This window comes from Rutidosis leptorrhynchoides, chromosome 10 (genome assembly GCF_046630445.1).
Source record: "Rutidosis leptorrhynchoides isolate AG116_Rl617_1_P2 chromosome 10, CSIRO_AGI_Rlap_v1, whole genome shotgun sequence".
NCBI lineage: Eukaryota > Viridiplantae > Streptophyta > Magnoliopsida > Asterales > Asteraceae > Rutidosis > Rutidosis leptorrhynchoides.
In genome coordinates this window covers 103,059,695-103,131,783 of record NC_092342.1, presented here as the reverse complement: position 1 = coordinate 103,131,783, position 72,089 = coordinate 103,059,695, and the positions used below count along the sequence as shown (strand labels likewise).

General features: G+C 35.1%; 3 protein-coding genes across 3 annotated transcripts; 1 reads left to right on the top strand and 2 right to left on the bottom strand.

Annotated features, from left to right (window-relative positions):
• Window positions 1-32,909: 32,909 nt before the first annotated feature.
• LOC139872134 (uncharacterized) lies at window positions 32,910-39,094 on the top strand. The gene is made up of 11 exons (XM_071859954.1): window positions 32,910-33,152; window positions 33,260-33,298; window positions 33,828-33,919; window positions 34,199-34,448; window positions 34,900-35,019; window positions 35,478-35,553; window positions 35,651-35,859; window positions 36,090-36,198; window positions 36,542-36,634; window positions 37,685-37,845; window positions 38,427-39,094. Exons 1-11 carry the CDS (start codon window positions 32,979-32,981, stop codon window positions 38,946-38,948), a joined length of 1,845 nt encoding a protein of 614 aa, XP_071716055.1. The 5' UTR covers window positions 32,910-32,978; the 3' UTR covers window positions 38,949-39,094.
• An 807-nt stretch (window positions 39,095-39,901) lies between these two features.
• On the bottom strand, window positions 39,902-45,428 carry LOC139872147 (alpha-mannosidase I MNS5). The gene is made up of 15 exons (XM_071859971.1): window positions 45,260-45,428; window positions 44,559-44,601; window positions 44,403-44,468; window positions 44,268-44,329; window positions 43,712-43,811; window positions 43,286-43,468; window positions 43,028-43,076; window positions 42,604-42,783; window positions 42,404-42,524; window positions 42,190-42,271; window positions 42,041-42,126; window positions 41,835-41,935; window positions 41,561-41,702; window positions 40,973-41,123; window positions 39,902-40,383 (listed from the first exon to the last, which is right to left on the bottom strand). The coding sequence occupies exons 1-15, from the start codon at window positions 45,403-45,405 to the stop codon at window positions 40,153-40,155; spliced, it is 1,743 nt and encodes a 580-aa protein (XP_071716072.1). The 5' UTR covers window positions 45,406-45,428; the 3' UTR covers window positions 39,902-40,152.
• Window positions 45,429-46,910: 1,482 nt separating this feature from the next.
• LOC139870506 (uncharacterized) lies at window positions 46,911-47,757 on the bottom strand. Its single transcript, XM_071858298.1, has 3 exons — window positions 47,691-47,757; window positions 47,440-47,638; window positions 46,911-47,349 (listed from the first exon to the last, which is right to left on the bottom strand). The coding sequence occupies exons 1-3, from the start codon at window positions 47,755-47,757 to the stop codon at window positions 46,911-46,913; spliced, it is 705 nt and encodes a 234-aa protein (XP_071714399.1).
• Between the last annotated feature and the right edge of the window lie 24,332 nt (window positions 47,758-72,089).

Below are 72,089 nucleotides of genomic sequence, written 5' to 3'. Positions count from 1 at the left end.
AAATCCATGGTAATGTTTTCTCATTTCCAATCCGGGATTTCGGGTTGTTGAAGTAGACCTGATGGTTTCTGATGCTCAGCTTTGACCTTAGAACACGTCAAACATTCTCCTACGTATTTAGCAACATCGGCTTTCATACCCGGCCACCAAAAATGTTTCTTAAGATCCTTGTACATCTTCCCCGTTTCAGGATGTATTGAGTATCTGGTTTTATGAGCTTCTCTAAGTACCATTTCTCTCAAATCTCCAAATTTTGGTACCCAAATTCTTTCAGCCCTATACCGGGTTCCGTCTTCCCGAATATTAAGATGCTTCTCCGATCCTTTGGGTATTTCATCCTTTAAATTTCCCTCTTTTAAAACTCCTTGTTGCGCCTCCTTTATTTGAGTAGTAAGGTTATTGTGAATCATTATATTCATAGATTTTACTCGAATGGGTTCTCTGTCCTTTCTGCTCAAGGCGTCGACTACCACATTTGCCTTCCCCGGGTGGTAACGAATCTCAAAATCGTAATCATTCAACAATTCAATCCACCTATGCTGCCTCATATTCAGTTGTTTCTGATTAAATATGTGCTGAAGACTTTTGTGGTCGGTATATATAATACTTTTGACCCCATATAAGTAGTGCCTCCAAGTCTTTAATGCAAAAACAACCACGCCTAATTCCAAATCATGCGTCGTATAATTTTGCTCGTGAATCTTCAATTGTCTAGACGCATAAGCAATCACCTTCGTTCGTTGCATTAATACACAACCGAGACCTTGCTTTGATGCGTCACAATAAATCATAAAATCATCATTCCCTTCAGGCAATGACAATATAGGTGCCGTAGTTAGCTTTTTCTTCAATAACTGAAACGCTTTCTCTTGTTCATCCTTCCATTCAAATTTTTCCCTTTATACGTTAATGCAGTCAAGGGTTTTGCTATTCTGGAAAAGTCTTGGATGAACCTTCTGTAGTAACCAGCTAGTCCTAAAAACTGGCGTATGTGTTTCGGAGTTTTTGGGGTTTCCCACTTTTCAACAGTTTCTATCTTTGCCGGATCCACCTTAATACCTTTTTTGTTCACTATGTGACCGAGGAATTGAACTTCTTCCAACCAAAATGTACACTTTGAAAATTTAGCGTACAATTCTTCCTTCCTCAATACTTCTAACACCTTTCTCAAATGTTCACGGTGTTCTTGGTCATTCTTTGAGTAAATAAGTATGTCATCAATGAAAACAATGACAAACTTGTCAAGGTATGGTCCACACACTCGGTTCATAAGGTCCATGAACACAGCTGGTGCATTAGTTAAACCAAACGGCATAACCATAAACTTGTAATGACCGTAACGTGTTCTGAAAGCAGTCTTTGGAATATCATCTTCTTTCACCCGCATTTGATGATACCCGGAACGTAAGTCAATCTTTGAATAAACAGACGAGCCTTGTATGTAGTGACCCGAAATTTTCCATGTTTATATATATTAATTGAGATTGATATTTACATGATTAAATGTTTCCAACATGTTAAGCAATCAAACTTGTTAAGACTTGATTAATTGAAATATGTTTCATATAGACAATTGACCACCCAAGTTGACCGGTGATTCACGAACGTTAAAACTTGTAAAAACTATATGATGACATATATATGGATATATATATAGTTAACATGATACTATGATAAGTAAACATATCATTAAGTATATTAACAATGAACTACATATGTAAAAACAAGACTACTAACTTAATGATTTTTAAGCGAGACATATATGTAACGATTATCGTTGTAAAGACATTTAATGTATATATATCATATTAAGAGATATTCATACATGATAATATCATGATAATATAATAATTTAAAATCTCATTTGATATTATAAACATTGGGTTAACAACATTTAACAAGATCGTTAACCTAAAGGTTTCAAAACAACACTTACATGTAACGACTAACGATGACTTAACGACTCAGTTAAAATGTATATACATGTAGTGTTTTAATATGTATTTATACACTTTTGAAAGACTTCAATACACTTATCAAAATACTTCTACTTAACAAAAATGCTTACAATTACATCCTCGTTCAGTTTCATCAACAATTCTACTCGTATGCACCCGTATTCGTACTCGTACAATACACAGCTTTTAGATGTATGTACTATTGGTATATACACTCCAATGATCAGATCTTAGCAGCCCATGTGAGTCACCTAACACATGTGGGAACCTTCATTTGGCAACTAGCATGAAATATCTCATAAAATTACAAAAATATGAGTAATCATTCCTGACTTATTTACATGAAAACAAAATTACATATCCTTTATATCTAATCCATACACCAACGACCAAAAACACCTACAAACACTTTCATTCTTCAATTTTCTTCATCTAATTGATCTCTCTCAAGTTCTATCTTCAAGTTCTAAGTGTTCTTCATATATTTTACAAGTTCTAGTTACATAAAATCAAGAATACTTTCAAGTTTGCTAGCTCACTTCCAATCTTGTAAGGTGATCATCCAACCTCAAGAAATCTTTGTTTCTTACAGTAGGTTATCATTCTAATACAAGGTAATAATCATATTCAAACTTTGGTTCAATTTCTATAACTATAACAATCTTATTTCAAGTGATGATCTTACTTGAACTTGTTTTCGTGTCATGATTCTGCTTCAAGAACTTCGAGCCATCCAAGGATCCGTTGAAGCTAGATCCATTTTTCTCTTTTCCAGTAGGTTTATCCAAGGAACTTAAGGTAGTAATGATGTTCATAACATCATTCGATTCATACATATAAAGCTATCTTATTCAAAGGTTTAAACTTGTAATCACTAGAACATAGTTTAGTTAATTCTAAACTTGTTCACAAACAAAAGTTAATCCTTCTAACTTGACTTTTAAAATCAACTAAACACATGTTCTATATCTATATGATATACTAACTTAATGATTTAAAACCTGGAAACACGAAAAACACCGTAAAACCGGATTATTAAAAACTATGATAAACTTTGATTTAAAAGTTGTTATTCTGAGAAAATGATTTTTATTATGAACATGAAACTATATCCAAAAATTATGGTTAAACTCAAAGTGGAAGTATGTTTTCTAAAATGGTCATCTAGACGTCGTTCTTTCGACTGAAATGACTACCTTTACAAAAACGACTTGTAAATTATTTTTCCGACTATAAACCTATACTTTTTATGTTTAGATTCATAAAATAGAGTTCAATATGAAACCATAGCAATTTGATTCACTCAAAACGGATTTAAAATGAAGAAGTTATGGGTAAAACAAGATTGGATAATTTTTCTCATTTTAGCTACGTGAAAATTGGTAACAAATCTATTCCAACCATAACTTAATCAACTTGTATTGTATATTATGTAATCTTGAGATACCATAGACACGTATACAATGTTTCGACCTATCATGTTGACACATCTATATATATTTCGGAACAACCATAGACACTCTATATGTGAATGTTGGAGTTAGCTATACAGGGTTGAGGTTGATTCCAAAATATATATAGTTTGAGTTGTGATCAATACTGAGATACGTATACACTGGGTCGTGGATTGATTCAAGATAATATTTATCGATTTATTTCTGTACATCTAACTGTGGACAACTAGTTGTAGGTTACTAACGAGGACAGCTGACTTAATAAACTTAAAACATCAAAATATATTAAAAGTGTTGTAAATATATTTTGAACATACTTTGATATATATGTATATATTGTTATAGGTTCGTGAATCAACCAGTGGCCAAGTCTTACTTCCCGACGAAGTAAAAATCTGTGAAAGTGAGTTATAGTCCCACTTTTAAAATCTAATATTTTTGGGATGAGAATACATGCAGGTTTTATAAATGATTTACAAAATAGACACAAGTACGTGAAACTACATTCTATGGTTGAATTATCGAAATCGAATATGCCCCTTTTTATTAAGTCTGGTAATCTAAGAATTATGGAACAGACACCCTAATTGACGCGAATCCTAAAGATAGATCTATTGGGCCTAACAAACCCCATCCAAAGTACCGGATGTTTTAGTACTTCTAAATTTATATCATATCCGAAGGGTGTCCCGGAATGATGGGGATATTCTTATATATATGCATCTTGTTAATGTCGGTTACCAGGTGTTCACCATATGAATGATTTTTATCTCTATGTATGGGATGTGTATTGAAATATGAAATCTTGTGGTCTATTGTTACGATTTGATATATATAGGTTAAACCTATAACTCACCAACATTTTTGTTGACGTTTAAAGCATGTTTATTCTCAGGTGAATACTAAGAGCTTCCGATGTTGCATACTAAAATAAGGACAAGATTTGGAGTCCATGTTTGTATGATATTGTGCAAAAACTACATTCAAGAAACTGATTTCGATGTAACATATTTGTATTGTAAACCATTATGTAATGGTCGTGTGTAAACAGGATATTTTAGATTATCATTATTTGATAATCTACGTAAAACTTTTTAAACCTTTATTTATGAAATAAAGGTTATGGTTTGTTTTAAAAATGAATGCAGTCTTTGAAAAACGTCTCATATAGAGGTCAAAACCTCGCAACGAAATCAATTAATATGGAACGTTTTTAATCAATAAGAACGGGACATTTCAGTTGGTATCCGAGCGTTGGTCTTAGAGAACCAGAATTTTGCATTAGTGTGTCTTATCGAGTTTGTTAGGATGCATTAGTGAGTCTGGACTTCGACCGTGTTTACTTGAAAAATGATTGCTTAACAAATTTTGTTGGAAACTATATATTTTTAACATGTGAATATTATGTGATATATTAATCTCTTAACGCGTTTGATATTATGTGATAGATGTCTACCTCTAGAACAAGTCCCATTGACTCACCTAATAATAATGAAGAGTCAAATGTAAATTGGAATGATTCGTGGACTGATTCACAAGTTCCCGAAGAGGAACCGGAAGAAGAGTCGGAACCGGAAGAAGAATCGGAACCGGAAGAAGAATCGGAACCGGAAGAAGAAATAGAACCGGTGGGGGAAATAATAAAACGGTTAAGTAAAAGAGAATCCTCAACCAACCGACCAAGGTTAATTATGGTCAATGGTATTTCCGCCAAGGAAGCAAAATATTGGGAGGATTACCAATTCTCCGATGAATCGGATTCCGACGAGAATTCCGATGATGTTATAGAAATTACCCCAACTGAATTTAAAAAGGCAAAAGAAAATAATAAGGGAAAGGGCATAAAAATAGAGAAATCTAATTCCAACCCCGATGAACTTTATATGTATCGTCAACCCCCGAAGTCCTTAAGTTGTAACAATGACCCGGGAACCTCTAAACCACCAGGTTTTTCTAAACCAATGTGGACAACGATGGCTCGTATTAGGGGAACATCATATATCCCTAGAAACTTGGAAAAACGAACCAAAACCGAAGAAGAAGAAACGAGCGAGTCGGAATAAGATAGTTGTATTCGTGTGGTGTAATATATGTAATATAGTGTTCTTATGCTTTATGATATATGTAAAAATTGCTTGTATTAATAAGTATTTTTTTATGAATCTAACTCTTGTCTATTTTACAGTTTAAAAACACAAAATGGATAGACAACCCAATATTTTAAGAGACCTACCCGGAGACATGATTGATGAAATCTTGTCTAGAGTCGGCCAGAATTCCTCGGCACAACTATTTAAGGCTAGATCAGTTTGTAAGACATTCGAAGAACGTTCCAAGAATGTCTTGGTTTATAAGAGACTTTCGTTTGAAAGATGGGGGATATCACATTGGGAAACCCATAAGTTACGATGTGTTTACTTTGACGCATATATTGCGGGGAACCCAAATGCTATTTTACGCAACGGGTTAAGAAATTATTTTGACTCAATATATCCGAATATTGGACTTCGTGATTTAGAAAAAGCGGCTAACATGCAACATAAAGAAGCATGTTATGCTTACGGATTAGTAATGTTCGCTTCTCACCAAAGTGAGAACAAGAACATCGGGCTACAACTATTAAACAAAACGTTTCCACAAGTGACGGAGTCGGTAATTCGGGTAAGAAATGAGGTTTTTAGATTATTACGGGACTGTTGGACATTACGTAACCCTCGTCCCTTTGACGACGTTACAACACGCTGTCTTATCAACGGCCATAAAGGTTATGTTGCACAAGACCAAGGATGGGAAGTAGTCCTAGTAAAACCAGAATGCATGACTTGTTTCTGGACGTATGAATTACGTGTCTTTATTGCCTTTGCTGAACGACTTGTGTACTAGCTAGAATTATCTTCACAACTATCTTGTATCAAAGTTATTGTGTACTATATTTCATGCTTTATGTAAAATAAGCGGTATTGTAAGTTTGTAAAATATTGTATAAAAGTTTGAACGCGAAATATTATTATAATCAGTTTTTCATATAGAATTGTAGTAGTTGAATTGTATATTAGCTACTAAGTATGAACTTAACGGGTAGGTACTACCCAAATTTAAACTTATAAAACGCTAATATGAAGAAAAAGCTTTTATAAATGAGTTCATATTATGCTACGAAATACTATTAACTACTCTTAATATTCTGTATGATTAACTTGTTCCATTTGACTATTTTGAAGGAAATGGCACCGACTACTCGACACACAGTGAATATGAATGAAGAGGAATTCCGTACTTTTCTAGCTTCAAACATAGCCGCAGTACAGGCTGCGCTACATACCAACAATAACCTTGGATCTAGCAGTACAGGAAATCGTGTAGGATGCACCTACAAAGAATTCACTGCCTGCAAACCTTTGGAATTTGATGGAACCGAAGGACCGATCGGATTGAAACGGTGGACCGAGAAGGTCGAATCGGTGTTTGCCATAAGTAAGTGTACTGAAGAGGACAATGTGAAGTACGCTACGCATACCTTCACAGGTTCTGCGTTAACATGGTGGAATACCTATCTAGAGCAAGTGGGACAAGACGATGCGTACGCACTACCGTGGTCAGCATTCAAGCACTTGATGAACGAGAAGTACCGTCCCAGAACCGAGGTCAATAAGCTCAAGACAGAACTTAGAGGGTTACGAACCCAAGGATTTGATATTACCACGTACGAAAGACGATTCACAGAATTGTGCCTATTGTGTCCGGGAGCATTCGAAGATGAGGAAGAAAAGATCGACGCATTTGTGAAAGGATTACCGGAAAGAATCCAAGAAGATATAAGTTCACACGAGCCCGCCTCCATACAACAGGCATGTAGAATGGCTCACAAACTCGTGAACCAAATTGAAGAAAGAATTAAAGAACAGACTGCTGAAGAGGCCAATGTGAAGCAAGTCAAAAGAAAGTGGGAGGAAAACGGTGATAAGAATCACCAATACAACAACAACAGCAATTACAACAATAATCGCAACAATTATCCCAACAATCGCAACATCAATCGCAACTACAACAAACGGCCCAACAACAACAACAACAACAACAACAACAACAACAACAACAACAACAGCAACTACAACAATCATCCCAACAACAATAATAACCGCAACAACAACAACAATCAGAAGCAGCTATGCCAAAGGTGTGAAAAGAATCACTCGGGGTTCTGCACCAAATTTTGCAACAAGTGTAAAAGAAATGGTCATAGCGCGGCGACGTGTGAGGTCTACGAACCAGGGGTTAATAGAACGAAAGGAACAAATGGTGTCGGAACGAGTAATGGCGGAGCAAGTAGTGTCGGAGCAAGTTATGCCAATGTAGTTTGTTATAAATGTGGAAAACCGGGCCACATTATTAGAAATTGCCCGAACCAGGAGAACACGAATGGACAAGGCCGTGGAAGAGTTTTCAATATTAATGCGGCAGAGGCACAGGAAGACCCGGAGCTTGTTACGGGTACGTTTCTTATTGACAATAAATCTGCTTACGTTTTATTTGATTCGGGTGCGGATAGAAGCTATATGAGTAGAGATTTTTGTGCTAAATTAAGTTGTCCATTGACGCCTTTGGATAGTAAATTTTTACTCGAATTAGCAAATGGTAAATTAATTTCAGCAGATAATATATGTCGGAATCGAGAAATTAAACTGGTTAGCGAAACATTTAAGATTGATTTGATACCAGTAGAGTTAGGGAGTTTTGATGTGATAATCGGTATGGACTGGTTGAAAGAAGTGAAAGCGGAGATCGTTTGTTACAAAAATGCAATTCGCATTATACGAGAAAAAGGAAAACCCTTAATGGTGTACGGAGAAAAGGGCAACACGAAGCTACATCTTATTAGTAATTTGAAGGCACAAAAACTAATAAGAAAAGGTTGCTATGCTGTTCTAGCACACGTCGAGAAAGTACAAACTGAAGAAAAGAGCATCAATGATGTTCCCGTCGCAAAAGAATTTCCCGATGTATTTCCGAAAGAATTACCGGGATTACCCCCACATCGATCCGTTGAATTTCAAATAGATCTTGTACCAGGAGCTGCACCAATAGCTCGTGCTCCTTACAGACTCGCACCCAGCGAGATGAAAGAACTGCAAAGCCAATTACAAGAACTTTTAGAGCGTGGTTTCATTCGACCAAGCACATCACCGTGGGGAGCTCCTGTTTTGTTTGTCAAGAAGAAAGATGGTACATTCAGGTTGTGTATCGACTACCGAGAGTTGAACAAACTTACCATCAAGAACCGCTACCCACTACCGAGAATCGATGACTTATTTGATCAACTACAAGGCTCGTCTGTTTATTCAAAGATTGACTTACGTTCCGGGTATCATCAAATACGGGTGAAAGAAGATGATATTCCAAAGACTGCTTTCAGAACACGTTATGGTCATTACGAGTTTATGGTCATGCCGTTTGGTTTAACTAATGCACCAGCTATGTTCATGGACCTTATGAACCGAGTGTGTGGACCATACCTTGACAAGTTTGTCATTGTTTTCATTGATGACATACTTATTTACTCAAAGAATGACCAAGAACACGGTGAACATTTGAGAAAGGTGTTAGAAGTATTGAGAAAGGAAGAATTGTACGCTAAGTTTTCAAAGTGTGCATTTTGGTTGGAAGAAGTTCAATTCCTCGGTCACATAGTGAACAAAGAAGGTATTAAGGTGGATCCGGCAAAGATAGAAACTGTTGAAAAGTGGGAAACCCCGAAAACTCCGAAACACATACGCCAGTTTTTAGGACTAGCTGGTTACTACAGAAGGTTCATCCAAGACTTTTCCAGAATAGCAAAACCCTTGACTGCATTAACGCATAAAGGGAAGAAATTTGAATGGAATGATGAACAAGAGAAAGCGTTTCAGTTATTGAAGAAAAAGCTAACTACGGCACCTATATTGTCATTGCCTGAAGGGAATGATGATTTTGTGATTTATTGTGATGCATCAAAGCAAGGTCTCGGTTGTGTATTAATGCAACGAACGAAGGTGATTGCTTATGCGTCTAGACAATTGAAGATTCACGAACAAAATTATACGACGCATGATTTGGAATTAGGCGCGGTTGTTTTTGCATTAAAGACTTGGAGGCACTACTTATATGGGGTCAAAAGTATTATATATACCGACCACAAAAGTCTTCAACACATATTTAATCAGAAACAACTGAATATGAGGCAGCGTAGGTGGATTGAATTATTGAATGATTACGACTTTGAGATTCGTTACCACCCGGGGAAGGCAAATGTGGTAGCCGATGCCTTGAGCAGGAAGGATAGAGAACCCATTCGAGTAAAATCTATGAATATAATGATTCATAATAACCTTACTACTCAAATAAAGGAGGCGCAACAAGGAGTTTTAAAAGAGGGAAATTTAAAGGATGAAATACCCAAAGGATCGGAGAAGCATCTTAATATTCGGGAAGACGGAACCCGGTATAGGGCTGAAAGGATTTGGGTACCAAAATTTGGAGATATGAGAGAAATGGTACTTAGAGAAGCTCATAAAACCAGATACTCAATACATCCTGGAACGGGGAAGATGTACAAGGATCTCAAGAAACGTTTTTGGTGGCCGGGTATGAAAGCCGATGTTGCTAAATACGTAGGAGAATGTTTGACGTGTTCTAATGAAACGCCCCGTCCTAGTCCATCCGGACGAAGCCTTCAACAACTGGTATCATCACGATGAACGGACTTCTATATGTCATAAACGACTCCATGTAATATCTTTAAAATGAGCAAATGTACAGCGGAAGACTTCTTTCAAACCTGAGAATAAACATGCTTTAAAGTGTCAACCAAAAGGGTTGGTGATTGGAGAAGGTGATCCAGTATTAGTAATTACGAACAGGAGGTATAAAAGTGACAGGTTTTGGTGGATCAATAGAGCAGAAACAGAAAAGAAACCTGTGATTGTCGTGGTGTTGGAGTAGTGGTGACTCACTGGTTTCACGATGGTGGTGATCAAGGTGGAAGTTCGCAGTTTCCAAGTTTGAAGATGGTGAGAGTGTTGATAACTTAAAGTGGTGATTTTGATCATGGCTAAGGGGAGAGGTTAGAGAGAGAGGTGGAGGGACGGCTTGCAAACAAAAATGAAAATAATTGTAACAACACACATCAACTTAGTGTGATCCCACTTGATAGTTGATATAGACAGAAAGAAAAAAAATATAATAAAAACAATTAAAAGTTGAGGTAGATTGATAACAGAAATTGTTGGCATTCATTTGGAAAGAATCGACTTGTTAGATTAACAGACATGAAGGACGATTAAACAGATGATCCGATGTTGATGGAAAACAGATTCATTACCTTTATTATTTTATACACAATTGAAACTAATTATTAATAATTGTATGAATAACAATACTACTGGTATTTATAAATAATAATGATACTAATAATAATAATAATACGATATCAACTTATATATATCAGATTCGTATCTATAAACTGTATATTTAACTAATATTAATAACACTGGTATAATTGTTGAAAATATTTATAATAATTATATATTTAACTTGAAATCATGTTTAATATAATAGTATCTTAATTTATCAATTATATCATAATTTATATAACTGAATATTTATGCAGTATATATATATATGTGATAATATTTATACATAAATAATCATATAGGTTCATTTGAATTAGAACATAACTATTTGGTAACTTATCTACATTTTTAGTTCGAATGTTAACTTATATTTTACCATTTTTAATTATTGTAAATACTTATATTTACCTATATGTTTATATATACGTACCTATTTATTTACAAACAATTGTTCGTGAATCGTCGGGGATAGTCAAGGGTCAAATGAATCCATGAACACAATTTAATGTTTTTGAGACTTTAACATTATAGATTTTGCTTATCGTGTCGGGATCATATAAAGATTAAAGTTTAAATTTGGTCGGAAATTAACGGGTTATCACAGTACCTACCCGTTAAAAGAAATTTCGTCCCGAAATTTGAGTGAGGTCGTAATAGCTAACAATAAAAATGTTTTCATGACGAATGTGAGTTGATAAACAGAGTTTTATCATCATTGAGTAATATAGATAAAACAATTTGATTTTTGTGAAGAGTACGAGTGAAGCTATCTCTAAAGAGTGAAATGAGAAAATAGAGATTCGTCAAATCTTTTGTCGTAGATAGGGTTGATTTTTCCCAAGTTCAAGAGATTTAGAAAAAAAAATCTTTGTAATAAGATTTGATTATTCGGTAATCAAAGAGGTTGGGATCCGCCTTAAATGCGATCATCTGTTTTGATTGCTTTGTCTGATATTTCCACTATAAATTTATCTTTTCCATTCCCTTAGTTTCCACCACTTTTATACCTTCTTCCTCAGTTCATATATCTAAAAGATTATAATAATGCTTAATCCGGTTCTAATTCTTGTTCTTATTCTGACTATCGCAATGATCATTCTTCTTTTCCAACTCCCAACGGAAGAATCTGTTTATTTCTACTATGGTCTAGGGATTATTGTATTTATAATTCTCCCGTGTCTTTATATTGCTATACGCACTGATATCCACAGTTTGTAATTTCGGTGGTGTTGTTTGGGCTTTATATTTTCCTTATATATCGGAGCTTCATGCTCTTGTTTTCTCTTCCCGACTTTAAATCAAGCGAATAATGGTCCAGAATTTGTAGATATAGAGTTATAAATGATTATAATGTTCTAAGAAGGGTGGAACGTGATAGCACGATTTGATTTTCAAATTTATCAAAAATACAGATGATAGAACTATCAATAATACATTCTTCTTGATATGTTCGGAGGTTATGTAGAATGAAAGAGTTATGTAACATGACACATGATGATGGTATAATCTACTGTGAACCATCATCAGGTTTCATTAGAAACTCAGCATGACTTACTGTAATATAATCACGTTGATCAAGTGTCATTATATAATACTAACTCATGCATCAGTTCCCAACACTACTTCCAAAAACATTCATATTTTAAGCTCGATAGTTTACAGAATATAGAAACTAACAGTTTCTATATGATGTAACATTGATAACACGAATAGATTATTGATTTCAGATAAGAATAATTATGAAAATATCTTCATAAATATGGAGAATATTTATAATGGAAGATACGGTGATATCTTGGAATTTCTAATATCGATGGATGATGAAGGAGATTTATCCGTAAGGGTTTAGATTCGGAAACAAGGTGTTCGCTAAAGATTTCATCAGAAACAGAATCATTTGGATTCTTTGAAGTCAGACTTATTCCTTGTGATTTGTCCACGGCTTCCTTCATAGTTTCGCATGATCCGCTTTTCGGTACTAAATTTTCTATTGAATGTTTCTAATATAATGTTACACAGAAAGCACGAAGAGGTATATAATTTCGGACGAGAATATTTATGAAAATATCCTCAGAAATATCGAAGATATTGATGATGATATTTTGGAATATCTAAGTTCGATGGTTGATGGAGAAAGATTTTCCGCAAGATTTTAACATGACTTCGGAGCAAGATATTCTCTAAAGATTTCAACGGATCTAGATTTATCTGGGTTCTATGAATTTAGGGTATGTTACTTGTATTTCTCCTTGGTTTCCTTTATGGTTAGCTCAATCCGCTTTCCAGTTCCAACTTTTCTGAGCTTTTCCAACATACTAATTTTTATCATCAAACTTTCGATGATTATGGTCGTTTACGGTTATCTACAGTTTCTGCTGCTTCATTCAGCTTTTTCAACATTCAGAGTATTGATTTGTGACTGAGTGCTTTTCAGAATTTCAGAATGAGAGATCATAATTCTAAGAGATAAATGTCATACATATAACTGTTGATGTAGATATGCTGTGAGTTTTCAAAGTACTGATTGCCGATTCCTCTACATTTACTGCTACCCTATCTGAATCATTTGTTATCGATCCGAGATGATTTCAAGAAAGTTGTGTTTTTAGATGATTAAACGCTGACGGTAATATGGTGGAATATAAAAGGTTCCCGGTAACAATAAATGAACATGCATATTAGTCAAGGTGATAATGAGGTTGTTTCGAACGAAAAGTCGAAGTTGATTTGCTGAAGCTGTGACAAAATTTGCTACTTTGGAAAGAGATTACTAAGTTATTTTTGCTAATAAATGTCAAAGGATCTGACGCGGCTAAATGTTAAACTTTTACTCAGTTGCCGAGAGTTTCTCAGGTGCACTACTATATGCATAACTCTTTCCTTCCGTAAATGAAGTGCGGTTGGTTCATCCTCTCGATTGAGGTGTTTTCAAGAATCATGAAAGGTTTGAACGCAGATTGTAATTGTGATGATACGAATGGGGTTTAAAATGAAATCAAGTGGCAAACTTGAAGAATTATTTAGTTTCATATATTATAATCAATATTTTAATTCATTTTAATTGTCCAATGTTATTAGTCCATAGTTGACAGTCCAATAATTCATATATAATTTAATATATAATATTCGAATTAATTAATACGTACCGTGACCCGTGTACATGTCTCAGACTCGATCACAACTCAAAGTATATATATTATTATAGAATCAACCTCAACCCTGTATAGAGAACTCGATCATTACTGCATATAGAGTGTCTATGGTGATTCCAAATAATATATATAGATGTGTCGATATGATATGTCAAAACTTTGTATACGTGTCCCGATATTTAAAGTGCGTAAAGTAAATACAGAAATTAAATGACGATAAATAAAATGCGTAAAGTAAATAACAGAAATTAAATAACGATAAATAAAATTGCGAGAATTAAAATTGCGATAAAATAAATTGCGATAAATAAAATGTAATATGGAATTAACAGTTAGCTAGGAACAGTTAGCTAGGATTTTGTTAGCGTGGTTTCTTAACAAAATTTCATATTGTCAATTAGTCTGTTTCTAATCAATTTTTATTGTGTCCATTATTTCTTCATTATGCCACTTGTTGGATTCTGATAGATCAAAATCCAAATATGAAATTGAATTTGAATGAAAATAGTTATTCTTTGGTGAACGGATACGTAAATTGGTGGTTGTAAATAGGATAGTAAATGATCGTTGAATCAATACAGTGTAACTTATTAATGTGATATCTAAATACTCCTCGGGTATTACCTACCCGTTAAAATATTTTCACCATTAACAGTTTGTACAAAAGAATTTTTAATTATAATCTTTATGAAAACATATATACGTATATATTTTCTTTAGATGCAATCATGAAGTTAATGAGTTAATGTGATATTGATCTCATTTGATTTATCATTAGAGCAATAATATATAATTTCTAAAACATTAGAGATTACATAATCGCCATGTCGAACGAAAATAAAATAGATAGAACGATACGTAGAACGATGATTATACATGAGGTATAGAATGAGATGTCGAAGCTGGTGATGCGGATGTTGTTGTTGGTGGTACTAGTGTTGTTGGTGCTAAGGTTGGTGATGTGACTGGTGTTGGTGATACTGCTGGTGTTTGCAGACTGTGTACCGTGCTCTCTAAAGTTAACACTCGAGCTCGGAGTTCTTTAACTTCTTCTACTAACCCTGGTTGGTTATCAATGTGAGGTAGGGATTGGATATCTTTTCTAGTTCCATTAATGGTAGTCTCAAGACGAAAAATTCTGGCAAAAAGGGTATAAACGGTGTTGCGAACAGGTTCGCCAGTGAGCGGGTCGAGTACTCCAAGGTTAGGTGGTAGATTCGATTCATGATATGGAGTACCTTCTTCCCTTCTCCATAGAGTGAGTATGTCGCGAACCCACCCCCATTTTCTCCAGTAATCACGATAGTTGATTGATTGATGTGCTCCTGTCACGCTGTCTTCGGAGTCAGAGGAATTTGATCGATTCGTAGAGGCCATCTTACGCGATCTCAGGAAAGATTTTTTTTTTTTTTTTTTGATATGAAGAGTTTAGTGATAGTAATTGATAGTTGGATGGTATTCTCAATGCATAATTTACATAGATATATATAGTACCAGGATCCCTTAAATTACGGAGAAATTTACGAAAGATATCAGGCAAGATCTACAGTAACAGATACGCTAAGATATGAATTTTGTCTATACACTATTTATGCAGTCAATGCAGTAAAACGTGTCTAGACTAAGAATGATAAGCAAATGATTCTCTAAGAATGATAAGCAGGTAATTTTTGACACAAAATGATAAGCAAAAACTTTTGATATATAGACACGGTCGAAGTCCAGACTCAATAATGTATCCTAACGACTTATCAGTTAGGCACACTAATGCAGACATGGTTCGCTAAGACCATCGCTCTGATACCAACTGAAACGCCCCGTCCTAGTCCATCCGGACGAAGCCTTCAACAACTGGTATCATCACGATGAACGGACTTCTATATGTCATAAACGACTCCATGTAATATCTTTAAAATGAGCAAATGTACAGCGGAAGACTTCTTTCAAACCTGAGAATAAACATGCTTTAAAGTGTCAACCAAAAGGGTTGGTGATTGGAGAAGGTGATCCAGTATTAGTAATTACGAACAGGAGGTATAAAAGTGACAGGTTTTGGTGGATCAATAGAGCAGAAACAGAAAAGAAACCTGTGATTGTCGTGGTGTTGGAGTAGTGGTGACTCACTGGTTTCACGATGGTGGTGATCAAGGTGGAAGTTCGCAGTTTCCAAGTTTGAAGATGGTGAGAGTGTTGATAACTTAAAGTGGTGATTTTGATCATGGCTAAGGGGAGAGGTTAGAGAGAGAGGTGGAGGGACGGCTTGCAAACAAAAATGAAAATAATTGTAACAACACACATCAACTTAGTGTGATCCCACTTGATAGTTGATATAGACAGAAAGAAAAAAAATATAATAAAAACAATTAAAAGTTGAGGTAGATTGATAACAGAAATTGTTGGCATTCATTTGGAAAGAATCGACTTGTTAGATTAACAGACATGAAGGACGATTAAACAGATGATCCGATGTTGATGGAAAACAGATTCATTACCTTTATTATTTTATACACAATTGAAACTAATTATTAATAATTGTATGAATAACAATACTACTGGTATTTATAAATAATAATGATACTAATAATAATAATAATACGATATCAACTTATATATATCAGATTCGTATCTATAAACTGTATATTTAACTAATATTAATAACACTGGTATAATTGTTGAAAATATTTATAATAATTATATATTTAACTTGAAATCATGTTTAATATAATAGTATCTTAATTTATCAATTATATCATAATTTATATAACTGAATATTTATGCAGTATATATATATATGTGATAATATTTATACATAAATAATCATATAGGTTCATTTGAATTAGAACATAACTATTTGGTAACTTATCTACATTTTTAGTTCGAATGTTAACTTATATTTTACCATTTTTAATTATTGTAAATACTTATATTTACCTATATGTTTATATATACGTACCTATTTATTTACAAACAATTGTTCGTGAATCGTCGGGGATAGTCAAGGGTCAAATGAATCCATGAACACAATTTAATGTTTTTGAGACTTTAACATTATAGATTTTGCTTATCGTGTCGGGATCATATAAAGATTAAAGTTTAAATTTGGTCGGAAATTAACGGGTTATCACATCTAAGGTCAAAGCTGAGCATCAGAAACCATCAGGTCTACTTCAACAACCCGAAATCCCGGAATGGAAATGGGAAAACATTACCATGGATTTCATCACTAAATTGCCAAGGACTGCAAGTGGTTTTGATACTATTTGGGTAATAGTTGACCGTCTCACCAAATCAGCACACTTCTTGCCAATAAGAGAAGATGACAAGATGGAGAAGTTAGCACGACTGTATTTGAAGGAAGTCATCTCCAGACATGGAATACCAATCTCTATTATCTCTGATAGGGATGGCAGATTTATTTCAAGATTCTGGCAGACATTACAGCAAGCATTAGGAACTCGTCTAGACATGAGTACTGCCTATCATCCACAAACTGATGGGCAGAGCGAAAGGACGATACAAACGCTTGAAGACATGCTACGAGCATGTGTTATTGATTTCGGAAACAGTTGGGATCGACATCTACCGTTAGCAGAATTTTCCTACAACAACAGCTACCATTCAAGCATTGAGATGGCGCCGTTTGAAGCACTTTATGGTAGAAGGTGCAGGTCTCCGATTTGTTGGAGTGAAGTGGGGGATAGACAGATTACGGGTCCGGAGATTATACAAAAAACTACCGAGAAGATCATCCAAATTCAACAACGGTTGAAAACCGCCCAAAGTCGACAAAAGAGCTACGCTGACATTAAAAGAAAAGATATAGAATTTGAAATTGGAGAGATGGTCATGCTTAAAGTTGCACCTTGGAAAGGCGTTGTTCGATTTGGTAAACGAGGGAAATTAAATCCAAGGTATATTGGACCATTCAAGATTATTGATCGTATCGGACCAGTAGCTTACCGACTAGAGTTACCTCAACAACTCGCGGCTGTACATAACACTTTCCACGTCTCGAATTTAAAGAAATGTTTTGCTAAAGAAGATCTCACTATTCCGTTAGATGAAATCCAAATCAACGAAAAACTTCAATTCATCGAAGAACCCGTCGAAATAATGGATCGTGAGGTTAAAAGACTTAAGCAAAACAAGATACCAATTGTTAAGGTTCGATGGAATGCTCGTAGAGGACCCGAGTTCACCTGGGAGCGTGAAGATCAGATGAAGAAGAAATACCCGCATCTATTTCCAGAAGATTCGTCAACACCTTCAACAGCTTAAAATTTCGGGACGAAATTTATTTAACGGGTAGGTACTGTAGTGACCCGAACTTTTCCATGTTTATATATATTAATTGATATTGATATTTACATGATTAAATGTTTTCAACATGTTAAGCAATCAAACTTGTTAAGACTTGATTAATTGAAATATGTTTCATATAGACAATTGACCACCCAAGTTGACCGGTGATTCACGAACGTTAAAACTTGTAAAAACTATATGATGACATATATATATGGATATATATATAGTTAACATGATACTATGATAAGTAAACATATCATTAAGTATATTAACAATGAACTACATATGTAAAAACAAGACTACTAACTTAATGATTTTTAAGCGAGACATATATGTAACGATTATCGTTGTAAAGACATTTAATGTATATATATCATATTAAGAGATATTCATACATGATAATATCATGATAATATAATAATTTAAAATCTCATTTGATATTATAAACATTGGGTTAACAACATTTAACAAGATCGCTAACCTAAAGGTTTCAAAACAACACTTACATGTAACGACTAACGATGACTTAACGACTCAGTTAAAATGTATATACATGTAGTGTTTTAATATGTATTTATACACTTTTGAAAGACTTCAATACACTTATCAAAATACTTCTACTTAACAAAAATGCTTACAATTACATCCTCGTTCAGTTTCATCAACAATTCTACTCGTATGCACCCGTATTCGTACTCGTACAATACACAGCTTTTAGATGTATGTACTATTGGTATATACACTCCAATGATCAGATCTTAGCAGCCCATGTGAGTCACCTAACACATGTGGGAACTTTCATTTGGCAACTAGCATGAAATATCTCATAAAATTACAAAAATATGAGTAATCATTCCTGACTTATTTACATGAAAACAAAATTACATATCCTTTATATCTAATCCATACACCAACGACCAAAAACACCTACAAACACTTTCATTCTTCAATTTTCTTCATCTAATTGATCTCTCTCAAGTTCTATCTTCAAGTTCTAAGTGTTCTTCATATATTTTACAAGTTCTAGTTACATAAAATCAAGAATACTTTCAAGTTTGCTAGCTCACTTCCAATCTTGTAAGGTGATCATCCAACCTCAAGAAATCTTTGTTTCTTACAGTAGGTTATCATTCTAATACAAGGTAATAATCATATTCAAACTTTGGTTCAATTTCTATAACTATAACAATCTTATTTCAAGTGATGATCTTACTTGAACTTGTTTTCGTGTCATGATTCTGCTTCAAGAACTTCGAGCCATCCAAGGATCCGTTGAAGCTAGATCCATTTTTCACTTTTCCAGTAGGTTTATCCAAGGAACTTAAGGTAGTAATGATGTTCATAACATCATTCGATTCATACATATAAAGCTATCTTATTCAAAGGTTTAAACTTGTAATCACTAGAACATAGTTTAGTTAATTCTAAACTTGTTCGCAAACAAAAGTTAATCCTTCTAACTTGACTTTTAAAATCAACTAAACACATGTTCTATATCTATATGATATACTAACTTAATGATTTAAAACCTGGAAACACGAAAAACACCGTAAAACCGGATTTACGCCGTCGTAGTAACACCGCGGGCTGTTTTGGGTTAGTTAATTAAAAACTATGATAAACTTTGATTTAAAAGTTGTTATTCTGAGAAAATGATTTTTATTATGAACATGAAACTATATCCAAAAATTATGGTTAAACTCAAAGTGGAAGTATGTTTTCTAAAATGGTCATCTAGACGTCGTTCTTTCGACTGAAATGACTACCTTTACAAAAACGACTTGTAACTTATTTTTCCGACTATAAACCTATACTTTTTATGTTTAGATTCATAAAATAGAGTTCAATATGAAACCATAGCAATTTGATTCACTCAAAACGGATTTAAAATGAAGAAGTTATGGGTAAAACAAGATTGGATAATTTTTCTCATTTTAGCTACGTGAAAATTGGTAACAAATCTATTCCAACCATAACTTAATCAACTTGTATTGTATATTATGTAATCTTGAGATACCATAGACACGTATACAATGTTTCGACCTATCATGTTGACACATCTATATATATTTCGGAACAACCATAGACACTCTATATGTGAATGTTGGAGTTAGCTATACAGGGTTGAGGTTGATTCCAAAATATATATAGTTTGAGTTGTGATCAATACTGAGATACGTATACACTGGGTCGTGGATTGATTCAAGATAATATTTATCGATTTATTTCTGTACATCTAACTGTGGACAACTAGTTGTAGGTTACTAACGAGGACAGCTGACTTAATAAACTTAAAACATCAAAATATATTAAAAGTGTTGTAAATATATTTTGAACATACTTTGATATATATGTATATATTGTTATAGGTTCGTGAATCAACCAGTGGCCAAGTCTTACTTCCCGACGAAGTAAAAATCTGTGAAAGTGAGTTATAGTCCCACTTTTAAAATCTAATATTTTTGGGATGAGAATACATGCAGGTTTTATAAATGATTTACAAAATAGACACAAGTACGTGAAACTACATTCTATGGTTGAATTATCGAAATCGAATATGCCCCTTTTTATTAAGTCTGGTAATCTAAGAATTAGGGAACAGACACCCTAATTGACGCGAATCCTAAAGATAGATCTATTGGGCCTAACAAACCCCATCCAAAGTACCGGATGCTTTAGTACTTCGAAATTTATATCATATCCGAAGGGTGTCCCGGAATGATGGGGATATTCTTATATATATGCATCTTGTTAATGTCGGTTACCAGGTGTTCACCATATGAATGATTTTTATCTCTATGTATGGGATGTGTATTGAAATATGAAATCTTGTGGTCTATTGTTACGATTTGATATATATAGGTTAAACCTATAACTCACCAACATTTTTGTTGACATTTAAAGCATGTTTATTCTCAGATGAATACTAAGAGCTTCCGCTGTTGCATACTAAAATAAGGACAAGATTTGGAGTCCATGTTTGTATGATATTGTGCAAAAACTGCATTCAAGAAACTGATTTCGATGTAACATATTTGTATTGTAAACCATTATGTAATGGTCGTGTGTAAACAGGATATTTTAGATTATCATTATTTGATAATCTACGTAAAGCTTTTTAAACCTTTATTTATGAAATAAAGGTTATGGTTTGTTTTAAAAATGAATGCAGTCTTTGAAAAACGTCTCATATAGAGGTCAAAACCTCGCAACGAAATCAATTAATATGGAACGTTTTTAATCAATAAGAACGGGACATTTCATTGTAGTTGATCAAATAAGTCATCGATTCTCGGTAGTGGGTAGCGGTTCTTGATGGTAAGTTTGTTCAACTCTCGGTAGTCGATACACAACCTGAATGTACCATCTTTCTTCTTGACAAACAAAACAGGAGCTCCCCACGGTGATGTGCTTGTTCGAATGAAACCACGCTCTAAAAGTTCTTGTAATTGGCTTTGCAGTTCTTTCATCTCGCTGGGTGCTAGTCTGTAAGGAGCACTAGCTATTGGTGCAGCTCCTGGTACAAGATCTATTTGAAATTCAACGGATCGATGTGGGGGTAATCCCGGTAATTCTTTCGAAAATACATCAGGAAATTCTTTTGCGACGGGAACATCATTGATGCTCTTTTCTTCAGTTTGTACTTTCTCGACGTGTGCTAGAACAGCATAGCAACCTTTTCTTATTAGTTTTTGTGCCTTCAAATTACTAATAAGATGTAGCTTCGTGTTGCCCTTTTCTCCGTACACCATTAAGGGTTTTCCTTTTTCTCGTATAATTCAAATTGCATTTTTGTAACAAACGATCTCTGCTTTCACTTCTTTCAACCAGTCCATACCGATTATCACATCAAAACTCCCTAACTCTACTGGTATCAAATCAATCTTAAATGTTTCGCTAACCAGTTTAATTTCTCGATTCCGACATATATTATCTGCTAAAATTAATTTACCATTTGCTAATTCGAGTAAAAATTTACTATCCAAAGGCGTCAATGGACAACTTAATTTAGCACAAAAATCTCTACTCATATAGCTTCTATCCGCACCCGAATCAAATAAAACGTAAGCGGATTTATTGTCAATAAGAAACGTACCCGTAACAAGCTCCGGGTCTTCCTGTGCCTCTGCCGCATTAATATTGAAAACTCTTCCGCGGCCTTGTCCATTTGTGTTCTCCTGGTTCGGGCAATTTCTAATAATGTGGCCCGGTTTTCCACATTTATAACAAACTACATTGACACTACTTGCTCCGCCACTACTTGCTCCGCCATTACTCGTTTCGGCACCATTTGTTCCTTTCGTTCTATTAACCCCTGGTCCATAGACCTCACACTTCGCCGTGCTATGACCATTTCTTTTACACTTGTTGCAAAATTTGGTGCAGAACCCCGAGTGATACTTTTCACACCTTTGGCATAGCTGCTTCTGATTGTTGTTGTTGTTGCGGTTATTATTGTTGTTGGGATGATTGTTGTAGTTGCTGTTGTTGTTGTTGTTGTTGTTGTTGTTCGGCCATTCGTTGTAGTTGCGATTGATGTTGCGATTGTTGGGATAATTGTTGCGATTATTGTTGTAATTGCTGTTGTTGTTGTATTGGTGATTCTTATCACCGTTTTCCTCCCACTTTCTTTTGACTTGCTTCACATTGGCCTCTTCAGCAGTCTGTTCTTTAATTCTTTCTTCAATCTGGTTCACTAGTTTGTGAGCCATTCTACATGCCTGTTGTATGGAGGCGGGCTCGTGTGAACTTATATCTTCTTGGATTCTTTCCGGTAATCCTTTCACAAACGCGTCAATCTTCTCTTCCTCATCTTCGAATGATCCCGGACACAATAGGCACAATTCTGTGAATCGTCTTTCGTACGTGGTAATATCAAATCCTTGGGTTCATAACCATCTAAGTTCTGTCTTGAGCTTATTGACCTCGGTACTGGGACGGTACTTCTCGTTCATCAAGTGCTTGAATGCTGACCACGGTAGTGCGTACGCATCGTCTTGTCCCACTTGCTCTAGATAGGTATTCCACCATGTTAACGCGGAACCTGTGAAGGTATGCGTAGCGTAATTTATTTTGTCCTCTTCAGTACACTTACTTATGGCAAACACCGATTCGACCTTCTCGGTCCACCGTTTCAATCCGATCGGTCCTTCGGTTCCATCAAATTCCAAAGGTTTGCAGGCAGTGAATTCTTTGTAGGTGCATCCTACACGATTTCCTGTACTGCTAGATCCAAGGTTATTGTTGGTATGTAGCACAGCCTGTACTGCGGCTATGTTTGAAGCTAGAAAAGTACGGAATTCCTCTTCATTCATATTCACGGTGTGTCGAGTAGTCGGTGCCATTTCCTTCAAAATAGTCAAATGGAACAAGTTAATCATACAGAATATTAAGAGTAGTTAATAGTATTTCGTAGCATAATATGAACTCATTTATAAAAGCTTTTTCTTCATATTAGCATTTTATAAGTTTAAATTCGGGTAGTACCTACCCGTTAAGTTTATACTTAGTAGCTAATATACAATTCAACTACTACAATTCTATATGAAAAACTGATTATAATAATATTTCACGTTCAAACTTTTACACAATATTTTACAAACTTACAATACCGCTTATTTTACATATAGCATGAAATATAGCACACAATAAATTTGATACAAGATGGTTGTGAAGATAATTCTAGCTAGTACACAAGTCGTTCAGTAAAGGCAATAAAGACACGTAATTCATACGTCCAGAAACAAGTCATGCATTCTGGTTTTACCAGGATTACTTCCCATCCTTGGTCTTGTGGAACATAACTATTATGGCCGTTGATAAGACAGCGTGTTGTAACGTCGTCAAAGGGACGAGGGTTACGTAATGTCCAACAGTCCCGTAACAATCTAAAAACCTCATTTCTTACCCCAATTACCGACTCCGTCACTTGTGGGAACGTTTTGTTTAATAGTTGTAGCCCGATGTTCTTGTTCTCACTTTGGTGAGAAGCGAACATTACTAATCCGTAAGAATAACATGCTTCTTTATGTTGCATGTTAGCCTCTTTTTTCTAAATCACGAAGTCCAATATTCGGATATATTGAGTCAAAATAATTTCTTAACCCATTGCGTAAAATAGCATTTGGGTTCCCAGCAATATATGCGTCAAAGTAAACACATCGTAACTTATGGATTTCCCAATGTGATATCCTCCATCTTTCGAACGAAAGCCTTTTATAAACCAAGGCATTCTTGGAACGTTCTTCGAATGTCTTACAAACTGATCTCGCCTTAAATAGTTGTGCCGAAGAATTCTGACCGACTCTAGACAAGATTTCATCAATCATGTCTCCGGGTAGGTCTCTTAAAATATTGGGTTGTCTATCCATTTTGTGTTTTTATACTGTAAAATAGACAAGAGTTAGATTCATAAAAAAAATACTTATTAATACAAGCAATTTTTACATATATCATAAAGCATAAGCACACTATATTACATATATTACACCACACGAATACAACTATCTTATTCCGACTCGCTTGTTTCTTCTTCTTCGGTTTTGGTTCGTTTTGCCAAGTTTCTAGGGATATATGATGTTCCCCTTATACGAGCCGTCGTTTTCCACATTGGTTTAGAAAAACCTGGTAGTTTAGAGGTTCCCGGGTCATTGTTACAACTTAAGGACTTTGGGGGTTGACGATACATATAAAGTTCATCGGGGTTGGAATTAGATTTCTCTATTTTTATGCCCTTTCCCTTATTAGTTTCTTTTGCCTTTTTAAATTCAGTTGGGGTAATTTCTATAACATCATCGGAATTCTCGTCGGAATCCGATTCATCGGAGAATTGGTAATCCTCCCAATATTTTGCTTCCTTGGCGGAAACACCATTGACCATAATTAACCTTGGTCGGTTGGTTGAGGATTTTATTTTACTTAACCGTTTTATTATTTCCCCCACCGGTTCTATTTCTTCATCCAGTTCCGATTCTTCTTCCGGTTCCGATTCTTCTTCCGGTTCCGACTCTTCTTCCGGTTCCTCTTCGGGAACTTGTGAATCAGTCCACGAATCATTCCAATTTACATTTGACTCTTCATTATTATTAGGTAAGTCAATGGGACTTGTTCTAGAGGTAGACATCTATCACATAATATCAAACGCGTTAAGAGATTAATATATCACATAATATTCACATGTTAAAAATATATAGTTTCCAACAAAATTTGTTAAGCAATCATTTTTCAAGTAAACACGGTCGAAGTCCAGACTCACTAATGCATCCTAACAAACTCGATAAGACACACTAATGCAAAATTCTGGTTCTCTAAGACCAACGCTCGGATACCAACTGAAATGTCCCGTTCTTATTGATTAAAAACGTTCCATATTAATTGATTTCGTTGCGAGGTTTTGACCTCTATATGAGACGTTTTTCAAAGACTGCATTCATTTTAAAACAAACCATAACCTTTATTTCATCAATAAAGGTTTAAAAAGCTTTACGTAGATTATCAAATAATGATAATCTAAAATATCCTGTTTACACACGACCATTACATAATGGTTTACAATACAAATATGTTACAACAAAATAAGTTTCTTGAATGCAGTTTTTACACAATATCATACAAGCATGGACTCCAAATCTCGTCCTTATTTAAGTATGCGATAGCGGAAGCTCTTAATAATCACCTGAGAATAAACATGCTTAAAACGTCAACAAAAATGTTGGTGAGTTATAGGTTTAACCTATGTATATCAAATCATAATAATAGACCACAAGATTTCATATTTCAATACATATCCCATACATAGAGATAAAAATCATTCATATGGTGAACACCTGGTAACCGACATTAACAAGATGCATATATAAGAATATCCCCATCATTTCGGGACACCCTTCGGATATGATATAAATTTCGAAGTACTAAAGAATCCGGTACTTTGGATGGGGTTTGTTAGGCCCAATAGATCTATCTTTAGGATTCGCGTCAATTAGGGTGTCTGTTCCCTAATTCTTGGATTACCAGACTTAATAAAAAGGGGAATATTTGATTTTGATAATTCAACCATAGAATGTAGTTTCACGTACTTGTGTCTATTTTTTAAATCATTTATAAAACCTGCATGTATTCTCATCCCAAAAATATTAGATTTTAAAAGTGAGACTATAACTCACTTTCACAGATTTTTACTTCGTCGGGAAGTAAGACTTGGCCACTGGTTGATTCACGAACCTATAACAATATATACATATATATCAAAGTATGTTCAAAATATATTTACAACACTTTTAATATATTTTGATGTTTTAAGTTTATTAAGTCAGCTGTCCTCGTTAGTAACCTACAACTAGTTGTCCATAGTTAGATGTACAGAAATAAATCGATAAATATTATCTTGAATCAATCCACGACCCAGTGTATATGTATCTCAGTATTGATCACAACTCAAACTATATATATTTTGGAATCAACCTCAACACTGTATAGCTAACTCCAACATTCACATATAGAGTGTCTATGGTTGTTCCGAAATATATATAGATGTGTCGACATGATAGGTCGAAACATTGTATACGTGTCTATGGTATCTCAAGATTACATAATATACAATACAAGTTGATTAAGTTATGGTTGGAATAGATTTGTTACCAATTTTCACGTAGCTAAAATGAGAAAAATTATCCAATCTTGTTTTACCCATAACTTCTTCATTTTAAATCCGTTTTGAGTGAATCAAATTGCTATGGTTTTATATTGAACTCTATTTTATGAATCTAAACAGAAAAAGTATAGGTTTATAGTCGGAAAAATAAGTTACAAGTCGTTTTTGTAAAGGTAGTCATTTCAGTCGAAAGAACGACGTCTAGATGACCATTTTAGAAAACATACTTCCACTTTGAGTTTAACCATAATTTTTGGATATAGTTTCATGTTCATAATAAAAATCATTTTCTCAGAATAACAACTTTTAAATCAAAGTTTATCATAGTTTTTAATTAACTAACCCAAAACAGCCCGCGGTGTTACTACGACGGCGTAAATCCGGTTTTACGGTGTTTTTCGTGTTTCCAGGTTTTAAATCATTAAGTTAGCATATCATATAGATATAGAACATGTGTTTAGTTGATTTTAAAAGTTAAGTTAGAAGGATTAACTTTTGTTTGCGAACAAGTTTAGAATTAACTAAACTATGTTCTAGTGATTACAAGTTTAAACCTTCGAATAAGATAGCTTTATATGTATGAATCGAATGATGTTATGAACATCATTACTACCTTAAGTTCCTTGGACAAACCTACTGGAAAATAGAAAATGGATCTAGCTTCAACGGATCCTTGGATGGCTCGAAGTTCTTGAAGCAGAATCATGACACGAAAACAAGTTCAAGTAAGATCATCACTTGAAATAAGATTGTTATAGTTATAGAAATTGAACCAAAGTTTGAATATGATTATTACCTTGTATTAGAATGATAACCTACTATAAGAAACAAAGATTTCTTGAGGTTGGATGATCACCTTACAAGATTGGAAGTGAGCTAGCAAACTTGAAAGTATTCTTGATTTTATGTAACTAGAACTTGTAGAATTTATGAAGAACACTTAGAACTTGAAGATAGAACTTGAGAGAGATCAATTAGATGAAGAAAATTGAAGAATTAAAGTGTTTGTAGGTGTTTTTGGTCGTTGGTGTATGGATTAGATATAAAGGATATGTAATTTTGTTTTCATGTAAATAAGTCATGAATGATTACTCATATTTTTGTAATTTTATGAGATATTTCATGCTAGTTGCCAAATGATGGTTCCCACATGTGTTAGGTGACTCACATGGGCTGCTAAGAGCTGATCATTGGAGTGTATATACCAATACTACATACATCTAAAAGCTGTGTATTGTACGAGTACGAATACGGGTGCATACGAGTAGAATTGTTGATGAAACTGAATGAGGATGTAATTGTAAGCATTTTTGTTAAGTAGAAGTATTTTGATAAGTGTATTGAAGTCTTTCAAAAGTGTATAAATACATATTAAAACACTACATGTATATACATTTTAACTGAGTCGTTAAGTCATCGTTAGTCGTTACATGTAAGTGTTGTTTTGAAACCTTTAGGTTAACGATCTTGTTAAATGTTGTTAACCCAATGTTTATAATATCAAATAAGATTTTAAATTATTATATTATCATGATATTATCATGTATGAATATCTCTTAATATGATATATATACATTAAATGTCTTTACAACGATAATCGTTACATATATGTCTCGTTTAAAAATCATTAAGTTAGTAGTCTTGTTTTTACATATGTAGTTCATTGTTAATATACTTAATGATATGTTTACTTATCATAGTATCATGTTAACTATATATATATCCATATATATGTCATCATATAGTTTTTACAAGTTTTAACGTTCGTGAATTACCGGTCAACTTGGGTGGTCAATTGTCTATATGAAACATATTTCAATTAATCAAGTCTTAACAAGTTTGATTGCTTAACATGTTGGAAACATTTAATCATGTAAATATCAATCTCAATTAATATATATAAACATGGAAAAGTTCGGGTCACTACACATAGGATGTCTGTACTTGTGGGGACAACTGCATCAGAGAGCGTGCTCTCCTCTTTTCTCTTTGGTAGCTATTTGCAGGAACACCTCAATTCGGTTTGGCACCACTATTTGTTTAAACAAATAGAATGTTGTGTTCCCTAGGCATTGACAAAGTATAGCACATGTCTGCACATGCATTAAACTTCTGCATTCCCACATGGTCTTGTAAGGTCACTTGTCAGCCGCTGAATAAACGTGGTCAAAGTTGTAAAAAGGTTCGTTTATAAAGTTTGTACGCGTAATATGTGTTTTCCTAGTTTTTGACTTGATAAAGATATATAATATAATATGTAATTTAATAATGTTTAATAATGTTTTAATAAACGTGACACTGATGTTGTTTGTCTCAGACGCACGCACCCTGATGTTGTTTTATGTTTAATAATGTTTTAATAAACGTAACACTTGTTTAAGATGTCTGTAATATTAATGTGGATTTTAATATTATATAATGTGGTCCGAATAGCGGTTGCGGGTGTCGGTCCCAAGTTTGTTTTCACCTGCACGGACGGTACACGAGTGCTGGTCTCGACACCCTACAAAGGTATTGGTACTAGTACCTTTTTGGTGGGTATCGGCCGGTTTAGTCCCGTGATGCGCATTCTGGAGTGCGTTTTTTGACCGTTCATTGTTGTGTCTCTAGTTTCTTCGTTATAATTCCGTTTTCTTCCTTATAACTTTGTTTTATTCGATTCTTGTGCCATTAAATTCTCTTTTCTGAGATATACAAAATGACCGATAAAAAGGAATTTTTAAGTCAAATTTATATTTTTCTCGTTTAAAATGGAACATATAACGTAGGTAAAACTGTGACATTTTACGAGTTATCAGACAGAAATAAGAAATAAATTACCAAGTCTAGCAAGACCAAACACTCCTTCCAGAGTGCCTTTTTCCGAAGCTCCCAGTAAACCACCCTCGAAATACCATTTTCCAAGACCTTTGTGGCTTTTACTCCCAATGTGCCTCGAGAATATCTTCCAAATTCAAATCTGCAATTTACAAGTATATAATTATTAAGTTAAAATACTATGTTAACTTTTATTAAATAATTAACTAAATATTAATATAAACAACAACTAATTAATTAATACCTGAAATGCCCAAACGAATTCAGGAATGATGTATTTAACTTTAACAGTTAGTTTCAGAGCACGCTTTGAAAATAGGGTCTTTTAACCCTTGGTACCTATAATCCCAGACACGAGAACTCCGCATATATTGTACTATATCATCAAAATCATTGATGAAATGTAGAAACGCGTTGTCAATCTTGTAATGTGGTTGTTTACCCTTCATTTTTATCTCTACAATGATAATAATAGCTAGCTGGACACGATCATCATCATTAGTTTCTAGCCCCCGCGTGTTCTCCAATCGAACCTTGATATGTTCGTACGTCAAGGTGTGTTCGCCAACATTTTCCTCGAAATACCGTTATCAAACCAAAGATCATCGCGTCCGTCTTGGATTTCGACCCTATATGGTCGTCTCTTCTTCTTCTTCTTCTGAATCATAAGATTTACGTAGCCCGAGTCGTTCTCTATACACAGAACATTTAACCATGGCCCAAAACTTGCCTGCTCGAATCATTCCCATTGTGTCGGGGTTAACTGGGCACCTATGAACTTAATCAAGTGTAAGCTCAGCCGATTTATAATCCTGAAAACAAACAACGACGACCATCAAAAAACAGTTTTAAAGAAATACCACCAGCACGCATCACACCACCCGCACCACGCACGTTGCAGAATGCTTTGTGAGTGGTGTGTGCAGGTTGCTTTTAGATGGTTGATACGTTAACGACCCAAAAATGAGTTTTTCGTGTGCAGGTTGCTAAGTATAAAAACATTAAATACAATTTAACATTTGATAATTTAAACGCACACCAAGTGTTCGACGAAATAGACGCAATAAATAACGAATCTGACCAATGTAATATATATTTTACCTGTTTCTTTGACATTGTAGGTGATGTGTCAATGTCTAGTTTCTTGATTAAACACTTATATAAATCGGATTTGACGGATTTTCCGTCGTTCAACAATTTTAAAGACGATTGTGAATTTTTTGATGTTTGATCCTGTGTATGATTGTTGGTCCCTTGATAAACAACAGGAGTATTGTAGGGGGGGTAAATACAATGTCTTTGAATTAACTTTCCAATTAATCACAGTTTAGTATTGAAGCATGTAATTTAAATAGAGTCAAAGGTAATTTTTCAACTGTTATTCTTTATTGATTAAATCACAAAGAATTACAACTATCCTTGGCGGAATGATAGTTGGTTGATACAGATTTACCTAAGTATAGCTATGAGGATAAACTTAAAGGTATTACACGTTTTGGACTCTAATTTATAAAACCCACACCACTAGTTGTTACAATAGTGGATACAACAATTTATAGTAGTCCTTTTATCCGTGCAATTGTTCCATTGTCCACTGGTACATAGGATGTCTGTACTTGTGGGGACAACTGCATCAGAGAGCGTGCTTTCCTCTTTTCTCTTTGGTAGCTATTTGCAGGAACACCCCAATTCAGTTTGGCACCACTATTTGTTTAAACAAATAGAATGTTGTGTTCCCTAGGCATTGACAAAGTATAGCACATGTCTGCACATGCATTAAACTTCTGCATTCCCACGTGGTTTTGTAAGGTCACTTGTCAGCCGCTGACGCGTGTCCTTTCCTGTTCAACTTTGTCTTTGACTTCTGTTGAATAGTACAATTGATGTAGACCACTCAGGAAACTACTATGCTTGTAATGGAGCATAGCTGTCTTGTGTAGTAAGCTGCATTTCAGCTATGCTGGTTCTTCATTGCTGAGTCACTTGATATTATTGAATTGTTGAGTATACATCATGTGCTGATTGAAGAACACTGACTACCTTGTGCTGGTAGACTAAGCATCAAATTAAACACTCGACACAGCAATATCTGCTGTCTATACATAAATAAACTTGTGCTGGCTGCACATAACATTTTAGTGCAAATAAATTACAGCTTTGTCATAATTAAATCCTTAATTATTTTGGGGACTCAACAATTATGTTGGTAAATTGGGGTATAATCACGATCGTAAGTTGAAGTTTATCGACAACCTAGTGATTAACAAGCAAAAAATTGATTAAATGATATATTTCTAAAAAATCACCTTGGGTGTGTGCTTACACGGTTATTGATTCGTGTGAAAGGTTAAATTTGGAATGAACGGCCTTATTATAAATGTTGCAGGTTATTTAGTGCGTATCTACTATCAACGTGCTTGTTAGCCTAAGTGCTCGGTGTCTACACATCACACACGAGCATACACACATGATGCGTAGTGCGCGTAAATATGGAACATATGTTACAATTTTTATTTATTAAAGCATATTGTTAAACACTGTTAGACACTTCCGAAAATGAGGTATGTTTGACCAATCTATATAGTCATATAAAGCTCTAAAATGATAATGTCATCATTAATTTAATTACCCTTTAATTTTAATAATAATGATGTCATAATTACATATTAAGTTAATTATAAAAATAATACGAAATTTTTTATAAAGGAAATACTAATCTCTCATAAATTGTAATTTTAATTTTCTAAAAACATTTAAAAGACATTTATTATTACTAATTATTATTAGTATTATTAAAAATATAAATACTCAATATTGAGCGAACTTTATTATTATGATTTACTTTTAATATAATAATTATAATAATTATATTATTAATATTTAAATATGTATTCTTTTTACGAAATTAATTACGTTACATATGTATGCGAAAATACATGTCTCTATATATTTGTAAAAACAACAACAAGTTTCTTAGTCAAACGGGTCATTAAAATAAATGAATTTAGCATTTACATTCACTTAATAACTAAAATATATTATTAAATTATTTCGTTTAAACAAACTCGTAATTTTACGGGTCATTTCACTAGTTTCCCACTAAATGCCAATCTGAATTCAATAACGTTTGGGCTTTGGTCCAAAGTCCAAACATATAATCTTTCCAAGCCCAACATCTCTGCAACACAAACAAAGCATCAAACATACTCAAGAAACTCGCCTCCTTCCCACAGCTGATTGTCGCCGGAAACATGGAAGACATCGAGGATTTGTTGGTCGGCGGTGGCTCTGCTCCACCCGGTTTCCGACTACCCATCACTGCCGCCGTAGGAATAAACCCAACTAAAAACAAAAAGAAAACTACTAATAATAATAAATCATCATTGCTTCAAAACTTATCCACAAATCAAGTCCCTGGCACTCAGGTTTATAAATTATTAATTATATATATATATACAGATACAGATGTATGGAGCTGGTATTGTATGCAGTGTTCTTTCTCTGATTTTTGTGGTATTTGTAAATTTTGCAGACAATATTTCTCAAGACATTTGGGTGTTCACATAATCAGGTTCAATTTCTAACTTCCTTTTGATTTTATTATTATATTTTATTATATTATTTTTTTTATTTATTTTACAGAAAAGAGTAATATTTATATCTACAGTGTTTTTTTAGTAAAGCCTTGTACTTTATAAATTTTAAGCTTATATAACGTATATATTCTCACAAAAAAATGTTTAGTCCCAATTAATCGGCGATCAAATCCGAATTCTGCAACACTGCATTAGGTATCTATTTATGCTCATTAATCTTATAAGTGGGAGGGTGTAATTGTTTTTTTATTTGTATAGATATATACAGATTCTATAGCTATTCGGGCTGAAAAATTATGCTTACATGTGTGTATGTGTGTGTATATATTTATACGTATATACACATATGTATTTGAGTTGAGTACTTGAGTTTGGTTATTTAATAGACATTATATTATATGCTTTTAAGTTACACGAGTCGATTTTGAATCTTTTTGAGCCTTTATTGGGCCTGCATCATGAATAGTTATGGAGCTAATTTGCAGTCCTATTTTGTGTTGGCAGAGTGACAGTGAGTACATGGCTGGCCAACTTTCAGCATTTGGTTATGCGATCACCGACAATTCAGAAGGAGCAGATCTTTGGCTGATTAATACGTGAGTTTTATCTTTTCTACATTACTTATTGTACGTCATTTGCTTCTTCAAAAGTAAAAAAAATCATGTGAAAAATTAGATGAATTCAACTAAAAACTTCACTTTTGTTGATGCCTATTTCAACCAAGATACAGTCCTTTTCTGTTTCACCGTCAAGCCTGTTTCGTTGTTTACATGAAACACATTGTGAAAAATCATATATATACTTTTTATGTCATCAAAATGCAAACTTGAAATTAGGGTGATCACTTCTTTATCGATTACTGTCACAAAATACAGATGTACAGTAAAGTCCCCGAGCCAATCAGCCATGGACACATTGATATCAAAATGTAAAAGTGCAAAAAAGCCGCTTGTGGTAGCGGGGTGTGTACCTCAAGGAAGTCGAGATATTAAAGAACTTGAAGGTGTTAGTATAGTTGGAGTTCAGCAAATTGATCGAGTTGTAGAGGTTGTCGAGGAGACCCTTAAAGGTCACGAGGTCCGATTATTGACCCGCAAAACTCTCCCAGCACTTGATCTTCCTAAGGTACTGTTCTTATCTATTTGTTGAATCATAGTTGCTACAATATCATTTGTAGAGCTGGCCAGGGCTAGGTAACAGGTCAAAAGTTGTATTTTTTTTTTGGTACAGGTCAAACACGCCGGTTTAGGTACATAGAACAACGCATTCTGAAAATCATATGTATACTTTTTATATAATCAAACCGTGTGTCAACTATGATAAATAAATATGTCTCATTTCAATAAAATTTCTAGTTTATACGTACTTTTATGATATCCTGCTTTTTCTATGCTAGTATGTATTCACTTGACCTGTTGGAGATGAACCATAGCCCAATTTGAAGTAATTGAGTTAAGATGTAACTTTTATTCATCTTGAATGAATAGAATGACATCTGTTTAAGTAATCAGATAATGTTTGAATCTATATACTTCGTATTCTTTTATTACTTGGTTAATGTTCTTAATTTCAACAGGTAAGGAAGAACAAGTTTGTTGAAATACTTCCTATAAATGTTGGTTGTTTGGGGGCTTGCACTTATTGCAAGACTAAACATGCTCGGGGTCATCTCGGAAGTTATACGGTTGATAGCCTTGTAAGTATTTATCAGTTTTAACTTTGTTTCTTCTTCAGTTGATATCAGGGTGTTTGTAGTTGAATCAAAAAAGCGATTACCATGTAACAGATTCTTAAACGTTTGGAAACATCCGATTATTTTTGGAATTAATAGATAAAATGAGTAAAAGACATTCTTGTGAAAAAAATTGAGATTCGTTATGTGAAGTGGGTGTAAAATTCTCTCAATTAGGTTATAAGAAGGGTAAGTAATTTTATTTATCCTTGAATATTCAGTATTATGGCAGCTATTGATTATTAGACTTGATATAATCAATGAGATACGAAACATATTCTATTTATTCAAACGTAAACTTTTTTATAAGTGTGACTTCAATCCGTAACAGTTAGATTATCTTATCTTATAATCAATTAATAAAAATCCAAATATCCCATAAATAAAGTAATAATATATCATAAGAATCCTGAAAATTGCAGGTGGGGCGTGTTAAAAGTGTCGTGGATGATGGAGTCAAAGAGATTTGGCTGAGCAGTGAAGACACCGGGGCATATGGTACTTTTGTGAAGCTTCCGTTTGTCACTAATTCTGTTTAAACCTTATTAACACGTAAATAAATTCTAATTTAGTGTTGGTGTAAACTGATTTGAAGGTCGTGATATCGGAGTAAATCTTCCGATTTTGTTAAACGCAATTGTAGAAGCACTCCCATCAGATGGGAGCACGATGCTACGCATTGGGATGACTAACCCTCCGTATATTCTCGAGCATCTGAAAGAGATAGCTGAAATTTTGCGTCACCCGTGTGTTTATTCTTTTCTTCACGTACCCATTCAATCCGGAAGTGATGCTATTTTAGCTGTAAGTGAGAATTTTGACCCAATCTCTAATGGGTCAAATGGGCAAAACAGAAAATTTGTGATAAAAAAGTAACTAGTCAAATAGGTTGAAAATCACAAACAGTGTAGCTTTTTAAAGCACGCAATCTAGAAAATCGTTATATTACCAAATTTAGATTATTATCGTAGTATTATATATTTATATATCTTGTACGTTTTCTTTAATATGATATTTCTCAATTCGGGTGACAGGCAATGAATCGAGAATACACGGTAGGCGAGTTCCGAAAAGTAGTGGATACATTGACTGAATTGGTTCCCGGGATGCAGATTGCAACTGATATTATTTGTGGATTTCCTGGTTCGCATATCCATTCTTTTTATCTTGAGTCCTTTATCTTTTTTTTTTTTAAATACTTTACACGGATATACACAATATTAATAAGTATCTTTAATACTTTAATTACTAGCCAAATATGAAAATACCTTCATTAGTTGAGAATACTGTATGTGTTTATAGTAATAGAAGCCTTTTAATTTAAACCAACTTAGGGTTAATCTGTTTTAAAGATATTCTTGCCTTATATTGTCGAAGATGGAGAATATTACGAGTATTTTTCTTCCTCGTATCATGCATAACCGTCTTTGAATATGTCTTTGTTTCAAAGGTTTCATAGAAGTAAAGTTTTGATTGGGTATTACAGGTGAAACGGATGAAGATTTTGCTGAAACCGTTAATCTAATAAAGCAGTACAAGTTTTCTCAAGTTCATATTTCACAATTTTATCCTCGACCAGGTATACCCTTCTTATTTTCTTGAAAGATGCTCCGTACATTTGTACAAACTGTCTGTTTGTATATTTGGGAAGTCTTGGGGGCAGTTTTACCTATAGTAACTTTCAGGGGGATAAATTGTTGTTTTGTTACAAGTTAAGGGGTATTATAATGATTCGAGGCAATTTGACAAGGGATAAAGAAATCAAATCTCTCGAGATTGTGTAGGTTCTGCAAGTCGCTATTATGTACACATTACTCATGAATACCTCATGTCTTTCTTCGGTGACCTCTTTTTCTAACAAACTGAACTTAGAATCAGAGGTAGCAATTTTGACCTATTTACATAATATGTGGTGCGATTTGGGTTGTATAGTTTTATAACCAGTAGTTCAAACAGTGTAAACATGAAAAGTTTAAGCTAAAAATGAAACAGTCAATTGGGTTGAACCGGTTGAAAGTGACCTAAAGTGCATTCAAATGCTTAAAGCATCTGAAGAACTATATATCTCAACATTATTCTTATGTAGTATGTAAAATATCTTATAAAGTTTAGTAGAAAAGGAACAAGATAGCACAGTGGTAGGGCCAGGCCTGAGTTCCTTGCAAGAGGTCTCACGTTCGAATCTTGCCTGGGACGAATATTTTGTATTTTTGTGGTGGCCAACGAAGGGTTGGAAAAAGCCAAGGAATACTCCTGTTGGGCTGCGAGTAGAGTATGGGTCGGATTACTCGCCTTCCCGGGTTGCCCGAACAAGAAAACCTTCTACCTTTTTAGAAAAGGAACAAACTATCGTTGGCAGTTAGTTTTTTATATAATCATCTCAACACCTATCATCAAGGTGGCTTAGTGGTTGGCGTCCTGATATCTTCTTTCACAAGAGGTCTCATATTCCAACTTTAGCTGCATTTTTATGGAAAAGCTAAAACACTAAAGTTCATACCAAATCTTATGTCATATAATGTTCATATAATTAGATAATATTGCAAAAAATTATGTGGTAACATCTAGTAACATGAACCATCTATCAGATTCTAAATCTGTTTGTCTATATGATCTATCCTAAATGAAGGGACCCCGGCTGCTAGGATGAAGAAGGTGGCAAGTAACGTAGTGAAGAAACGGAGTCGGGAATTGACTTCGGTCTTTGAATCGTTTACGCCTTATGATGGCATGGAAGGAAACATCGAGAGGATATGGATTACCGACATTGCAACCGATGAGATACACATGGTAATGCTATACTTGATTCTTCAACTGGGTGTTTGAATATGGCTAATGATATTTCCACTCATTGTTTTGATAAATCCACTCATATCATGCCGTAACTACTTGTACTATGTGCATAAATAGTTGTGCATGATGATTGGATCTATCCAAATAGTGAGTGCAAATATCATTAGCCTTTGCATATTGGCGCTAGAACTGAATATTGATTGTTTATGACTTAAAGAGTGTCAGTAAATGACTTTTTATATTAAATCTACACAATCTGTTTTATATAAGTTGCTACTGCACTTTTTATACGAGCATGGTTAACTAAAATTAGATTTTTTTTTTTTTTTTTTTTTTTTTTTTTTTTTAATACATTGAAAAATAACTAACTTTTCAATTTGACCTGCCTTGCGATAATCAACTACTGTACTTCCTAATTTTGGAACGTAAATTAGTTAGTTGGTTGTTTCAAATGGGACAAATTGATAAGTTAGTTGTCATTCTATGTAATAAACTCATTATATTATCTATTGGTCCCTCATTTTAAGTTAGTTTGAGAGACTTCATCGCTTAATAACTGCTGATGTCACCATCTCTAGGTTGGGCATACGAAGGGATATGTGCAGGTTCTGGTTGTTGGACCTGAAACTTTGCTCGGATCTTCAGCAATTGTAAAGATAACTTCAGTTGGACGGTGGTCAGTTTTCGGGGACATTGTTGAGATTCTTGGTCAAAGTAACGAGGTCAAAAGTCAAAGTGACAAAAAGGATCCTCCGAGTAAGAAAGAAACTTGCTCACCCTGCATCAACGAACAAGGTACGTGTGCATGTTCATCAGCAAAACCAGAACCTTGTGCATGTGAATCTGATGCTTGCAATATCACTGCAAATAACTCGTACCCACAACCTCAAAGTAATCAAAACGCTCAAGATACTCCGAGTTTGTTACTAAGGAGGAAACTGTCACCAGCTACGGCGGAAATGGAAGACGCTGGTGATCAGAAACTTGTGTCGACAAATGTGTGTGATCACGAATGGGGTCTTCTTGATATGGCTCTTTTAGGTGGGGTTTTTTTGAGCTTATTGACCATAGTAGCTTTACTTTTGTACGTTCGTTCTTGAATGCGTTTTGTTAGGTTGTGATTTTGATTTACTCACCAAACTGTGATTTACTTTGTAATGAAGTTGGTAGCTAGTAATGGTTTATATATTGGTACTAATGAATGTACAAGTAAAATGATGTGAAGACAACAGTTATCAAACAATTTAACTACCATTTTGATTTTTATTCCTAGATGATGGAATTTTACGATCCCTATTTTTGTTCTTATTCGAGTGCTAAACCATCCTATTGTGGATTCCATGTAATCTGAGTTGGGTTGTTCATTGGTTAAGTTTTCGATTTCCTCGGTTATTCGGTTTGTTTGTTTGGTTTTGAAGGCAATACCGAAACCGAACTTAGAACCCGTTCCTAGATGATGGAATTTTACGATCCCTATTTTTGTTCTTATTCGAGTGCTAAACCATCCTATTGTGGATTCCATGTAATCTGAGTTGGGTTGTTCATTGGTTAAGTTTTCGATTTCCTCGGTTATTCGGTTTGTTTGTTTGTTTGGTTTTGAAGGCAATACCGAAACTGAACTTAGAACCCGTTTGGTTTCGGTTAAAATCGAAAAACCTGAAAAATCACAATATACCAAAACAATCATAACAAATCGATTTTAAATTCCACTTTCAATTTTAAATTGGTTTTTCGCTATTTATAATTTACTATATTATTAGTTGAATTCGATATTAGGTTAAACCGAATCAAAAATTTAAAACATAAAACCTAACCGAAAACTAAATATAAACAGTTTTTTTTTTTTTTTCTTCCAATTTTCATTTGGTTCAGTTTTCGAGTTAATCGGTTTGAAACCAAATACTGACATCCCTAAATCTAAATCCCATACATTATACTATCAAAAATAGTACATTTTCATATACTCCCAAATTGTTCAAAGATTATTTGTATTCTCAGCAAACAGAATTTCAAGAACACAAGCACCCAATCCCAATTATGTCTTTACACATGATAAATCAAAAAAATAATATTGCTTTTGGTATTTTCAAAGTATTACTGTTCCCCTATTGGGTATCCCCCAAATTGTTCTATTGTAATCAGATTACATCTTCCCTCTCCTTTTCTATTATATTCTAAAAACTTACATAATGTTACATACTTATCAAGACCAAATCTGCATATATGCAAAACAAGAATCTTGAAAGTATTAACCCTGATTGTGTTTTTAATGAATCTAGTTAGAAGAAATCAAATGAAACCACCTTATATGAACAGCCACAGACCACAGTAACCAGCCATGCTACATGATCTTCTTCTACAGTTAGTCGAATCGATACCACAATCATCATCGCTTAAACATCTGTGATCATCATATGTATCAGGGACATGGCAAACACTCTCGATATGTTGACGACTATCATGTCCTGAGTTCAATAAATTCGCCGGGCAGACTTGCATCGACATCGCACTTGTTTGTTTCTTTTGTGTAGCAATCTGTAATAGTTAATGTACCATCAATAAAAGGAGCCAAAATGAGCAGTTCGTTAAAGGGTGAAATTTGGTGTAGGTCAAAACGGGTCACTTTTTGGCGAGTAATCGGTCAAACTTTGTCAAAACTTGGACAAAACTCAGGTTACTCGGAAATTAGGTCAAAACTCGGGATTACTTGAAAAAACGATCAAATTGGTCAAATTCGGCCAAAGTCAAACTTGGTCAACATCCGAGTACACCCCGAGTTGCTGAGTACTCCCTAAAAAGTCCCGACCGAGTACTTCCGAGTAGCGATTTTTGCAACCATGTGAATAAGTTGTTGATTTCTCTGTAAAAAGTTTATTTTTATAAGAAGATAAACATTTGGCATTAGTAAATCTAATTTTCTGAAGAAAACAACATAATAGGTTGCATGAATCAGTACAATTTGCTAAATTTCAACACTTTTGACCCATTTCGTTATTAATTAGTTCTTAAAATTTGTTGATTTTGACACATTTGAGGTTAAACATAACCTGAATCAACACATTTATATGCAGAAAGATCAAAAGCCACATCTACATATCATGAAAATAGATCTGAAAAAAGTCACCTTGATGGAGGTCCAGTTGCGGGGGATGTACGTATCAGGAAGCCTTTCATGCCAGTCGCTTATAACAGGAAGCGGGTGACCTTCGGTTGTAAATATGTAGTTGTGACCGATTAAAGGTGAATCGTCAAACAGAAGATATAGATACTTGCACCTATTCACGATATAAAAAGATCAGAAATTTATAAACAATTTATCAAATATTAAAACAAACTCAAGTAACAACAAACTAGAAGAGTGTTTTGATTTCTTTAACAATACGCAAATTATAAAGCTCCGGTTGGATTCATAAAATACTGCATTTTTATTTTTTATTTTTTATTTTTTTGGTATCAAAGGAGTATATGACATTCTATATAACACACACTCAAGGGAAAGATACAGTTTGACTTTAATGGTCAACTGTCATAACCAACAATCCTTTTATATTATCAAAAAAAGATAAAAATAAATAAGGTGTACTTATTTACATAGCAATAGCACAAGAAGATGATATAAGTTGAAACTTTTAAAAACAATGCAAACTTGGCTTTGAATTCAAAAAGTATGTTTGACCTCAAAGTCAAACATTTCTTTAGACATCTTACGTACGTTTCAGCCAAGAAGAAACTATGTTGGTGATCTTCTAGTTGCATGGTGGTTACGTCTCTAATGCTTGCAAATCCACCTTCAACTTTTGTGTGTAAATTAAGCGAATTTACTATCGCCTCACCAACTTCCATGTACCACGGGTCTAGTACAAACAGAAAGAGAGAAACACTTTATTATTATTGACAAAAATTTCATAAATTATGGTTAAAAAATTAACTTTCTTGGTCTTAAAAAATATTAATAAGAAGCAAGAAGTGAAACAATAGCAGCAAACCTTTAGTAGCTTGATACAAGTAATATGTCGATTCAGCCAACTCTGGACGTAAAGGATAATATTTTTCCGTAGGGTGCACCGTCTGATGATCCAATAGATATCTAAATAAATACATTTTAAATTCACTATCATGTTTCATCCAACAAAGTTTTGTATAATAAAAGCAATGAACTTTTTTGTTGTAACACAAGTTTGAAGCTTCATACCTCTCTGGTAGTACTCCAAATTTTTTCCAGACGTGAAAAAATTCACGATGCGTTAAATTAGCAGCTGCAAGATCGCCAACAAGAACCTAATAACATCCAAAATTATTCAAAAATACCAATGTAATAGACGATTTTCAAGTATAAATTACCTGTACACCGGGCCAAAATGCTTGAAGACTTGTAAGTTGCCAGTAAGTTGCTCGTCCTGTCCTCATATCAGCTTCATGATACCTACGGTAAACATAAAAACCCTAGTTTCAACATTGAAAAAATGAAAAACCTGACACTTTTTTAAAAATTTTTATTGAAAAAGGACTTCAGGATACATAATTAGTATAACGAAAGTAATATAAAGCTGATTACCATGAACCATATCTGAAATATTTCTGCACAGCAAGATATGCTGACTGAAACATCCTCCAATATTCTTCTTTTCCGAAAAGAATGTGAGCTTTGATTAGATACTCGTAGAAAGAATCAACGCCTATTACACATTATCATTCGGTATCAGAATATAATCGAGAATTGCTTAAAAGCACTCGTTATGAACACGAAAAGCTTACCAGCACCGATGCCGGAAGAGTGTTCGATCCATTCTCCAGTTGCTACATCGAGTGTAGTTCCTACAAGGTTCAGAGAACTTCGCATGGCCCACAATTTACGAAGAGCATGCAACGCAACATGTTCAAACCTTGCATCACCAGTTAATCGCGATAAGGCTCCCATTTCAAGAATGAGCGACCCTGTAATCGTTTATAAAACTTAACCTACTTAGTTGCAATAGGGGCACTAAATGAGCGATAAGACCAGATGTGTCGCTTTGGGTTATGAGTTATCCGTAACGGGTCAAATGGCTCCCAAATCTTTAGCTAAAAGGTAAAGTGGTAAACAGGTCAAACAAGTCGAACATGTTAAGGTCAACCTTGGTGCATTTTTATTTTTTAATTTTAATGTTAAATTGTTGAATCAAGAAGGATGATCTCTTACCACAACCAGAAGTGCTTGTTTCGGTTGTTTCATTCTCCATAACGCCATACTGCCCAAATAATTTCGCATTTGATGAGGTGTCAAAAATCCTTATTACAAACAAAACCACACAACCTTAATTACACTATCATGTTCTAATATCGTTAACTTTGCTTAAGAGACTGATCTACTAAAACATCCTGCAATTACATTTTACAGCAGAACACAATGGAAATAGATTATAGATTATATGTAGCGAAAAAATAAGAATATATTTACCTTCAAGTTAATCCATGCATACGGCAGCCCAGTGGGTGTATCGAAAGCCGGTAAAAAACGCTGCCCTAAATCTCGAGCCAAATCAAGAAGCTGATTATTGTACGTTCCTTCGATGAACCTGTTTGTAGAATCAGTTGCAAGAATATGAGCAGAAACAAGTCCTCCAAGAAGTCTTATGTTGCACTACAATAACAATTAATCTGATTACATTTACAAACAATTCAAATTCAAATTGTTTACATTCAATATCACTCTGTTATGAGCCGTCAATAGACCTTTTAGAGACTTATCCCGCAAAACATTATTGACCCAACAAATGTGTTAGAAATTAATATCATTCTAAACTAAAGTACAAGTTTTCCAATCACAAAGGAAGTAACATAATGGACCGAAACACAACATTTAAGTAGATATAATATAATATACCTCAAAAAGATTAATTCTTGCATCAACATCAAATGTTAGATTTTCTGAAAGCCATATAACCGCCCTTTCGAATTCTGTGTTGTTACCCAGTATTACAAGACTGCATGAAATAAAAGACACATCAAAAGGTTTACTAATAGCATTTATAACAAGAACATAAGATTATAAACCACAGGTCAAAATGGGGTAGTTCGTTTTGTAAGGAGAAATAGGCCGGGCCGAGAAGAGTTGACCCACAAACGGTTTACGTGTATCTTTCATCAGTGCTTTACACAAATCACTGAACTGTTTTATACTATGAATTGATGACAAAAAGTATATTACTATTACATATATAGTATTGTAAGTACTATTTTAGAAACCAACTGCAATCGAAGAGGTTGTATAGACATGTTGACAACTTCGACCAGTTTGACCCATTCAAATTGTCGACCCGTATCCTTTTTAAGTTCTCTTTTCTGTTCTCTCCACTTGACCCGTAGCCCATTCAGAGGTACGAGAGTTAAAGTATCACCACTAGTCCTAATATTATCAGATATTACGAAAAATTTAGTACCTGGACAACGATTCAACAAGTGTAAGTGCCGAGCCACTGTACTCTTGCGGTAAATTTTCGAGCTAAAATATAAAAAAGAAAGGTTAGTGGCTACATAAGAAATCATCAATCGATTCTAGCTTAAGATGTTACAACCTTCAAATTCCCAAGCTCGCTAAGAGAATCGGTGAAACTTTTAGTCATAGGTTTTAATTCGTCATGCTGCAAAACCATAAATCAATTAGTATTCGTATACTTCTTTAAAAGATATGGTTTATAAGTGAAGTTGGTTATAGATGGTTTGGTACTTACAGGAAACGCATACGTCATGTAGTTGTCATATGCATGATAAAACCTATAAAATACGAAATTTATTACCACGATTCGATTAATATTTCAACCTGAATTTACTTCTGTATTTTCAATTTCAAATGCTATATTACATGAAAAAGTCATAGAAACCATTTTAAAGCCAAAAACAGTTGTTGCATTGTTATTACTTTACAGAATATACAACATTTGTCTCTTAACTATTTTCATCCTAAACAAATCTCCTGTAAATCAAGGTAACCTAAAGATTTGAATGTGGGGCTTTTTTTTTTTCTAAAAACCTAACAAATATTTCCCATACAAGCAAATCATACCAACTAAAATAGATTTATAGACCAATTTTTTGTATCACTTTCTCATGCTAAAATACCTCATTTTTGCAAACCCTACATCTTCCTCAATTTCCTATTTATTCCTTTACAACAAATTATGTAATAGTACTTAGTACTACTCTATTAAATCAAACTATTACATTGAATATAATTACCCAAATTGGTAACCTAAATAGTTGAATCTACACCATACTGTGACTAGAAACACAACAATATTATAACTCAAAGTACACCTAATCAGTCCTTACAAAAATCAACCATTTATAACACCAACTAAACAACTTAAAGACTTAAACTTTTAATGACCCATTTCAAATTAAGAAGAAAATCAAAAAGTCAAAGTTGACTTACATCTTGCGGACCTTATCACTCATGCGCTTTCTTTTAGCTGATAAACCTGAATCAAGTTCCGACATGGATGAAATAAAGATTGATGGGGATATTAGAAGAAACAAAACTATGAAGGGTTTCAGATAATTTAGTATGTAAGGATTCATTTTTTGGTAGTGATTTCAAGTGACCAACAGGGCGATGATACATTTACATACTCATCTTTTGTTTTGATTTGATTTGATTTATTGTACAAATTGAGGTGGCAAAGGTTGAGTTTTATTTACCAATAGTAGATGGACACGTGTCATGAGTATGTGGTCCAATTACAACAAAACACCTCAGATAAAAAAAGGCTCAACTAATTTATTTTTATTTTTTATTTTTTGAAAAAAAAACTCCGTATATCAAGAAGCAAAACTACACAACGAAAGCGAAACCAAGCGAAAACAACTAGCCGCTCTAGAAATAAAGAGAGGAGCAAACCAACACAAACTAACACAAAGAAAACACCCTTCACGAAACAATAGACTAACATAAAACAAAACACCAAACGATAACCGCATAACAAACTACGATCCAAAAAGCAAAGATAAATACAAAAACAAACAAAAAAATGACAAACCAACGAACAAGAAGATCACAACCCTTCCACATAAAAAAATTTAGTGTGTAATATAATTTGATTCATAATAAACTTATTATCTATAATGTAGAAAATAATACTCTTTTATAAACATTAGGTAAAAACTTAATAAAAACAATAATTTTTAAAAAAAATTATTACTCCCTCCCTTTTATTTTAGTTTGTTGAATATTCTTTTTCAAGTTGTTCTAAATTAATTGTTACTTCTATAAGAAAAGCCGGCCCAAATAGGTACAAGATGTACAATTTCTCAGGGCCCAATACTTATTCATCACCTTAAAATTAAGTGTTTTAGATCATCTTTTTTAACGCTTAATAAAAAAAAATCACACATCGCGATACAATAAAAATACAACCCAAAAATCACACTTAAAAAATCAAAATAATTAGGAAAAATTACCATAAGAGTCCGAAATAATAGAAAAACATAAATTCACAAATTGAAACTAGAATTATCCATCACTATTCAAAATCGAATACCGAGATCATAACCTTCTAATTAAGGTTCAAGTTCGAGGATAAATATATTTCGTAATCAACATCTTCATTAGCGATATATCCATTTTTTTTTTCTTTCAAATCAACGAGAGTAACCCTTTTATACTATTTAAGTTGATTTATGTTACTTTAGAAAAGTTAGAAAAATTACTCTAACTGTAATTAATAAAGCAATACTTAATAAACGCCCTTTTTATTCTTCTTAGAACATGAATAACTCGACGTCACATACGGATTGTACACTTTTTGCCCAAAAAGTACAATCTGCCTGTGACGTGGTAGATGTCAGTTTCTGACACAAAATAACCCTGACGCCCCTTTTCTGTATCATTCAAATGTGGGTCCTACCAGTTTTTTTTAAATTTTATATTAAATATGAATACAAAGTATATATTATAAAATAAAATGCATATAAAATATAAAAAACATCACAAAATAATATTTCATAAAATTCAACCATTACATAAATTAATATAATTCAACAATACTTAAAATCTAACCATTACATAAATTAAATTATAAAATAAACTAGTTCGTAGTGTGAAATGTGGGCAGAAGTTTCCAAATATGCTCAACAAGATCATCGGTTAGTTGGTCGTGCACCGTCCTATCTCTAATCTCTCGGATGATAACGTCTTGATCTCGTCCTCTATTCGGTATATGCTCTGGACGATTCTCCATCGATTCGGTAACGAAATCTTCCTCCCAATCACTTAACGCAAATCCTTGATCTAAAATCATATTATGTAATATGATACAACAATCCATAACTCTTCGCATCTTCTTCACCGACATAGTGTGTGCCGCTAACCGCGTAAACTTAATCCTTGGATCATCTGTCGGCGCAGCATAACCTTTGACTAGGGTAGCCCAGTTAGGATATATACCATCAGCGAGGTAATAGTCTTTTGTGTAATGATTACCATTTACCTCATATGGTGCTGGTGGAGTTGTTCCGTTCTTTAGTCTATCAAAAACCGGTTATTGATTCAAAACATTTATATCATTGTTGGAACCCGCCATCCCAAAAAATGCATGCCAAATCCACAAATCATACGAAGCAACTGCTTCTAGTATAATGGTGGGTTTCTTGTGATCACCCCGAGTGTATTGTTGCTTTAAAGCAACTGAACAATTTTTCCACTCCCAATGCATACATTCAATACTCCCGAGCATACCCTTAAAACCATGTTTCTCCTCATGTTTACTATATAATCGTTCAACATCGTATGCATTGGGAGATCTCATGTAACGTTCTTTGTATAAATGAATAATACATTTACAGAAGTTGTCTAAAGGTTTGCTCACTCATTTTTAAATATTCATCAAACATATCGGCGACGGTTCCATACGCCAACTGGAGTAGAGCCGTCATTTTTTGCAATATTGTAAAAGTCGGCATACCGATAGCATCAAAACGTTCCCTAAAATAGGTAAAATAATCGGAAATTTCATGACTATCGAAATCAGCAATACCTCGAGAAATTCGGAGAAATAACTGAATACGCATACGAAAACGCCTTTTAAATTTATGTTGCGGAAACACGGACGCCTCACTAAAATAATCCTTCCATAAGTTTTCTGCGGCTTTCTCTCGATCTCTACGAATATAAATTCGGGATCTTGGAACACGCTTGGATGATTCGACTTCGGCATCTTCACCTTCTGAATCTTGAATTAGTGCAACAATACGCTTGTCTTCCGAATCGGATTCCGAATTAAGTAAATACGATGTCGTTTAATTATATATAAAATTTGAATAAAAGTGTTAAAATGAGAGAAAATAGAGAGTTTGATATGTTAAAAATGGAGTGATGAGTTTATATAGAAAAATATATAAGTTATTTAAAAAAATCAAAAAAATTGTAAAATATCCGTTAGACAACGGCTACAAAATTTATCCAATCACAAACCGCCACGTAGCCTGGCGCCTATTTTTTTCATGAAATTCTCGACTGACTTCTCGGGGGCGTGAGAGCTGACGCCGCGTTAGGGGCATCAGAGGGCGTCAGCAAACCTGACGGGACCCCTCTGACGTTGCGTTAAAAATGGTCTTACGTTGAAAACAAGTCACCAATAATATGTCAAACTAATAAATTTAAGAGCTTGACTATCTTAATACCTTATTAAGGACACAAAATAAGAATAATTAAATATATTTAAAATTTCTATTTATTACTCGAAATTAATTTATGGCAAGACTTCAAGGTATAGTTATTGAAGATTGAACGTGAATCTGAAGATTATCAAACATCAACCGCTAAGCCACCACTCCACGTACTCAAAATTCATTTACGAGTATATTTTAGATAGTAAGAAGTTGATTAACTGGGGAGCTCTATATATATTAAATAAAGTAAATTTCATATATTGGATTGCTGTCCACACGTAAGCCATTATGTAATAGTTCTAGAGAGCACCCAAAAGTTGAAATTCAACGTTCAACATTTATAGATCACCCTTCATAAGCTATATAAACACCAACAATTTGTATTAATATCCATATCAATAATAATTAGTTCAACTTCAAAAACCAAATACATTTGATTACCTCCATAGCTAGCTTCAAAAACAAACAAGTTCATAACTTCTGGCTTAGACATCGTTCACCGAATTTATAAGTTAAACCGAGTTTCGATATTTCAAAGGATACGAGAAAACGATCAAGGAAATGGTACTAGACAACAGATACAATTCATGGGCAGATCAATGGGATCCAGAACCCGAATACTACAACGGTTATACAGGAAACAAGACTAGTGGCGTAAAGAGTAAGGTAGGAGAAGGTTTCGGTAAGTCAAAAGCAGCCGCAACAACTGGGATGAAAAAGGTTAAAAACGGAACATCGATTGGGTTTCATTGGATTAAAGACAAGTATCATAAAACCACCCATAAATAAGTACTTTTTTATTACATAGTATTTAGTACTGTTAATCTTTGTATGATACTTCAGAGACTTGAAGGAATTTGATTTTATTGTATACTAGATTTAAGAACCCGTGTGTTGTACGGCAGCTCTATAAAATAGTATTTGAAAACGTTTGTAATGTTACGTATTACGTTTATGATACCGTTAGAATGACCAAAAAGCTTCTTAGTTAATAGCATTAACTAGTTGTGGAGCTCTCGCTTCGCGCTGGGGGCTCCATTTTGAATGCGAGTTAAAAAAAAAAGTCTTGATATATTTTGTAAAAAAAGAATTTTTTTCGACATATAACATTGAAGGGTTGTTCTTTTTGTGAAAGGTGCTTCTTTTAGCGTTCATTTTTTTCTCAAAAAAAGTTAGTTGTTCTATTTTGTAAAAAAAAATGTTTTTCGACATCTTTTGGTAGCATTAAAGGGTTGTTCCTTTTATGAAAGTTGCTTCTTTTATCGTTGAGGAAGGAAAAAAAAAAAGGAAAAAAAAGTTAGTTGATTTTTTTGTAAAAAAAGAATTTTTTTCGACATCTTTTGGTAACATTGAATGGTTGATTCTTTTACGAAAGTTACTTCTTTTATCGTAGGAGACAAAAAAAAGAAAAAAAATACTGTAGCACAGTAGTGAACTCTGTGGGTCCAACTGTTTGGGCGCAGCGTACAAGTCGGTAAAGCGTGGTGGGTGTTATTATTCAGTATTTTTTGTTTTAGTAATAGGATAAATAATAATTTAGAATTTAGAATATAGGTAAAAAGTGGGGGGTTTGATTTTGTATTTTAATGGAAGTTAGGGAATAATTTAGAATATAGGTAAAAAGTGAGAGGTTTGATTTGTATTTTAATGAAAGTTATGGGATTAATTTTGTGAAAAGCAAAAATATAAATAGAACTATTTATGGCATATAAGACAAATTTTGTCTATTAGATAATATGTTAATATGTTAATTTAGAAACAAAACATATGGTACAAGTATCATAAATGCTATGAATCAAAAAACCTAGAATGCAAGAAGCAATTGTTTATACTCGTTTCTAAGATTCATGTATCAAGTACTTCATTGTAAAAGTTCTGCTTCAAATGCCCTTTTGCGTTAATTCAAATTTTGGTACCCTAAAAATAAGAAGGAAAGTTAGTGCATGTGTGTCGGTAGTTGGACATTGGACAGGATGTAAGTTTCAACAATTTGTATCCACTATTAAGAACATAGACTATTGTTTATGTTGTAACAGCAAAAGAAAAAACTGTACATAACTACAGTATAGTGTTTTGTTAATGTTGAACCACGTATTTGAAATTTACTGCTAACAATATATAATTGTTAAGTATAAACATTAAAAAGTATAGGTTAGCTGTTAAACAAACTGGTTTACAATGTAAAAATAAAAATCAAATTGGGTCAATGTGGATAACCGATAAACAATGAATTTATTATAAAATTTAAAAATCCATGATGTGTTATAAATAATAAGCTGCATACCTTGTTTAACTTATCCCATGTAAATATTGAGATGGTGTTCCAACTTCTCGGCAGGAATCACTAATGAAAACTTTTCTACCTTGTTTCAACCACTTGTTGAAGGTTCGAAACAATGCCGGTTTATCCTAGAAAAACATAATATAAAATTATAAGTATAACATGCTTATAAGTTAAGGCAACTTGAACTATTTATAGGGTGTTGGGTTGTGCATCATGAAAGTAAGTTTGAAATTTTTTGATATTACATGAATATGGAGGATGGTATCATAGATGACATCAAAAGTATTATCTGTATTTGATTTATTTGTACAACAATCGGCAACCTCGAATTCAACTGAACATTTGAGGCCTATTGTGCGTTCAAGAGCTAAAGCGATCATATTTACAGATAGACCAATACCAAGAACATTAGCACGAAAGTTCTCAGCCATATAAAAGTCGCCTCCCCCGAACCCACATCCGACATCTTCAACTTTTTGGCTTGCCTTCAGATTGCAACAAATTCTTTTGTGGTGTCTGCTCACAAAAGAATAAAATTATTAACCTTTAAATGGGGAAGACTTGGATTCAGATTTGGATTCAGATATATAAGGGCATTCATTTAACAGTATTTTTAAACAGTCTAGATGTTTCTGATTTTAATGCTGCTTCTTGATAATTAAATTTGCATTCATATTGATGACACTATTTGCCTAAATGAATACAGCCCGTCATAATGGCATAATAAATAGAAGCTAACGAAGGGCATATTACATTTTGACAAAATTACGCCGTTGGTACCTGTGGCTTGTTTACATTTTCATGATAAAACTTTCACTTTGTTTTTTGCGTCGAAGGTACCTCTGCTTTGCTTAAGTTTCGTGGTTGGTGCCCCACTGTAACGTCCGTCAATTGTTAATAGTTAACCCCTCACATGTGCTACGCATGTGAGGGCAATTTTGTCTCTTTAATTATTTACTACATATCATCAATTAGTTTAGAACCACTATTTTTTATAATCATCTTCATCTTAACAACATACATCATCATCAACAGTCAACTCCTGATTTGTTAAACAATGATCAATCTAATCAACTTTGCTATTGTTGTTGATTTTATCGGAGTAGCATATCAGATTCATCATCTTCTTCAAATTCAAATTCAAATTAATTAACATATCAGATTCATCTTTCAAATTCGTGTTCATCTTCATAAACCTAGAATTTAGGCGTTTTTGAATTCGAAGTTAGGATATCAAATTTAGACCTGATTCACGATCCTAATTCAAAACCGAACCTTCGCCAATCATTACAATTGATTTTCAGTTTTAGATTATGAGTTTTTCGGATTGTGTTCATCACATATCGAAAATGTCAACAGCTAGAGGTCCTTGAAGCAATTAATAATCTGTTCTGAAAAAGTAAAAATGTAGAAATCTCCTAAATCATCTCGTGATCGTATACTGAATGTTTCATGAACTAATTCCTTCATTTGATCTCGAATTCGTGATTGTTGACTTTTCATTGAAAAATCAAACTGAGTTCAATCAGGAAAATTAGAAGGTTTCAGCTCGTGATTTTGTTTTCGAAGCTTAGGAAAGTTATTTGCAACATTTTTCGCGAAGGAATCAAAAGCAAAAATGATCCGGAAATCAATTTCAATTTCAATCTTCATCTTTAAGAGTTGTGCAGTGAAAAAACGTAGAACTACGGGATCAGATCATGAGATTTGTGATGCAGAATAAGTGATTTAACAACAGCTTATAGTTTGCTAACATGGTACAAATTCATATAACCATAAATATTACTCTCAAATAGGACTACTGATGATCTTTGAGTCAATATTAATGGGGTTTCCATGATCATATTTTGTTTACTTAAATCTTGATCGAGACATCTGAAATAAATAAATTAAAGGGACGAAAATACCCTCACATGTGTGGCACATGTGAGGGGTTAAGCGTTAAATGCTAACGGACATTTGGTTTGGGTACTAATCACGAAAGTCTAATAAAACTTAGGTACCAACGACGCAAAAAATAAAGTTTAGGTGTTGTCATGAAAATGTTAACAAACCACAGGTACCAACGGCGTTATTTTTTCTTACATTTTTTTAGGCAATATCAAGTGGTAAATTGGGCGGGTTAGTAATGGGTCAAAATAGATTGTGTTGACCTAGCCATATTGTTTACTCCTTTTTCTTTTTAGCACTCTAGAAAAACTAATATATGAAATATGAATAACCAAAACTATTATATAAAGAATACATTAATTTTTATGAATAACTCAAATGAGGATGTTGTAACTTGAGTATAATTTAAGCAACTTTTAACCGTTTTAACCCGATTTACTTCATAGTTAACAAATTTATATGCTTAATTTTACCCATAACCCAACCTTGCATACTGAAAAAAAGTTCATCCTAATCAACTCATTGTTGACTTTTTACAAAAGTCAATGCTGTACCTAATCCTCCTGTGCTCACATACCCCTGATCCAAATATTTGTTCATATCACCTTTTGCCATATCCAGATTATCTGCAATAACACATACCAACATGTGCAGCAGGCCAGACTAAAAAAAAACTATTAATAATCATAGTATACACAGTTCTAAATGTTGCCGCATCTGCGTATTATGCTACTACTATTAGACATGTGTTATTGCAGTACTAAATAGATGTAGTATTATACCAAATGTTGTAGTTGTATTGAATAGATGCAGCAGTATTATAAATGTTGTAAGATGTTTAAGTGATCAATTTACTAACCAAAGCGAATGACCCATTTATTAAGTTAATCCATGTGACTTATTAAGTTATGATGGAATAATAAAAGGTGGGTACTTAGCAGTACTAACTATTGTCAAATTACGAATGCTACACGGCTTTCTAATGAGCCAGTTAAGTTAGCTAACGTGTACATATTCTTACTACACATCACCCTACAATCTTTCATGTTTCAAATGTTCTACTTATGACACTTAGCATTGTTTGAGTATCTATTTTCAATAAACAGCTAACTTGTGTTGATAATACGAAATCCTCAGGACATACTTTCAATAATCATCAACGATGTTGGACCAATCTTGACATAAAGTAATAGTTAGAGGTTTATTTTGTGAAATTATATCTCAAATGAATTTGAGGAGGTGGAACGTGTGAACGGAGAACAAGTGGGTTACCCGTCATTGTTTTCAATTTTGCTTCTTCCTTGATTAGTTCTAATATATTCTAGACTTTATTATCCTAGATTATTCTAGACTTGCTTAATGGACAAGATTAATCAACTATAAAGAGGGATAGTTGCTCTATGTAATAGGAAGATTGTATTAAGAGTTTTTCTATAATTGGAGAAGGATTTCCAATACGTTCTTGTTCTTAAATTTTACTATTCTGTTTTATAATCTGGTACCAAATTTCTTCAGACGATAGATCATTACTATCAACACGAATATTAAAATTCCTATAGTTTTAAGACTTACTTTTGGCATTCTATTTGTGAAGTGGTATGTCAGTCAAACAACACGTTTAGTTCTATAGTACGAAACTACACAATCCACTTCTATGCAACTGATAATAATGTGTAAATAAGTAAATTTAAGTACCTGATAGATTGCTCTTCGATTCTTCGTGGTGGGATTCACCATTGTAGCCAAACTTACAAAGATCCTACAAAGTTCGATAATTATAGAATCAACACATGTGTAGAGCAATTATTCATCACAACAACACCATTGTTCATTACTTAACATTAAATGAAACTTTAAACATTGATACAACTAAAATGCACCGGGCAAGGGCAGGTTAACACACAAACACTGTAACAACCCAAACCATCCAACGACAAAACCACGTGAAAACAGCAAAATAAAAAAAAAATTCCTGAACAGCATGTTGCGCGGCGCGCCAAAGTGGACTGTCCAAAAAGTTCTTAAATGCGAAAATGTTTGACTAGTTCCCGATGTATTTAGACAAAACGCGTTTAACCGCATGTTCAATATATGAAAACTAGCGCGTTCCATTAATAAAATTTAGTTTACGAAGCGGGGCCCACATTGACCCAAATTACCCCTTAAGTACCAAAATACAATTTTCGACCATACGACTTTTAATACAAAACAAAGCCGAGCATGGCGATTGGGGATACGCTACCCAATCATAATAAATCCAAAAGCAAGTCTCTAAAGCAACTATGCAAGTCTTCTAGTCCCCGCGCTTACCCGAGCCACCGTCCGCATGCAATCTATACAAAAAAGAGTCAACAACGAGAGGGTAAGCTAACGCTTAGTGAATGATAATATACTACATACATATATATGTATAAAATGAATACGCCACACAAATATCAAATACCGCATACCGAACAACCAAGCATAAAGGCAAGCTAGTCTAGGCGTACCGTACAAACACTAAGCACGAGCTAAGATACAACAACAAAATATAAGTTCACCAACGACGATGTGAACCACGCCAAATAGCTACACCCGGAGGGTTAGCTACAACACAACAATACATTAATATATAACAATATAAACGAACAAGGTTAACACCTTAACCCAATACCGAGAACCAAATACCACAATGAAGATTGGCCGAACTACACGAGCCTTAGTAATCTGAAACCACACGAGATTACTATCTTCACAACATCGAGGTTGGCCGAACTACACGAGCCTTAGTAATCCGAAACCACACGATATTACCACCTCAATAAGATGACCGAACTACACGAGTCATCGTGAATCCGAATACACACGCGATTCACTTCTCAACATTAAACCCTTCGCCATTGGGGTTATATCAACCACATCACAATCACGTGTGATAATGTACACGCGAACGTGTACTTCGCCAAAGATGGTCAACCAAAATGCACAATCGTGCCAATTGGACTCATGCAAAAGTCCATCAAGTCCACCTACATGTGAAGTGAGCTCTATAGCCGAGAATCACTTCACCCGACCCACACCCATCCTACACATACATATGCACATTGGATATTATCACTCACCTTTAAGTCTTGAAGAAAGCTTCCAAGTAAACCGCAACTCGCCAATGGAAAATACCTATTCCATTATCACAATTACAACAATACACTTAGAGTGGATTTACAAATCAACCCAATTCGTCACTTAGTGCAATTTCGACCCAAATGCACTTCCAAGCACAAACCGTGCCCAAAACTAACCAATAATCACTAACACAAGTGAGAATGGTCCTAATACGCCAATTAAACCCGAACTCAAGTGTTAAACACGTGTCATACCCATTTTGACACTTAAACCCTAATTTTGACCCATAAGGTCAAAATCTCACCATTTACAAGTTTTGACACCAAAACACATTTAACTTGGTTTTATACTTCAACTTAATCCATTTCAAGTTTATAAACCTCATTAAATCGCCAAATGGGTCATAATCACCACCAAACCCTAATTTGACCCAAAGTCACAATTAGTCAACCAAATAACCTTAAATGGTTTTCAATACTTCCATAATCACTAACTTAAGTGATTAAACTCAATTTCAAGTCCTAAACATGGCCAATTAGTTCACCAACCCAAAATCCACCAACACTAACAATAAACCCGATTACTAGCATCACTAAACCCACTTCATGAGTCTAAATGGGTTTATCAACAAATCAAGTTCAAACCCTAACTTTGAATAGCAAAATCAACAATGAAATTCGGAGTTAGAACTTACCAATACCGCCAAAATGATGCCGTCGACGAGTAAAACAACTTTAATGCTTGAGGTTTGACCCGAAACAACCTCCTTCTTCTCCAAATAGAGTTCTCTCTCACTAGAACTCAATCTCTCTCTAGGGTTTGAGGATGGGAGTGTTTGTGTGGGTGAGAAATGAGCTCCAATGGAGTTCTAGGTCAGTCTTGATGACCCCAAACGGACCCTAATTGAAAAGACCAAAGTACCCCTCATTTAAACCTTTTAAAAAGGCTGAAAATTGCCTCTGCAGCAATCGGCGCGCCGCGCCAGAAGGTGGAGCGCCGCTCCAAATAACTGGAAATTGTGGTCGAGCCCAAAACAGGTTTCAACAACTTGTTTTGGCCATAACTTTTCGACCGTAACTCCGTTTTTGATGAATCAAATATCGTTGGAAACGTAATAAGATATTCTATCCAATGGTAAGGCTTTGAAACATCAACTCAAACTTTATTTGGGGTTGAAAAGATACGTACACACCTTGTCACTTCGGACAACGTCCAGTTTCCTTCGACGTTCGGGCAAGCAACACGTACACTTCATACACGCATCATACACCATAAATACATTATGTACAATCAATATTTGGGTCTTACAACTCTCCCCCACTTAAACTCGATCACGTCCTCGTGATCTTCTCCACTTAACCAATTCGGAACTACTCAACGGTCCTCAATTATAAGTCCCAATCCGACTTTTCTAAGCAATTCTTCCCAATGAATCGCCTTTAACAACTAAAATCGTCACCCGCAATTTTATCGAAACTAAAATCCGAGCACTAAAACCTGCTCAATCCCCCACTCATCAGGAAAACTCAACCGATCTCGTACCGAGATATCAACCCTATAGTGTACCCTTTCCAAGTACAATGCTAAAAACAACCAAATATCGACCTAAGGTCAACAACCCGAAACGATGAAGACCGAACCAAACGAACCCTTACGGATTACACCAATCACTAAACATCCCTTGTAGTGCGCCATACGACCAATACACAACTACCGTAACATCATAATCCAACGGCTAGAACCGATAGCTCCCAAAACGACTATGGAAACGCAAAACCCAAGGTGTACGAAATCAACCATCGTCACACCCGTAACAAACATGTGAGCGAAACAAGGCTATCGCCTCACTAATCCCACAACATGGTCCTCACGACCCCACCATCGACGTATAAAACGACCGATAGTTCCCGCAACATGGTCCTTACGACCCTACCATTGGTGTATCAAACAACCAATAGATCACACGACACGAAGGCTGGCCGAAAACACACGCGCCCTAGTGAATCCGAACTACACGCGACTCACTACCTTCACCACAACAACAATCGGGAATGGCCGAACTACACGCGCCATAGTGAATCCGAACTACACGAGAGTCACTATCCCGGAGGAATGACCGAACTACACGAGTCATTTGTGAATCCGAACTACACGAGACTCACTCCTCAATACAATGACCGAAACCACACGAGTCATTTGTGAATCTGAACTACACGAGATTCACTTCCACAATACAATGACCGAAACCACACGAGTCATTTGTGAATCCGAACTACACGAGATTCACTTCCACAACATCGAGGTTGGCCGAACTACACGAGCCTTAGTAATCCGAAACCACACGAGATTACTACCTCAATAAGATGACCGAACTACACGAGTCACCATGAATCCGAACTACACGAGATTCATTTAGTTAAGATGACCGAAACCACACGCGTCATCGTGAATCCGAAACCACACGCGATTCACAATCTCAACATAGGAATGGTACTCGCATTTCCCACCGGTACTCGCATTTCCCGATAGTGTTACACCATACCGACATAACACTACTCCCTTGATGAAGTCAGCGGACCCCGAAGGTCATACTCCACCAATCTCAACACCGGATGAAGTCAGCGGACCCGAAGATCAGGCTTCACCGATATAACACCACGCTCATGATGAAGTCAGCGGACCCCGAAAGTCATGCTCCACCAATCACGTATTCCCATGATGAAGTCAGCGAACCCTAAAGATCATGCTTCATCAAACAACCATACCATAATCGAGCAAGAACCACCTATACCAAACATAGGTACCAAACAATAATTCTCCACAAGAGAACCCGACACACACCTCCCTTAACCGGAGGATTTCACCTTGCTCGCCAAACACGTCCATTATCTCTCAACGAGATTTACCACGTTACCACCTCGGTGATGATTCAAATCCAAACCATAAGTACAATTTATCCGAAATTGTACTCTACCACAAATCGACCCAACCAGGTCTCGACAACATTTTCCGGATCTACCAATAGCATCATCCGAAATCTCACACTAAAACTTCCTCGTGCGGGAGTGTAACTCCCCCACTTAGAACCACGTTCCATATCCACAACTCGTACAACCGCACAATGCTACCACAGGTAGACTTTACCAACAATTGGGCTCACACGACCCATTACCACATCTTGCTCCAACCTTGAGCACACGAAGGATTTTAACCAACCCTTAAACACTTGTACGAAAAGTGTACCGCAACACAATCGGAGTCGAACACCACGCTAGTAGGTATAAAAGAGGCACCTAATGTCGCGTCATAGAGACTCCATTACCAACACACATCGAGATTTAAAACACTCGATCTCAAGGGTTCCAACCAACCGACGAACCTCATGATTCGTCACTTCAACATCAAAGCGAACACGCGCTTAACAACCAAACACCAAAACCATTTCCGTGGCTTGGTAGAAACGTTTTCCAAATACTAAGGAATGCTTGGTTGCACCAAGTCTTACGCCCTTCGCCCGTCAATCAATCATCAACATAGGGTACTTCCATTAGGAACGTCACCCATAGCATAACATGCACAACAAAGGCACGCAACTCAAACTCAAACGGCATTTAATAAATAATCAAAAGACATATTTATCAAAATTAAACGTACCTTAACGTCTCCTGGCCGCACCCGTCCCCGCTAACTTGGGACATTCTGACTTACGATGTCCTTCTTTTTGGCAATTGAAGCACACCATACCATCACCCTTTGGTACCGAACATTCCCAAGACTTGTGACCCCTCACGCCACAATTGTAACATCTAGCCGCACTAGAATCCGACATACCCGCTCACGTACCACCCGTGCTCACACTCGGACCCTTAGCCCTCTTACTCGGAGCACCATAAGACACGACCCTTCGCTCACTTGAAGGTTCACCCTTTTTCGATCGTGAATACGACTCGAAACCTCTAGCCAAGTCGAATAATTCAGAAAACGATTTCGCTTGACCCCGGCTAATTTTACTTTTCAAGTCATCATTCAAGGTCCGATAGAAATCTCCCATCAACAAACGATCATTCCCCAAATACTCCGGACAAAAACGACCCTTCGCCATAAAGGTCGTCTTGAGAGTACTCAAATTCATAGATCCTTGTCGCAAATTTCGCAACTCATTACGCAATTCCCACAAATCGGCCGAAGTCCGGAAATCCTCGAAGAATTCCTCCTTAAAGTCGTCCCACGATAAAGCCATAAACGTCTCGCCACCGACAAGATCAATCTTACCATCCAACCAATCCCTTGCCCTACCCCGCAACAAACTCATAGCGAGTCTCGTCTTTCTCTCGGGAGGGCAATCAATAGTACGGAAACACCCTTCGACGTCCGAAATCCAAGTTGTGCTTACCAAAGGATCCGGCTTTCCGTCATACATCGGGGGTTTAGTCCTCATGAAGCTCTTAAGATAACGCTCCATTTCACCACTACTTTGAAGTTCGGAATACCTCCTTTCCATTCTTTCTTCTAACGCACCCATTTGCTCCGTAACGGCGGCCACAACCCTAGTGTTAAACTCCGCGTCATTTGCCTCGGTCTCGTTTAGCGTCGTCATTCTAAAGAATGCAAAACGATTAGTCCACGAACGTGTAAAACCGTACGCACGACACAGCCCCATCTTGCTAAAAACTCATCGTACATCACTTGTTAGACACGATTTGCACCCGTAATAAGGTTTGCAAGTTCTTATTACGCACACATGCCGCATCGACTCGTTAGTACAACGACCGTCTCGCTCGATGATATACACAAACACAACCAAAATTCTACGCGGTACAAACACACGCGAGAATTATTATCACAACACAACAACATATTAATAATATCCGCATTACTAATATAAACGTTAGTCAACCTATAGCCAAGGCACTAACCAAACCCATTCCGACCCGTAATCCTACAAGTCCCGCAACAATTTAAGCACACACAAGTCTAAGTCTAGGCACCTATCTCAAGTCACCTAAATCCCTTAGACCATGCTCTGATACCACTTGTAACAACCCAAACCATCCAACGACAAAACCACGTGAAAACAGCAAAATAAAAAAAAAATTCCTGAACAGCATGTTGCGCGGCGCGCCATATATTCCGCGCGGCGCGCCAAAGTGGACTGTCCAAAAAGTTCTTAAATGCGAAAATGTTTGACTAGTTCCCGACGTATTTAGACAAAACGCTTTTAACCGCATGTTCAATATATGAAAACTAGCGCGTTCCATTAATAAAATTTAGTTTGCGAAGCGGGGCCCACATTGACCCAAATTACCCCTTAAGTACCAAAATACAATTTTCGACCATACGACTTTTAATACAAAACAAAGCCGAGCATGGCGATTGGGGATACGCTACCCAATCCTAATAAATCCAAAAGCAAGTCTCTAAAGCAACTATGCAAGTCTTCTAGTCCCCGCGCTTACCCGAGCCACCGTCCGCATGCAATCTATACAAAAAAGAGTCAACAACGAGAGGGTAAGCTAACGCTTAGTGAATGATAATATACTACATACATATATATGTATAAAATGAATACGCCACACAAATATCAAATACCGCATACCGAACAACCAAGCATAAAGGCAAGCTAGTCTAGGCGTACCGTACAAACACTAAGCACGAGCTAAGATACAACAACAAAATATAAGTTCACCAACGACGATGTGAACCACGCCAAATAGCTACACCCGGAGGGTTAGCTACAACACAACAATACATTAATATATAACAATATAAACGAACAAGGTTAACACCTTAACCCAATACCGAGAACCAAATACCACAATGAAGATTGGCCGAACTACACGAGCCTTAGTAATCTGAAACCACACGAGATTACTATCTTCACAACATCGAGGTTGGCCGAACTACACGAGCCTTAGTAATCCGAAACCTCACGAGATTACCACCTCAATAAGATGACCGAACTACACGAGTCATCGTGAATCCGAATACATACGCGATTCACTTCTCAACATTAAACCCTTCGCCATTGGGGTTATATCAACCACATCACAACCACGTGTGATAATGTACACGCGAACGTGTACTTCACCAAAGATGGTCAACCAAAACGCACAATCGTGCCAATTGGACTCATGCAAAAGTCCATCAAGTCCACCTACATGTGAAGTGAGCTCTATAGCCGAGAATCACTTCACCCGACCCACACCCATCCTACACATACATATGCACATAGGATATTATCACTCACCTTTAAGTCTTGAAGAAAGCTTCCAAGTAAACCGCAACTCGCCAATGGAAAATACCTATTCCATTATCACAATTACAACAATACACTTAGAGTGGATTTACAAATCAACCCAATTCGTCACTTAGTGCAATTTCGACCCAAATGCACTTCCAAGCACAAACCGTGCCCAAAACTAACCAATAATCACTAACACAAGTGAGAATGGTCCTAATACGCCAATTAAACCCGAACTCAAGTATTAAACACGTGTCATACCCATTTTGACACTTAAACCCTAATTTTGACCCATAAGGTCAAAATCTCACCATTTACAAGTTTTGACACCAAAACACATTTAACTTGGTTTTATACTTCAACTTAATCCATTTCAAGTTTATAAACCTCATTAAATCGCCAAATGGGTCATAATCACCACCAAACCATAATTTGACCCAAAGTCACAATTAGTCAACCAAATAACCTTAAATGGTTTTCAATACTTCCATAATCACTAACTTAAGTGATTAAACTCAATTTCAAGTCCTAAACATGGCCAATTAGTTCACCAACCCAAAATCCACCAACACTAACAATAAACCCGATTACTAGCATCACTAAACTCACTTCATGAGTCTAAATGGGTTTATCAACAAATCAAGTTCAAACCCTAACTTTGAATAGCAAAATCAACAATGAAATTCGGAGTTAGAACTTACCAATACCGCCAAAATGATGCCGTCGACGAGTAGAACAACTTTAATGCTTGAGGTTTGACCCGAAACAACCTCCTTCTTCTCCAAATGGAGTTCTCTCTCACTAGAACTCAATCTCTCTCTAGGGTTTGAGGATGGGAGTGTTTGTGTGGGTGAGAAATGAGCTCCAATGGAGTTCTAGGTCAGTCTTGATGACCCCAAACCGACCCTAATTGAAAAGACCAAAGTACCCCTCATTTAAACCTTTTAAAAAGGCTGAAAATTGCCTCTGCAGCAATCGGCGCGCCGCGCCAGAAGGTGGAGCGCCGCTCCAAATAACTAGAAATTGTGGTCGAGCCCAAAACAGGTTTCAGCAACTTGTTTTGGCCATAACTTTTCGACCGTAACTCCGTTTTTGATGAATCAAATATCGTTGGAAACGTAATAAGATATTTTATCCAATGGTAAAGCTTTGAAACATCAACTCAAACTTTATTTGGGGTTGAAAAGATACGTATACACCTTGTCGCTTCGAACAACGTCCAGTTTCCTTCGACGTTCGAGCAAGCAACACGCACACTTCATACACGCATCATACACCATAAATACATTTTGTACAATCAATATTTGGGTCTTACAAACTCGCCCAAATTGCCAGTCCTTTACATGTTATAGTGAATAAGGATGAAAGTAGTTTGAAACAAAAAAGATATCTCAACTTGTTCACATTTATCTCTCAAATAAATACATATCAAGATTTAGATATACAATTTTTTTATTTTATCAAATAAACATTATTCATTAAATTGATATTCAGAACTCACCTGACCCATATCACCTTTTAAATGATTAATCCTATCAGTGTTAGGATCATTCGAGTAATAATCCAGTTGTTGACTCAAAACCCTCAAAAACTAATCGTTCATCCCATAAGATTGAGCTGACAAAACTGCTCGACCATGTATACAATGTCATAGAAGTCTCCTTACCAATTGAACTGGAAGAAATATCTTGCGAACAACATGCATCACCCAAACGTTGAGAAAATGAGATAGCATTGCTTGTCTAATCGATACATCATGCAACAATTCTTACCCATAGAAGGTCCCTCACAACTAATGAAAAGAATAACCATTGTCACAGTTGTAGAAATGGGTCACCGATAAAACAGTTTTTTGCCATGTAAATTGTAATCAAAAAATTTATACCTTAATAATATATGGCATGCTAATTGTAACTCTGATCATTTTTCTATGACACTTACTAATGAGAAATCGGAATGTAAAATATATTAGTAGATTGGCCACACCCAATCGGCCATCAGTACTAAAAATACAAGTATAACGGCAAGAAATGAAAAGGGTATACCGTATACCTCTACATTTACTGGCATCTTTAAAGCGATCTTATTGGTCCTTATGGATTTAGCATCATTGGCAACAGGGGGCTTTGTAGTTCCTCAATCCGGTAAAATTAGAGCTTTGAAAATATCCCTACACATCATTACCTATAATTTCATATTATATCATAAAATAGTTTAAGTCATGCTAAACTTAAAGTACCATAGGTGTAAATTTAAACCGATTTAAATAGGAACGTGTCATATTGACACACTAAATTTATGTCTACATATCTTTTTAACAACCACAATGTCGTGATCGTATCCCAACCTACCATCTTACCATCTGTAGGCTGTACTACACGCACAAGATACATGAAGGGTACTGCTAATTAACTTTGGCCCATCAGAAGGTCCAACTTTGAGATAAATACTAACACTATGCATGTATAAAGAAAGTATAATGAAATTTAGCGCTAATGTTTATAACTTGAATCCAAAGTCAAATTTCATCTTTATCACATCATATTCGTGCATCTTATACATTTCAATTATGAAGAGCAAGGCATTTCTAGGGTTTAGACCTTGATAATACCGAAAAAATCTAATGTAAATCTGATGGAAGTTGGTGTTGTCTACATATCCTTTTGAAAAACTACTGTAATATAAATCTAAGCTAATGAACTAAGACTTTAACTGTGAAGAAAATGTAATGTAATTTTGCGCTATGGTTTATACATTGATAATTCCGCTCTCTGTTTTTTAGAATGTACAACTCAATTTATTTATTATTCATTCCAGTGTTAACGTTTGTTAAGAGTTCACCTTTCGAGAGCACACCTTTATAAATTCTTCATTAAAATGAGAAGATATTAGTGATGTCAAAAGATATGGGCATAAACTGATGTGTCCAGATTGGGAATAAACACAAGAATGTGAAGCTATTAGTATTAGATAACTCCAGTTAAGTCATCAGTTTACATGCGATTTAAACCGTAGATTTAAATTTAGATAAAGATTATAATTACAACATAGCTAAGATGCAAACATATCATATGATACACTTTATGCAAAGAAGCTTTGTTAGTTAGATGATGCAAATATATGGTAAAATGATTACGATCTTCAATGGTTCCGCCTTCATTCAATTAAGTTTATTGATAAAAGCTTCACGTAAAACCTCATCACGTTTCATTTGTATATCAACAATAATTGATTCACTTAAGTCTCCATCAACACTACGAAGGACAAGAATTGCGTCATCACAAACACGCATAGCTCTTTCAACTTCAATGGTGGAATCCACATGACCAGGATTATCAATGATGTTCATCTGTCGGAAATCATAAAACATAACAAAAATTTAAACCTTTATATCGATAACACAAATTCGAGAGTAGAAGCAAAGAATATGATATGAATTCGGTTGAAATCGACAATTTAAAATCAACCAAAAAATAGTGTTTGTAGTCTGAATTTCCGCCATCTATTTGTATTCCACTAACGAATTCGATGAGAATATAGGTTGTAAAATCTATTTGTAGTCTGATTAAGGATAAATAGAGGTTGAATTGTGTTGTCGGTTGATATTTAGGAATTAGGGTTCATGAGAGGCGCCGTAGGAGAACAATGGGGGAATTCTACTGAGTGTTTTTTAGATAGTATTAGAGATGCCAACGTGGATTAATTAGTGATAACTAGTTGTTGAACCCTGATTTCGCGCCGGGGGTTCGGTTTTCAATGTATTTTATTGCGTTTAGTTTGTAAAATTATTTCGTGGCTAAAAAATGATGTCGTTGAAGCGCAACTCGAGTCAAACTAAAAGGTATAACTAGTAAAAAATTTAAATGTTATTTTAAATTAACAATATATGTCCATCTCCGCGTTTAGCTATGTAATTATCGACTTTTAAAAATTTAACACAAAATCAACGTGTATGAAAACCCCAAATATTTAGCGTTTTTTAAAAAACGTCCGTTTTGCGTATAGTTAGTGACATTGTGTTTCTAAAATTATTTCGAGTTTAACGATGATGTCGGAAAAATGTAACTCGTTGTGAGCGAGAAGATATGATCCTTTGAATATTTGGATGGAGTTTATTTAAGATTTTTTATGAAAATGGTTATTTGACACTTTACCTCCTGTTTTGGGGGCCGATTTGAATATTTGAAAAAAGTGTGGTGGTCTTTGTTGGTGTAGTGAAATTTAATTAGAATTAAAAAAAGTGAAAGGACGAAAATGCCCCTAGTTACTATTCATCAATTTTGTCTATTAGATAATATAATAATAGCAATCTATATCTATATCTATATTTATATCTATATATATCTATATCTAGGGAGAGGATCCAGTGAGAACTCAGCATGTGTGAGAACCTGAGAATTCCAATTAGAACAATTTCAGTGAAATTCGAGCAAATTTTGGTGAAATTCTAACAATTTTGATGAAATTCGAGCAATTTTGGTGAAATTCGAGTAAAAAAATTGGCGGGCGAAATAAACAAGAAATTCGAGCAATTTTGGTGAAATTCGAGCAAAAAAAATGGCGGACGAACAAAAAAAGGAAAATTCGAGCAAAAATGTTGAAATTCGAGCAATTTTGTGAGCTGCTCAAAATGTAGAACATGGATGTAGAACATACCTGGTAGAACAGAAAAATGTAGAACGTGTTCAAATTTTCAAAATTTGTTCAAATTGGACATGATTTTGTTCTAATTATAATTTTGTAGAACATAAATAAGTTCAAGTTTCTCCAAATTTGTTCGATTTTCACCATTTTTGTTCGAATTTCACTTGTTCTACATCAAATTCAACTTAAGTTTAGGAGCGCTGTAAACAAATAGGAATTACATTTTTATTTCCTAACTAACCAACATAACCATATACACAGGAGCAAAAAACAGACCATCGAATTGGATTAATGCTTTGTACATCAACAAATAGAAACATTATGAGCATAGAAAATGGCGTAGAAAAGAATACCGTATAGAACAAATATTGGGTTCAAAGTCAGTTTAAATTTTTTGCTCGAATTTAGTTCAATTGGTTTGAACTCAACTCAATATGTAGAATCAAAATTGTAAAATAAATTTGTTCGAACAAAGTTCAAATTTTTGTTCGAACCGAGCATTTTTTGTTCGAACTTGGTAAAAATTGTTTGAACACAGTTCAATTTTTAGTTCAAATTTAGTAAAAAATTGTTCGAATTGTAGAATCAAGATGAAGGTACAAAAATTGAAGACTTAAAGCTTAATTAAATACATATCAACCTTAATTAGGTCGAGCGTGTTTGAAGTAGCACAATCTTTCGTAGTTAGATGCATCATATCTCAAAATTAGATGCAACCCAATTCTAGGAACACTCAGTTTGTTCAAATTGTGCCTCTTTTGTTTGAACTAAACATAGATGCATAGATATGCATCTCGAAGAAAATAACAAAATTGGTCTAAACTTTGACTAACAACGACTTTTACAGTAATAGCAGACTCATCTTCTACATATTTGAAGCTAGACTTGACTGAATTTGTGAATTTGTTTATTTTCACTAATTTCTTTCAAATGGAGATGAATTTAAAAAAAAAACTGGAACTTTCTTCAGCTCCTTTCATCACTATTCAACCTTGACGTATACCTTTTCTTTATGGGGTATCTTTCAAAAATGTCATTCCTTCAACTCAAAGTCAAACTGATTCACTAGATATTGTAAATGTGGGTAGAGAAAAAGAAGAAAAGAAACCTTCAAAGCTCCTGTAATAATTGAGTTGCAACCGAGAGAATATACACCAGGCCAAATTGAAAAGTCCCAAATTGAAAAGCCCTAATTTGGAGGTGCTTTTAGAGAAGAAGGGTTATGAATGATTTTGGGACTTGCCAAATCTCTTTATGCTGCCTGCACATTTTTTTATTTTTTGGTTCGAACAGACTCAATTTTGTTCGCCCGTGTCATCAATTTGTTCGACTATATAGTTGTCACAATTCTCAATCAAAAATAGTTCTCATTTGATCCCTGTACTCTATATCTATATACTCTCTCTCTCTCTATATATATATATATATATATATATATATATATATATATATATATATATATATATATATATATATATATATAGTATACATTAAAAGAAAAGCCAAATTGAGATACATTTTTTTAGCATTCTTGAATCTGGACTATTAGATAAAAAAAAAAGACATTCATTGCCCATACTTAATAACCATTAGACCTAACTATAACCTTATAACTATTGTTAATTACAAACTATACCAACAATACCCCCGTGAAAACACGGTCATCTAACATAAACATGCCTAGGGAAAACCACGAATGCAAAACCTCGCGACAATCGCTTCTTGGTCGACATTCATAATTTGTAATAACCCGACTTCAATTCACCAAAAACGTGTACCAATTTTTTTTTTCTGGAGCAGCACATCTGGACGGCGTCCAGATTTCTGGACGGCGTCCAGCAATGAAGGGTGGGACGGCGTCCAGCAGATCTGGACGGCGTCCAATTGGCCTTCCAGCTGCTGTCCCCGGGTCCAACTTACAGGAGAGGAAATCCCACTTCCCGACACTTTTAAACGAAAACCTTTTCACAACATATCACAATATAATAAACTAAGAGGCTTTCATCATCAAAACAAGTTTTACAACACCGGGCCCACATCGGCCCGAATTACGTGTTTCGTTCAAAAATACAAGTTTCGACCATACTAGTTTAATTTCCAAACGACACTAGAGCATGGTGTTTGGGGTTAAACTACCCAAATCTTGACCGAACTTCCAAAAGCTACCAAAAGCATCCCCTATCAAAATAAGCGGGAACTAATCCAACCGAATACCTTTTCCTTTGTCCGCGCCAGAGCCTAAAAAGGTAAACAACGAGAGGGTAAGCTAAAGCTTAGTGAATGCAATAATTATACATATACATATATAACCTACTTACTTGCATCACTTACACAATACCATACACGAGCTAGCAATTCTACAACCATGCAAAACATTATGCATATACCAATAACCGCAATTCACAATGAGCTAGCAATACCAATAGCATATAGTTCATAATTAAATATGCTAACACAAAATTCGTACAACCATGGTTAACCAATCGAACAAGGGAACGGTACTTAAAAGACCGTCGGAGTTCATAACATCCATTAGTGTTACTTAAACACCGCGTAATCACTAATTCCCCCGGGTGATGTCTTGAACAACGCGACTCACTCACCCCCATGACAATGTGGCGTCTTGAACAACGTGACGAATCCACATGTCAATCAAAACAATGAGTGGTGCCTTGAACACCGCGACATCCACTCCCATGACAATGTGGTGCCTTGAACACCGCGACATCCACATGTCAATCAACCAATGAGTAGTGTCTTAAACACCACGACAATACTACTCGTTACTTAGAATGTGGTGTCTTGATCAACGCGACAATACCACATTCATACAACACAAATAAATACATTATATACGGACACGCATAATTATTCCACTCACCTTACGCCTTTGGTGAATCAATAAACCAAGCTCGCGGCTTCAAGGTAACGTACCTATTACATTATGCACATATATCAATCATTCATTCAAGTTGGTCAACCAACTCACTCACCATCCTTAGGTCATTTTGACCCATGGTGCAATTCCGACCCATTTGCACACTTAACCCTAATATTGGGTCAACTTCGCCAAAAACCCTAACCCTAGCCATTTATGGTCTTAATACACATATAATCACAATGTTATCTCATTTTCACACTAACAAGACAACTTAGGTCATCAAAGACCCGTTTTACCCATTCGAGGTTTCCACACCCATTCGGGTCACCACATACCCAAATAGCACCCATTTACATAACATCTAGGTGTGCTAGTGGTTAACTAACCAATTTAAGATTCATAAACACATTTAACATTTCGAAACCCTAGGTTAGTCATCCTTGAGCCCTCATGACCCAAACTTACCCAAAAACCCACAAATCATTAACAAATGGGTTTTATGTTCATCACTAGCCCAAACCCTAACCCTTAAACACATTAAACTAAGGAAATCAAGTTTAGGACATACCACCACAATCAAAACGTAGTAAGTGAGGAGATGAACAACTTTAATGCTCGAGCTCTAACCCGAAACAAGCTTCTTCCTCTTCTATTTGAGCTTTCTCACACTTGAATCACACTCTCTCTCTAGAATTGAAGTGGAAGAGGTTTGGTGGTTGTAAGTGGAGTAAACGGTGCTCCAAAAACTGATCTAGGGCTTTAAATTCGGCCCCAAAGTGAAATTACCAAAATACCTACTTTAAATATCTAAAAACATGGCAGCTGGCCTGCCAGCTAATCTGGACGGCGTCCAGCCCTTTACAACAGGACGGCGTCCAAAGCATATGAGAAAACAGGATCCTACAACTCTCCCCCACTTGAACCGGATTGCGACCTCGCGATCCAAGCCGCATGACAAGCAGGAAGATATACCAAAACAAACTATTCGGGCTCCCAAGTAAACTCGGAACCTTTACTACGACGCCATTGAACTTTAAAAGTCCTAACCACTTTATTTCTCAATCTTTTGACCTTCTCGTCGAGTATAACAATCGGCTCCTCAACATACTCCAACTTATTATTTAGCTCAATCTCGTCTAATGGTACCCATGATGAATCATCCGCAAGACACTTACGGAGATGGGAAACATGGAATGTATTATGGATCCCCGCAAGTTCTTCGGGTAATTCCAAACGATACGCAACTTCGCCAACCCGAGCTAAAACTTTAAATGGGCCAATAAACCGAGGAGCTAACTTTCCCTATTTTCGAAACCGAATAATACCTTTCCATGGCGAAACCTTAAGCATCACCATGTCACCTTCTTGGAAATCGATCATTCGCCTACGTTTGTCGGCATACGACTTTTGTCTATCTTGCACCTTTTTCAAATGAGCCCGAATCATATCGATTTTGCTATTCGTTTCTAAAACTAAATCGGTACTCCCAATTTCCTTTTGTCCCACTTCACCCCAACAAATTGGAGTTCGACATCTTCGCCCATAAAGCATCTCATACGGTGGCATCCCGATACTAGTATGATAACTATTATTGTACGAGAATTCCACCAAAGGCAAGTGCTAGTCCCAACTACCACCAAAATCAATAATACATGCCCGTAACATATCCTCTAATGTTTGATTCGTACGTTCGGTTTGACCATCTGTTTGAGGATGATACGCCGTGCTCAATTTTAATTGTGTACCCATATCGTCATGAAACTTTTCCCAAAACCGAGATGTAAAACGGGTATCTCGATCCGAAATAATAGACATAGGAACCCCATGTCGAGCGACTACTTCCTTGATAAACAATTTAGCCAAGGTCTCCGACGATATCGCTTCCCGAATGGGAAGAAACAAAGCACTTTTTGTCAATCGGTCAACTATCACCCAAATTGAATCAAATTGGGTTCTCGCCGTCTTTGGTAACTTTGTGATAAAGTCCATGGTAATGTGCTTCCATTTCCACTTCGGGATTTCTAACGGTTGTAACTTACCATACGGCTTTTGGTGTTCGGCTTTAACTTGCAAACACGTGACGCATTGCTCAACATACTTAACAACATCACGTTTCATGCCCGGCCACCAATACTCCTTCCTTAAATCAAGATACATTTTTGTTGCGCCCAGATGAATGGAATACTTTGAATTATGTGCTTCATCAAGTAGCACTCGTCGATAATCCCCCATCTTAGGCACCCACACTCTTCCTTGAAAAGACAACAAACCACGCGAGCCCATAGTAATGAACTCCGATTGCCCCACTATTCGTTCTGCATGCTTGTTGTGAACGTAAGCCTCTATTTGAATCACACCAAGTTTTTCAAGAAAATCGTTAGTAATAATCATACGTAACAATTCCAATCGTAACGCCGGGTGATGACTCTTTCGACTTAACGCATCCGCGACCACATTCCCCTTGCCCGGATGATAAAGTATTTCACAATCATAATCTTTTACCACATCCATCCACCTACGTTGACGATAATTCAAATCTATTTGGTTAAAGAGAT

Coding starts and splice junctions, on each gene's coding strand:
- LOC139872134 (XM_071859954.1), top strand. CDS start 32,979: ATGGAAGACATCGAGGATTTGTTGGTCGGCGGTGGCTCTGCTCCACCC. Junction 36,635..37,684: donor ACAATTTTATCCTCGACCAG/GTATACCCTTCT, acceptor TCCTAAATGAAG/GGACCCCGGCTGCTAGGATG. Junction 37,846..38,426: donor CAACCGATGAGATACACATG/GTAATGCTATAC, acceptor CACCATCTCTAG/GTTGGGCATACGAAGGGATA.
- LOC139872147 (XM_071859971.1), bottom strand. CDS start 45,405: ATGAATCCTTACATACTAAATTATCTGAAACCCTTCATAGTTTTGTTT. Junction 43,469..43,711: donor CAAGAATTAATCTTTTTGAG/GTATATTATATT, acceptor TTGTTATTGTAG/TGCAACATAAGACTTCTTGG. Junction 42,127..42,189: donor CATTTTGGCCCGGTGTACAG/GTAATTTATACT, acceptor GGATGTTATTAG/GTTCTTGTTGGCGATCTTGC.
- LOC139870506 (XM_071858298.1), bottom strand. CDS start 47,757: ATGACGGCTCTACTCCAGTTGGCGTATGGAACCGTCGCCGATATGTTT. Junction 47,639..47,690: donor TGATGAATATTTAAAAATGA/GTGAGCAAACCT, acceptor ATTTATACAAAG/AACGTTACATGAGATCTCCC. Junction 47,350..47,439: donor ATACTAGAAGCAGTTGCTTC/GTATGATTTGTG, acceptor GGTTTTTGATAG/ACTAAAGAACGGAACAACTC.